The sequence below is a fragment of the Spinacia oleracea genome, chromosome 2, assembly GCF_020520425.1.
Source record: "Spinacia oleracea cultivar Varoflay chromosome 2, BTI_SOV_V1, whole genome shotgun sequence".
NCBI classification, from domain to species: domain Eukaryota; kingdom Viridiplantae; phylum Streptophyta; class Magnoliopsida; order Caryophyllales; family Amaranthaceae; genus Spinacia; species Spinacia oleracea.
The window spans coordinates 23,423,631-23,495,719 of NC_079488.1; positions in this window are offsets into that span (position 1 = coordinate 23,423,631).

Genomic DNA, 72,089 nt, shown 5'->3' on the forward strand with positions numbered 1-72,089 from the left:
CACCAAACTAAACCAAATTCGTCAAAGCTATTTGAAAAGTAATTTCAGAATATCTTTTCAACAATATATATCTAAAGAGTGGCAAAACTTAGTGGGAGGTTAGTGTTTGTTATTTGACAAACTAAGGCCCAAGTATAGATATATGTTTCATTGTGTTTTATTCAAATGAGACACAAGAGTATTGTTTTTACCACGAATTTTGAGAACATAATGTTTGTTTGCTCGAAATAGTGTCCTTTTGGAGATTCGTTTCCAAAATGACAAGTGGGAGAAAATATACCTCGAAAGGTCTTCGAGGCGAACAACAAACATAAACGGACATTCCTGAGGCTTTTAGAAGTTCCTCAGAAAATCCGAATGCTTATTCTTTAAGGACTTTAGAAGTGGCCCTAAAGAATAGACATCCCCGGAATACTCCGGAAACGATGATATTGCCGGAAACGGAAATATGGATTGTATCGGAAATATAAATATTATCCAAGTCGTAGATGTTGCCGGAAACGGAAACATGGTACGTATCGGAAAATATTATCGGAAATGGAAATATTGCTGGAATCTGAAATATTGCCAGAAACGGAAATATTGTCGGAATCGGAAATATTATCGGAATCGGAAAATAATTCCGGAAACGGAAATATTCAATATTTGTTCGAAACAGGAAATTAATTCCGGAATCGGAAATGTTAAATATTGTTCGTATCGGAAATGAATTCCGGAATCGGGAAATTAATCGGAAGCGCGTCGTACGAATTAGCATCGGACGAGCTTGCTAGACGAAGGCCCAGCGCGAAGCCAGGCCCACGTCCAGCAAGCGTAGCGCGCCTCACTAACAGCCCAAGGCCACGCAAGGCCCAGCGCGCGCCTAGGCTGCGAGCACAATGGCAGCTTCATGGGCTTTGCGTATGCGCGGGCATGGCCTGCGCGCATGCGGGTCATGCTCGTGTGTGTTTGTGCTTACGTACGAAACCTAAATCGTGTAGGATTCGTTTAAAGATTAAATTCCTATATCTACTAGATAAATTATTTAATAGAGTTTAAATTAAATTTAGATTAATTAATTCGTTTCCTAGTAAGATTCCAATACCTTTTCCATACCCTATAAATAGGTGATTAATGCTAACAATTTATAACGAGTTTTCCAAGTATTCATGTAACACCCCGACCTCTAAATCACTTATTAAGGAATACTTAGCAGCGGAATTAACCTAATTCGGTCAGGACATTACCTGCCGTAACTCCCTCTTGGGAATTACAAGGCAACCATCAATCATAAGCTATTAAACTCCAAAATTAACATAATAAATCCTTTATAATTCCTTAACAAAAGTACGTAAATTAATCAAGAATCTTTACTTAAACTTTACAACTTAACATTAACTAAGGTGAACGTTGTAATAGTGAAATCCTCGCCACTACTCGTTTCCGTGGTCCCCAGCAGTACCTAAAACGGAAAACAAAACGGTGAGCCGAAGACTCAGTAACGAGTTACCCTAGCATCGTAACATCATTTCAATTCATTTTATTTAATAACACAGGGAGAATAGAATATAGTAAAACATTTAATAAATCATCATTTCAAAAGCATCATATCGAAAACATCATTTCAGGAACATCATTTCAGGAACATCATTTCAGGAACATCATTCTTTAACCTTTTTCCTTTTTAATAGTATTATTCTGGTCGTCAGGACTTTACAGGAAAACATGGTAGGACGTCTCCTACGAACAGGGGAAGCCAGTGCTTCATAACAGGGGGAGTCAGTGCTCCATAACAGGGGAAGCCAGTGCTTCTTATCAGGGGGAACCTTGGTTCCATATCAGGGGAAGCCAGTGCTTCTTATCAGGGGGAACCTTGGTTCCATATCAGGGGAAGCCAGTGCTTCTTATCAGGGGGAGCCTGGGCTCCATAACAGGGGAACTTGACCAGTTCTTACACTTTCATTTATCATGTTTACATTTCTTTTAATAGAACATTAATCAGGAAAATCTCATTCATTCAGGATGGTTCAATAAAACCATTAAATCTCGTTTTTTCATAAAATCATTTCTTTCAGGAATAATAATTCATTAAATCAATACTTTGCATAAAGGTGCATTATCGTAAAACAATTCAATCAAATCATACTTGTAATCCCGCAAATCATAAAACATCATTATAAAACGTCAATCGTTCATAACATCATTCATAAATACATTTCGAAGGGATTGCGGGTACTAGCAATAACCAGTCCGATTTCTTTCAGAATATTAAATTATTGAATTAGTACTACAACGGTAAATAATCTAAAATCAATATTTTATAAATAATAAATTTTATAAGTAATTAATTTATAGTTAACGAATTTTAATAAAAAGTATAATTCCGAAATTTAATGAGAATATTATTAATTAAACGAAATTTTAATCGAAATATATATATTTATATTTCTTAAAACCGGTTTTCATGAAAATATTATCTAAACTCCATTTTTATAAATAAAACCAGTAACTTTTTTTAGGAAAATCAATAATTAAACCTGAAAATAATAAACAATTTATTAGTAAATAATAATTATTATATCATAAAAAAAAATTATTAAAACATGGAGATTAATACGTTACAAAATCTGAAATAGCAAACTAGTTTCTTACCAAAAGCCCAAATTAGAGTGGCCCAATTAAAATATGGGTTTGGTTAAAGCAATAAAACAAAGTCTGTATTTGGTTTTTGGTTTGTGGAGGTCGACCAAAAGAGAGAGAGGAGGGTGAGAAACAGGGGAAGCACGAAGAAACAGGGGAAAGCAGGGCACGAGGGAGGAGGAAAGGACGGCGGCGACTGGGTGGACCGGAGCTGCCTGATTTCCCTGGCTAGGTCGACGGTAGTGGGGTGGGGTTCGCGGCTGCAGAGCCACGAGGAAGGTGAGGGAGGTCGAACGGAAAAGCAGGGGAGGGGTATTTCTGGTCGAGCCCGGGGCGGCGCAGTAGCCTCACGCCGGGGATTGTGAGGTGGAGGTAGGTTTAGAAGGTGATGCGGTGGCCGGAGTGTGGTGGTTGCGGTTTGGTGGTGCGGCAGAAGGGGAGATGAGGGAAGGCAGGGGAGTGCGGCCCGGTTCTGGTCGAAGGAAATGGAGGGGGTTGCGGTGGTGGTGGTCGACTGAAACAGCTGGAGGTGAGGCGGGTGGTGGAAGTGGTGGTTTACAGTGGTGGTCAAGGTGGTCACAGTGGTGGTTGATGGTGGTGGGAGATGGTTCAAATCAAAGAAAACAGAGAGGAATGAAATTGAAATTTCATTTTGTTTTTGGTTGGATTTTAGTTGAAATTGTGTCTGATTTGAAGAGTCAAATAGAGTGAATGAGAAGGAAAATGGCTTGGAGATCAAGGCATGAATCAAGACTGAATTGAGGGAAGGAGAGGAATGAAGAGTTTTCTTCATTCTTGCTTTGTACGTGGAGAGTAAAGAGAAGAAGAAAAATGGCATTTTGGCTTTGTAAGGGAATTTTTGTAATTTCAATTACTTAGGCAAGAATTCAGAAAATTGATCTCTATTTTTAGGAAATTAATTGGAATAGAAAAGTTTAATTAAAACTAAGTTTCGAAATAATCTTTTATAAAAAAAATATCATTAACGAAAATAAATTTAGTTTTTTGAATAAAATGAGAACGTTTCGAAATTATTAAAAATCCGAAATAAATCACGGAATAATTTAGATTTTTTAAAAAAGTAGCTTAAGCTCGTAAATTTTGAAATTAAATCATAGAATCTGAAAATTAATAAATCGTGTAATAATATTAAAATTTCAAGCGAAATGAAACTTCGCTAATTAAAATAAAGTTCAAAATTAATATCTAAAACGATTTTAGGCTAAATAAAAATAATTAAGCATGACTAATCAAATTTAAAAACTTCGTGGTATTACACTCTTACCCCCTTAGAAAACGTTTGGTCCTCGAAACTTGAAAATTAGATTTATTAAATGATTGTTGAAAATTGAAAACGCTCGAATAAAAGTATAATGTTTTATTTAAAACCAAGATCTCACAATTTCAATTCTGACAATGTCTAGCCTTCATTCCGCCATCATCTTTTAGGAATTCGCTACAACTCGAGAACTAGAATCGAAGAGTAAAGAATACAAAAGGGGCAAAATTATATATTGATCCTTAATCATCATTAAGGTCAATTACATTCCGCCATCGTCTTTCGTATCTCCACTTTACTTCATAAAATAGGATCGAGGAGCAAAGTGAAGGAAATAATGCCTTTGGTCCAAGTATGCATTCAATGTTAAGTCTAATCAATGCGGTTCATTATTAATTAAAAAGTTAATAATTCAGTGAGTTCAAGTGAGCTGAATGCCTAGCTAGAGGCCGCTTCAGTTCAAGTGGAATTAATGATATTAAATCCACAGCTTACTCTTGACTGAACCCGTAGGGTCACACAAATAGTACGTAAACGGATCAAGTATTTAATGGCATTAAATACTCCATCTATGGATATTCGGAATCGACGGATCTTGGTTTCAGTGGGAGCTGAGATCGTCACAAGCAAGAAAAGAATACTCCGGAAAAGATTATATTACCGGAAACGGAAATATGGATCGTATCGGAAATATAAATATTATCCAAGTCGTAGATGTTGCCGGAAACGGAAACATGGTACGTATCGGAAAATTTTATCGGAAATGGAAATATTGCCGGAATCGGAAATATTACCGGAAACCGAAATATTGTCAGAATCGGAAATATTATCGGAATCGGAAAATAATTCCGGAAACGGAAATATTAAATATTTGTTCGAAACGGAAATTAATTCCGGAATCGGAAATATTAAATATTGTTCGTATCGGAAATGAATTCCGGAACTGGGAATTTAATCGAAAGCGTATCGTACAAATAACCATCGGACGAGGCCTGCCGGACGAGGCCTGCCGGACGAAGGCCCAGCACGAAGTCGGGCCATCGCCCAGCAAGCCAAACGCGCGCCACACGCCAAGCCAAGGCAGCGCCCAGGCCCACCGCATGGCAGGCCCAGCGCGCGCCAAGGCCATGGCTGCGTTGTGGGCCTCGTGGCGTGGGCTGAGCGCGCGCGCGCAAAGGCGCCCCTCGTGGGCTGCCGTGCGTGTGTGTGTTTGTGTTCATGCACGATTCCCAAAGCTATTAGGATTTGGTATATGATTAAATTCCTAATCCTAAAAGGATAAATTAATTAATTAGAGTTCTTAAAGGATTCTAGTTTAATTAATTCGTATCCTAGTAGGATTCCAATTCCCTTTCCATACCTCTATAAATAAGAGCCTAGGGTCATAATTTATAGAAACAATTGAAGTATTCTAAAGGTAAGTTTTTGAAAGAAAAATTCAGCCATACACTTGCTACACAATAGCCGAAAATTCCTAGTAACCTTAAGGGCGATTCTAGTTGGTCAAACTTGAGGCGGATCCGGACGTACTGTGGACTATCTACGGAGGGACGACACTTGGAGTCCTGAAGACTTGTTCTTGTTCGGTTCGGGCGCAGCTAGGGAGGGCACGCTACAAAGTGTATGCACCTAAATTATGCTAAATGATTATGTGTAAATAATATGTTTCCTGGCATTAAGGTTTTTCCGCATGATTTATGTTTTGTCATATGTATCATAACCTAACAGTGGTATCACGAGCCTCTTATTATTTTCATAATCTAAATTGCATGAACATGGTTAAATTATACAAATTTGCAAGGAATTAAAAGGGGTGATTAATTTTCGTAATTGTTAATTAATTGAAAATTGCGTTTATTTAATTACATGTACGCAGTTTTCGGTAGAATGTTCGTTACTCAACCAAATCGAGTGATTTTTGTGTCAATTCCGCATGTAAAAGGCATTCTAAAATTTTGACAAAAATAAGAATTTTTCGCGGAAACCCAGAATTCCCAAATCCGAAGCCTAACTATGACTTTTCGAAGGTTTTAGTTTTTCGAACGCAAAAGTTTGTAAATTTAAGATGTTAAATTAAATATTTGCGATTCTTGTTGATAAATCTTGAATTTTTGATTGACCTACTGTATATGTTTAACAAGTTTGAATGCCTAGCCTTGTTAATTATGCAATCTAATTTGTAATTATAATTAATTTGTTGAAAATTCGAACACTTTAGAATTGATTTGATTTTCACAATTAATTAATAATTTAATTAGATACCTATGATGAAAAACCACCATAAAAATTGTTAATTTGTGTTAAATTTTAAATTTTTATGACCTAGATTTGAATCCATGTTAATCGAAAATTAATAAATTAATAAATTTTCAATTTTTCGCCCTAAAATTATGAAATTAATATGATTTATTAATTTGTCATTAATTTTGGAAATAAAAGTTTTAATTTTTATGCAATTCGCTCATAAAACTTGCACGCACAAAGCAATGGACGCTACGTGTTACCCTTAAGGGGTGTTGTATAGTGCGGGCATGCGACGACGAGCAAGGGAGCTCGTCGCCCATGCGGTACGAATGTAGCGAGCAAGGCAATGGTGCGCGAGCACAAGGCAGTAGCCCTGTAACACCCCGACAATTCTCTCTTTTCTAAAATAACCTTTTAATATAAAACGTAGAGAATTATCAAGGCATTATCGCCCGTGTGAAAACGTAACGGCTTATTCAGAATTTTGCAGCGGAAAACATAAAACTAACTTTAGGTTTATAAATAATCGATTACAGGTTTAGTCCCAAAAATCAACCAACGAAAATAAGGAAATATAAATAGTACGACAAGTTTAAAGTCCAATTAAACAAACCCAAGTCAACTTAGCAAATCAAAACTAAATACAAGCTCTCTATTCCCGATCCCAATGATGCAACATCTTCAACCTGCAGATGGACAATGCTTATTGATCCTTAGAGACTGCTCACCAAAGATTGGGTCATCACAGGATCAATAAGGCATAGCCATGATCAACATGCACAAGCAAAAGCACGTAATCGGCAAAGCTGAGTACTACATACTAAATCAATAATAATCCTAACATGATTCTATTAAACGAACAACCCTAACATGATACTAATGAACACAAACAAGGGCAGACAAAACATGATAGTTTGACGACCATACTTGACCAGACTAGACTAGGCTAGACTTTTAGCAATAATATTATTTTAGTTGAAATAGACAATGGACCGAGTTGTCCGTCCAACAGTCTTCACTAAGGAAGACGAGGTACGGGCGCGACTCCGTAACCTCACTGACCTGCGATATCGAGGAACGTTTGAATAAAAATAGAACACGGTGATCAATCCGGTCCCAGAAAAGGCCATGGGCTACCACCATGAACCCCAACTCCTGTTTGTCCGTCACTTTAGACGTGCACAGTCTAAAGCTATTGCTACTCAGTTTCACTTTACATGATTTACAAATTAAGACTCTGTTATGACTCAACAATCACATAAGGCATACAATCCACATTTGTTCACAAGTGTTTTTATCCTGGAATTAAGTAAGTGATCATAAAGGCATCAATCAAGACTCATTCCAATTTACCCAACCTTTCCTTTAACCATGATCAACCCTGTATATGGGTATAAAGTTTCAACTTACTAAACAAGGTCCACCGCCCTCATAAAGTAGTGAAAAGCTAGAAAGGGAACAATAACCAATCGATCCAAACCAACATATAGAATAATCTAGTGTTCCCAACCAACATGTTTGTATCAATCATCCATACTAACATGTTACAATTCTCATAATGCAATATAAGTTCAATATGTCGGTCCAACAGTATCAAACATGCAATTAATTTCAACATAACCAAGTTCGTCAATAATATCAACATCACCAAGTTCAACAATAATATCAACATAACCAAGTTCAACAACAAATTCAATATGTTTTCAACAATTAGCACACATTCCAAGCACACAGGTATGTACGTACCTTGTGTAAACAAATTGATATGCCACTAACAATCTCAAAAGTCGTCTACAGAGAATTCTCCGCCTAACACAACCAACAAATATTCCCAATCAATTTCTAATCATTCGCAACCATAATAAAGCATTCTAAATACATCCTAAACATATTTAGAACCTTCCCTAACATTAAAACTTGAACATTTGATTTCCTAGCATCATAATTATTGAATTAGTGATTGAAATTCGTTGAAAACTCTTTGCAAACTTTATACTTTAAATTTCCGGCAATATAAATTCGTTTAAAACTTCGCCAAGACCAAAGTAACATGCTTAGAACATTGAAACAATAATTTTAATAATCCACAATCATCCTACCATGGTTTAAAACCATTAAAACCTTAAAATCCATGCTTTAAGTAATTAAAAATCATTATTTCAATGCAATTACATAATCTGGAAATTAAATTATTATTTAAGCATAATATATAATATGAAAATTCTAACTAAATCATAAAAAGTATAATTTAAATTCAAGAACATAATTTAAATTATTAAAACGTAATTAAAACATTATCTAAAATTGTTTGTGTTACTCAAGAACACATGTTTCTTATGCGGATAATCTATTTACTTTTCACCAACATGTATAAGCTGCTAAAATGAGCATAAAATGCATAAAATTGCCATTAAAATAGGTAAAAAGCGCGCGAATTTCTATCGCATTCTACCCCCCTTAAAGAAAACGAGTTACGCCCTCGTAACTCATCTCAGGGGAAAACTTTGGATATTTCTCTTTCAACGAATTCTGTCCCCAGTACAATATTTTCACTCAAATCATTCCAGCAAATGGACTTCTACACTTTTTTCCACACAATGCCTCAACATGTGGCATCGTAATGCTCGCATGGTAAATATTGATGCACGAGAATTCAATCAAATCTAAATGATCTCCCAACTTCTCTTTAAAGTCAATAGTACATGCTCTCAACATATCTCCTATGGTTTGGTTAGTGCTCTCAGGCTGACCATCAGTTGCAGAGTGGAAATCAGTATCATTTTCAATGTCGTCCCCTAGATTCACTGGACCTTTTTGCCAAAATTTCAGACTGTTATGGTCGGTAAAGATCTACAAATTGCCCCATACAGGTAATGTCTCCAAATCTTCAAAGCGAACACAATACCAGCTAGCTCTAGGTCATGGGTAGGGTAATTGATTTCATGAGGTTTCAATTGTCGCGACGACAGGTGCGGAGGTCAAATGCTCTTTTAAAATCTAGAAAGCTTTCTCAAATTTCTCACTCCACTCGAATTTCGATTCCTTTTTCATCAAGTTGGTCATTGGTTTTTTTCTTTGTTCGAAAAGTCTTTCACAAACCCCCTATAATAGTCAGCTAGGCCTAGGAACTTCAGATATCGGACACGTTCCTTTGGAGTAGGTCACTCACTCACAGCTTGATTCTTAGTAGGATCTACAGAAACTTCTTATACTCAGCTTTCCCTTTCTAGTGAACCTCATTACGCCGTTCATGGATGTATAACTCTTGGGCTTAAATCTTAGCACTTTCACCAATTCATACATTCCCATCTTTTCAAGACAACAATTGATTTCAAACGATCCTGGACCACTCAAATCTTCTCTTAAGTTTATTCCCTTACGTAACGTAGTTTTCAATCAATTCAATCCTTCACTTTTCCGTCGGTGTCACTTCTACACACATAACTTCAAGATTTGTATACTTCATTTAATAAAACTAGATTCTTTCTAAGAGTCTCCAAATAATCCTCAAGTGTTTGTCATGCTCTTTCTCATTCCTTGAATAAATCAGGATATCATCAATAACATAATAACGAACTTAATTCGGAATTCGTAGAAAATCTTATTCCTCAAATCCATACTATGGCAGGTGCATTGGTTAACCCAAAAGGCATTTTTCTAAACCCATAATGACAATACGAATCCTAATGAGGTCTTAGGCCCTTATCAGCTATTCTCAATTGGTGGTACTTCAAACACAATTCAGTCTTCGAGAACACACTCGCCCAATTCAATTAATCCAACATGTCATCTATCCTAGGCAAATGGTGCTTGTTCTTGATGGTGTTTAGTTCCCTAAATTCGATGCATAATTCCATACTCTTGTCTTTTCTTTAACAAACAACACAAGAGCTCCCCACGGTGATGCACTAGGCCTAATATACCCCTTAACAAAACAACTCTTGCAACTGTGTCTTAATTCGCTCATTTCAGGAGGTGCCATGCTATAAGGTGCCTTGGATATAGGTGTCCTTCCACGAACTAAGTCTATAGTGTACTCAAAGGCTCTTAACAGGTAACATACTTGCAATTTCACTCGGAAACACATCAATGAATCCACTCACAATGGCAACATCCTCGATTTTCACTCCAACTTCTTTACTCACCTCTAACACACTACAGGAAAAAAAAGTTCACACTCTCTATTCATCCATTTTCTCACTCGCATTACAGAAATAACTAAGGGTTATTGGGCTTCTCAAAACGTCTATGAGGTCAACCTTCTAATAGGGTTCCTTAAACTTACTTTCTGAATTTCACAGTCTATCTTAGCCTTGTACAAACTTAGCCAATCCATCCTTAGAATAACATCTAGGTCCCTAAAATTAAACTTTTGTCAAATCAGAAGGGAAAACGCAATCTTTTGTCTTCAAAGGCAAGTTCTTAAACAACTTGATACACTTTATGGTTACACCAGTAGGTAGACTAACAGGTAAATCAATCGCCTCAAAATCTACTAACTTCAAACTTTTAACAATAGAGGATGAAATAAAGGAACAAGTTGTCCCTGAATCAAACAATGTTTTAACTGGCACGGAGTTAATAGAAAAGTACCATAAACTACATCTGCAAAACGTTCAGCTTCATTTCTACTCATCACGAACAGTTTACCCGGAGCTTTGTTCTGGTGGTTGTTCACATTGGCAGACTTATTGTGGTTTCCCTGGTTGTTTTGCGACCCTACAGGCTTCGAACTCTGGTTTCCGGATTGGTTATATCCTGACTTCCCTCAGCATTAAACTCTTTTCTTTTCTCCCCCAACAACATTTTTCTTGTCCCTTCTGGACTGCAAACCATAAATATGAGCAGTTCTCTCAAACACATTATCTAAAGATGTAAAGGTTTCTCCACCTAATCTCAACTGGATCTCATTGGTCAACCCTTGCCCAAATCTTTGAGCCTTTATCTCCTCCGTGGCTACAACCCCAGGTGCAAACCTCGACAGCGCTATAAATTTTCTATAATATTCAGCGATGGTCATGCTTCCCATACTAAGGTTTATGAATTCCTAAGCTTTTTGCTTTTTCGTAAAAGGTAGGATAAAACTTTCCCCTTAAAGCAGTAACAATTGAATTCTAATTGAATCCCTCAGCATCGCTAAGCCTAGCTCTATTTTCTTTACACCATAAATCAGCTTCATCTTTCAAGTACAGGACAACTTGACCCACTCTCATGTTCTCAAGACAGTTCACAACCCCAAACAATTTCTCAAACTCTCTAACTCAGTTCCCTAGGAAGGTAGGGTCAGCTTGCCCCTTAAAGTAGGATGGCTTAACTTTGACTAACCTTTTAAACATGTCCCTAGCAGAATCAGGACACTCAGTTCTTTCCTGGGTCAGTTTTTGCGAAAAGCAGCAGCTAACTCACTGTGGTTGTTTTCCATTCTAGTATGCGGCCTGAAATTAATGACTCTACCTTAGGTTCGGTACATGACTTATAGCTCATTCCCTACGGAGGAAATATTTGATTTGATCATAGAGATCACCTCAACAAACACTTATTCAAGAAAGTACAACAATATTAGAGTAATCCTCGTCACTCATTCATGAAAATAATATCTCCATCAAAGACACACAATTTGAAAATCAATGAATGGAAATTCAATCACAACAAATAAGTAATAATATTCCCATTCGCGTGCCCAAAATAAACTCTGGATCATTTGGATTATCAATAAACTAACTTTTACTCCTCGAAAGAAAAAATGTTGATAACACTTCCTAAACCATAACACTATATTTGTCCTAAAATAAAATAAAGGTTCTATGACATAAACATAGACTATTGTTGGGAGAATTATGGAATTCTCACATTGGAAACGAATACTTTAACTTTTATTGCTAATTCTATAAAGGTTTAATACATCCTTGAAAAGAATAAAGAATAACTCAAACTCCTATTGCTTTAACTTTAAACTGTTGTAGCTTTGCTACTTATTCTCCAAAACATTTAAGAACAAACTAACTATTACAACTTCAAATGTTTAAGGCATTTTGTCTATCTGTTCTTTCCTTGGAAATTTGTGAAGTGAAATCTAGATCCTCAGTATTCGTCGATATTCTCGAAGGATCCTATGTTGGTGTACTTGGAAAGAAGCATTTTATTAATGAAGCAAACAACTTAAGATCTTACTAACGATTTCCCAACCAAAGCATGATCAGAATTCAATAAAACAATAAGTTTGGTGGAATAAAACAATTTCTATGCACATTTACATGCAACACTTAAACATTTAACACATGCACGTAGTGACGTAGCAATTAACTTCTTATGCTAGCAATTACCTACTAATGCACATACAATTCTATCCTATATGAACTTTCCTATATTACCCATCTCTCGTAATAAATCAACATAAGTAAAACATTGAAGCATTTAAAGAATGAAACAAGAACGATTAATAAAAAGAAATTTTTTTATTAAACGAATAAATAATAAACGATTTTTTTATTTTTTTCTTATTTTTTTTAAACGAATGAATAATAAGAAATTTTTATTAAACGAATAAATATACTTAAGGAATAAGATTTTTTTTTTTATATATATTTAATTTAATTTCGAAAAGAAAGAAAAAAACGTACTTAATTCACATAAACGAAAAGTTTCGAATAAATAAGTTAATTTCGAACTTAAATAAGAAATATTATATACTTTCAAACGAGATAAAAGGAAATCAGCCCCCCCCAAAAAAGTACCAATTTTTGAACACTATAATACGTAGGAGCTCGATTTTAAAAATTTATTTTTAATAACTAGATAGTTAGGAGCCTAAAATTTTTATTAAAGTAAAACCTTAGCTTCTAGATACCACTTTGTAACACCCCGACAATTCTCTCTTTTCTAAAATAACCTTTTAATATAAAACGTAGAGAATTATCAAGGCATTATCGCCCGTGTGAAAACGTAACGGCTTATTCAGAATTTTGCAGCGGAAAACATAAAACTAACTTTAGGTTTATAAATAATCGATTACAGGTTTAGTCCCAAAAATCAACCAACGAATATAAGGAAATATAAATAGTACGACAAGTTTAAAGTCCAATTAAACAAACCCAAGTCAACTTAGCAAATCAAAACTAAATACAAGCTCTCTATTCCCTATCCCAATGATGCAACATCTTCAAACCTGCAGATGGACAATGCTTATTGATCCTTAGAGACTGTTCACCAAAGATTGGGTCATCACAGGATCAATAAGGCATAGCCATGATCAACATGCACAAGTAAAAGCACGTAATCAGCAAAGCTGAGTACTACATACTAAATCAATAATAATCCTAACATGATTCTATTAAACGAACAACCCTAACATGATACTAATGAACACAAACAAGGGCAGACAAAACATGATAGTTTGACGATCATACTTGACCAGACTAGACTAGGCTAGACTTTTAGCAATAATATTATTTTAGTTGCAATAGACAATAGACCGAGTTGTCCGTTTAACAGTCTTCACTAAGGAAGACGAGGTACGGGCGCGACTCCGTAACCTCACTGACCTGCGATATCGAGGAACGTTTGAATAAAAATAGAACACGGTGATCAATCCGGTCCCAGAAAAGGCCATGGGCTACCACCATGAACCCCAACTCCTGTTTGTCCGTCACTTTAGACGTGCACAGTCTAAAGATATTGCTACTCAGTTTCACTTTACATGATTTACAAATTAAGACTCTGTTATGACTCAACAATCACATAAGGCATACAATCCACATTTGTTCACAACTGTTTTTATCCTGGAATTAAGTAAGTGATCATAAAGGCATCAATCAAGACTCATTCCAATTTACCCAACCTTTCCTTTAACCATGATCAACCCTGTATATGGGTATAAAGTTTCAACTTACTAAACAAGGTCCACCGCCCTCATAAAGTAGTGAAAAGCTAGAAAGGGAACAATAACCAATCGATCCAAACCAACATATAGAATAATCTAGTGTTCCCAACCAACATGTTTGTATCAATCATCCATACTAACATGTTACAATTCTCATAATGCAATATAAGTTCAATATGTCCGTCCAACAGTATTAAACATGCAATTTCAACATAACCAAGTTCGTCAATAATATCAACATCACCAAGTTCAACAATAATATCAACATAACCAAGTTCAACAACAAATTCAACATGGTTTCAACAATTAGCACACATTCCAAGCACACAGGTATGTACGTACCTTGTGTAAACAAATTGATATGCCACTAACAATCTCAAAAGTCGTCTACAGAGAATTCTCCGCCTAACACAACCAACAAATATTCCCAATCAATTTCTAATCATTCGCAACCATAATAAAGCATTATAAATACATCCTAAACATATTTAGAACCTTCCCTAACATTAAAACTTGAACATTTGATTTCCTAGCATCATAATTATTGAATTAGTGATTGAAATTCGTTGAAAACTCTTTGCAAACATTATACTTTAAATTTCCGGCAATATAAATTCGTTTAAAACTTCGCCAAGACCAAAGTAACATGCTTAGAACATTGAAACAATAATTTTAATAATCCACAATCATCCTACCATGGTTTAAAATCATTAAAACCTTAAAATCCATGCTTTAAGTAATTAAAAATCATTATTTCAATGCAATTACATAATCTGGAAATTAAATTATTATTTAAGCATAATAAATAATATGAAAATTCTAACTAAATAATAAAAAGTATAATTTAAATTCAAGAACATAATTTAAATTATTAAAACGTAATTAAAATATTAATTAGTTTTAAGGTTTAAGAATTAACCAAAAAGAGAGACAAAGAGGGAAGGCTGGCCGGCGGTAGCTGGGCGGCGCAGCAGCAAGGAATCCGGCGGCGTGTCGCGGCCAGTGACTGGTGGTTGGCTAGGCGGCAGCATAGCGGCTGTGAGCAAGGAGAACAAACAATTAGGAGAGAAAAAGAAAGAAGGAATGAGAAAGAAGAAGGGAAGAGAAGCTGGCGGTGGGCTGCGGCAAGGATGACGACTGTTGGGGCATCGACGCCGGTGGAGTGGTGGTTGATGACGCGGCTGGGCGGCAGGGTGAAGGTGGTCGCACGGCTCGGTGGCTGTGGAAAACAGAACCACAATTAAGCGGAGAAGGGAACGAGGGAAAGCACGAAGAAAGAGATGGAGATGAGGAGAAATACCAGACGGTGGAGGAGGACTGGTGGCCGTGTGGTGGTTGGTCGACGGCTGTGGCGGCGCTGCAAGGGTGCAGCAGTTCAGCAAAGTACACGTCAAGGGAAGAGGAGGTTGAGGGTTTGCATATTCACGTGAAATTGAAACAATGATGGGGAAATATGGGTTATTTGTTTTGGGCTTTACCAATTTGGGCTAGGATTAGAATAGAGTTGTTTGAATCCAAAACCGGTTAGGATTGTTTTATAAGTTCAATCGTGTTTTCGTAATTCGAATTCTTTTCAACATCGAATTCTAAAATTATTTTTGATTTCATAAACCGTTGAAATATTTAAAATGTAATAAAAATAAATATACGTTAATTATATTATTATTTCTAAAATTCTAAAATTCTATTTAAATATAATTAATTATACATTAAAATATATTAATAAAATTTATAAAATTACGGGGGATTACAAGCCCTGCCTTGTGTCGTGTGCTATGCGCGATGGGCGAGTGGGCAAGGACGAGAGGCAAGGCAGCGAGCAGTCGCGTGTGGGCAGCAAGCGAGCTGCGCCATCGCGCGCACTGCCTCGCGTAGGGAGCGCGGGCTCGCGCGCAGCGAGCGCTGGCTCGCGTGCAGCGAGCAATGCCTCGTGCAGCGAGCGCTGGCTCGCGTGCATCGAGCGCTGGCGCGCGCAGCGAGCACTGGCTCGCCTGCTTCGATTGATGCCTTGCGAGGGTGAGCAGCAGCAGACGCGACGCAGCACATAGGCTGCGCGCATCGTGGCCAGCGATGGTTGCGTGCGTGTGGCCTATAGTTGTGCGTTGCGTGGTGATGTGTGTACCTTGTGTTACGATTAAATCGTTTTAAAATTTTAATTTGAAATTTCCAGTTCATAAAATTTTAATTAATTTTAAAATTAATAATTTAAATTGTTTTCTTTGATTTTAATTTTGAATATTATAATTATGATAAATTTTATTTATTCTAATTATTTTACTAAAATTAAAAATCTTGAATTAATTCAAATTCGACTGAAAATAAATTAAATGAGTGGATTCAATAATAAATTTATATGAGCTTTAAATTTTAATTAAATTTGTATGTTTCCGGTTAGACTAGAAATACATTTTTATGTTTAAAATTAGTAAAGCATATGAATTTATTGGTTTAAGTGGGAGCCCTTTTTAGTCATAGACTCTTGATTAGGTCTACAAATCCTTTAAGGTTAAAACAACTTGATTAGAATTAATAAGGACTGAATAATTGGTAGATTATTGGTGCCCTTGATTAATTGCTGCAAATGTTTATGTGATGCATACAATGTGTTTTAACTAACCAGCTATGTGGGCCATTCATGATAATGAATGGGTGAATGGTATATATTGTATATGTACTGTTTTGCAGGTTCTGAAGTGACTAGTATGGCCCAAATAGGATAGAAAATATGGTCTGCGTACCATTAATTTGAATGTAATTGGTCTAAAGCACCAAATTTGTTTTTCAATTTAAATATGGTCTACGTACCATCAAATAGTTGTAATTAGTTTTAATTATAGCTTATCCTATTTGAAGAAAATGGCGCCTCCCACGGTGAAATTCAAGACGAAGTTTCCATTTTCGAGACGGACTTTGAAGTTGAAGCTTCAAGATGAAGTCGGGCCATACTAGATCACATTTATCTTATGCATGCTTTAAGTTATTTATTGCTTTAAATATGTCTTAATTATGCATGAGATTGTGGCTTGATTATGTTGCATGATTAAGGATTTTAGTTCACTTAAAATCTAACCAACATAGTAAGAGCCTTAAGTTCCAAACTTAAAAATTGAGTTAAAAGGTGTCATGCCAAAATAAACACTTACTTGGATATCCTTTACATCAATCTAGTAATAGTTTTCGCTCAGCGAGGTGTTACTTATTGGTCCTAAAGGGGTAAGGTACACAAATAATTGTGAGTACATGTTAGTTTTGGTGAAACTCAACGATATAAGTAAGGAGTCCTTTTATGTCGTGGCAAAATCGATAGGTTTACCTAATAAGTTCTTAGACGTACTTATCAACCAAGAGTAGTTTCTAGACTATTAGCAAAAGGCTTTTGCTTACCTAAAAGATTTTAGAATTGAGTCTAAATACATAATGTGCTTAATTCTTCAATGGATTTTAGGGTCTTGGAATCATTTTATTCACACCTGCCGGAACACATAACTCGAATAAAATGCTAATGACTTGTTTAAATTACATGATTGCTTTAATTTTCAAGTTATTACTCATGATAAATGTTTAGACTTTGCATGGTTCAATGTATGTTTTAATTATTGTTTATAATTAAATATCTTGCACTGCAGTAAATCCTTTTAGAAAGGTAACAGTAAATTTCCTCGATTGGTAGTGAATCCAAGAATGATTCACGGAAATGAGAGAAAATGAGCAATTTAAAAATGTATGTTTCTTTTAGCGACTTTTATGGTTGTTTTCGAGTATCAAAGTCGAATGGCAAACCAATTGGTGCTTGTGAACTCAAATTACAATGTAGTTTTGAGATCATAAAGCATTGAGTTTAAACGCTCAGCTTTACCAATGGTTAACAACCTAATATCTTTGTCCATTTAATTCTCGAATGAGTCTAGTCCCTAGACATTCGAATAGATCGATGCTTAGAGAACTTTAGAAGCTTCTGGTAAGATCACCTGGTTGAAAAAGAATATTCAACATAAATAAAATGGTAAGAACTTTGTAGTGACATTGAACATGTCTAACAAAGTGTAAAAGTCAACACTGAAGAATTCAATTCTTAAGACTATAAGAAAGGGTACAAGAAATAGGAAAACAAGGAACAAAGGAAAGGAATTTGCGATTCCGTTTCTACCTATAAGTTTATATTTAAAGAGAAGTGACCTAGCAATCAAAATTCCTTGGTATCATATACCGCTTGAGGTTCTTACTTCGATAATAACTCAAACAATGGAAGCTAGGCTACACTAATGACCTACAAGTGGGAAATGAAGCATGGCAATGCTACATAAGTTGTAGGGTCATCTAGTTTGTTTTAAGTCCTTTCAAGGCTGGAACTTAATGGCTATTTTGTTCCATAATCATCATACCTAAATTTCTGTTTTTCAAACACAGAAAGACTCACATTCAAGAAAAACAAAAACAATGTTTGTTTGTTTATTTGAATGAAATGGTCAATTACGGGATGAGTCAATATGCTTCATTAAAACAAACAACTCTTTAACAATAAGAACTTTACTAAGTTCAAATCAACCCCTTGATTTGAGTTCCACTAATCTTTGGCATTGTTGCTTAGACCATATCAACAAGTTAACATTCAAAAGCTCTATTTTGATGGACTTTTGAAAGATCATTGATTTCTAGATCAATTTAAGACAACTAGTCTTACTTGTTGAAAGTAACAAAAGATATAAACTGTTGTTAGAACGCCTAGACGATAGAGTTCAAAGCTAAAGAAAGGTTTTATGACTTTATTATTTCACACAGATTTGAGTGAATATAGGTTTATTTACTCAATGTGATATAAGTTTGAATCTGTTTGGCTAGTTCAAAGATTCAGAAGCATAAATCCCACTTGGCAAGAAATCACAAAGATCTAGGTTAGATCATGTTGATGATTACTTAAGTCAAGAATGATCATCAATGATTGTGTGTAGTAAAATTCACAATCTAGCTCCATAAGATATGGCATATCTAAGTTGGAATGATCGAAGTCGATTAGTACTTGATTCGATCAATGATGGATCATAATGACTTTTCCAATAATTTCTAAAACAAAATGCTCAACTACCACCAAACTAAACCAAAATTCGTCAAAGCTATTGAAAAGTAATTTCAGAATATCTTTTCATCATATATCTAGAGAGTTCCTAAACTCAGTGGGAGCTTAGTGTTTGTTATTCAACAAACTAAGGCCCAAGTATAGATATACGTTTCATTGTGATTTATTCAAATGAGACACAAGGGTATTGTTTCTACCATGAATTTTTGAGAACATAATGTTTGTTTGCTCGAAATAATGTCTTTTTGGAGATTCGTTTCCAAAATGACAAGTGGGAGAAAATAGACCTCGAAAGTCTTCGAGGCGAACAACAAACATAAACGGACATTCCGGAGGCTTTTCGAAGTTCTTTAGAAAATCCGAACACATATTCTTTAAGGACTTTAGAAGTGGATTTTAAAGAATAGACATCTCTTAGAAGACTTTACAAGTACTTCAAGGAGAACAGAATATTCAAAGGACTTTCAAGTGGCTGTTGATATTCTATTGTTTGATCGATGTTCTATACCCAAGTAGGCATAGAGTTCAAGTCACTGAAACTACGAGATTGAAACATGGAGTTCAGGTCACTGAAGCTATGCGATTCTTCTATTAGATAACGAAGAAACCTACAACTTGCAGTCAAACTATTATCATGTAGATTAATGAGTTTGTGACCTGTAAGAAAGCTATGACGAAACCTAGATTCCCTAAAATGGTTAAAGGCCATATATAGACTCAAATGTTTTAGATGGTTAAAGGCCATAAAACATAACCAATGTTTTGATGACAAAATTGAAAATTTGTTGATTTGCAAGAATAGGTTTACACCAATTGGTTGCAAATTGGTTTTAAGGATAAAAACCATCAACCATGGAATTGTGTTCACACACAAAGCTAGATTAGTTGCTAAAGGTTACAAGCAAATTCACGGCGTGGATTGTGTTGAAGCCACATGCATAATCGTAATGCTCAAGTCTATAAACCAAGCAATGATTGCATATTGGTACATATTGCAATTGTATGACAAAACGTATTCCTCAATCAAATGTTGGAAGAAACTATGTACATGGCATGTCATAGGATTTGTGGATCCAAATAATGCTTGAAATGGATGCTAGCTTATGAAATCTAAGTACAGATTTAAGCAAACAATTGGGAATTGGAAATGTATCTTAGTGAAGCTAATAAGTATTTTAGTTTCATAAAATGTACATAATTCTTATAGATATATAAGAAGTTTAGTGGGAGTACGTAAAACTTAATTGGTCCTATGTGTATCACACACATATCTCTCTATTGTGAAATAACATTCAAAATCTAATGACTTAGATTTGAAATTATTTATCAATGATGGACCATGGCGAAACTTAGTACATACTAGGTATTAAGATCTAGTTACAAAGATCTTATAATATTGTTTTGGATTAAGTAATGGCATTTACTAAATCAAACACGAAAGACTCAATTGGAGATATTCGACCCATATGAATAAATCTAAGTAAAAGATGTTTGAATTATGTATAAGTATTTACTAAGTTAAACATCAAAGGATCTAAGTGAGATTCTTAACCTATATTATATGTCAAAAAATTTAGCTGGATTCAGTATCTACTGAAACTAGAATGAGCTAAACTTACATGAATAGAATTCAATTGGGAATTATTATGCAAAAGAATTTATCATGTATGATATAATATGAGGATCGCCAAAAATGTATCGTATGACTTTAGGCATGACGAACATATACCAATCTCTATTGATCTAAGTGAAGATCAACTAGATTGAGATTAAGAATACTGATGGTACTTGAAGAAGTACATAAGATTAGTTCTTGATTCAAGGAAATAAAGATATGCTAAATATTGATGCTACACGCATAAACACTAGCAAAGGATCAAGAAAGATCCATTTGGAGTTAACCATTGACAAGGACGAGCTAAAGAGCATCGTGTTTTGAAATGGCAACATGGATTGGAGACCATGAGTTGTTGTGTGGGAAATTAAATATTAATTTCTATGTTATAAGATAAAGCTGGAAAGTCTTCCACATATCCGTGAACTGCTTGGTTAAGTAAATCCAAACAAAGCATCACTAGCAACCTATACAGTTGAAGTAAAAGTAATTATTGCCTAAGAAGCAATAAAACAGGGTTGTTTATGTTAAAGAGTTCTTCACTGAACTTGGGGAGATCACGTGTCTGCTGACTTGATGGTTCTTCATTGCAAAATGCGTAGAACCACTATCGAAGTGAGAAAAACTAGATCACATAATAAACAAACTCAAAAGATCTTATCATCCTATCTCGAAGAAAATTAGATGAAAAGGATATTAAGATTGGCAAAGCATGATAACTAAGCCTATGCAACAAGTGAGAAACAACACTCACATTGTGGCACTGGAAATCAAGCATAGCTTTGAATTCCATGAACTGTTTTAAAGATGGGTTTGAGGCCCATGGTTGTAAAACATTGGGGTTGAACATTTATCATATATGAAATGTATTTTCATATTCCATTTAATCTTGTTTTAGTATTAAATGATGAGTCCCTTCAATTTGACAATATATTCAAGATAGACTGTCAGGACCAGTCCTGTGACTAAGAAATGTCTATCAAGTGAACTTGAATGTCAAAAGTTGAAAAAGGTCCCTGGTCGGAGTTTTCTATAAAATTAGACGCATAGAAAACGTTAGACGACTGGAATGCAAGATGACTAATAGTTCTGTTTCTTGAACTATGTGGACATGGCAATGTCGTAATCATTTGCATAGATACTTACTTTGGGAAGACTAGTATCAGACAGACCTGTGAAACTTTACTGTAAGAGATGAAAATCTGTCATAAGTAAATTTCATTAAAATTATTAGACACTAAATCCTCAATACCTGAGTGATTTGAGATTACTTGTTTGAGAACTGGTTACTTTGACGTTGACCAACCGTCGCACCGTAAAAGGAGGCTATAAAGGCAACGCTCAGGTAGTCACCTATCAAACGAAGTCTAATCTCAAGATCGCAAGATTGGGATTGTCCTCCCATAAATCGGGATGAGATGCTAAAAGTTGTACAAGGCCACTCGGAGAGCTAGAAACTGCGAAATGCATGGCCGTGCTCAGATGAATCATAGGCTATGATTATCTGTTTTATTTGATCAGTTGAACTCTCAAACCGAGAAACACCTATGGACATAATAAGGATGAGAACTCTTACCTTATGTTCAAGAGCAAGCATCGAGCGACAAAGGAATTAGGTAATGCACACTTGTCCCTAAGGACAAGTGGGAGACTGAAGGAAATAACGCCCTTGGTCCAAGTATGCATTCATAATCTAAATTGCATGAACATGGTTAAATTTTATAAATTTGCAAGGAATTAAAAGGGGTGATTAATTTCGTAATTGTAATTAATTGCAAATTTGCGTTTATTTAATTATATGTACGCAGTTTTTCGGTAGTTTCTTCGTTACTCAACGAAATCGAGTGATTTTTGTGTCAATTCCGCATGTAAAAGGCATTCTAAAATTTTGACAAATTTACTATTTTTCGGCCGAACCCAGAATTCCCAAATTCGAAGCCTAACTATGACTTTTCAGAGGTTTTAGTTTTTCGAACGCAAAAGTTTGTAATTTTAAGATGTTAAATTTAAATATTTGCGATTCTTGTTGTTAAATCTTGAATTTTTGATTGACCTACTGTATATGTTTAACAAATTTGAATGCCTAAGATTGTTAATTATAGAAACCTAATTTGTAATTGTAATTAATTTGTTGAAATTCGAATAATTTAGAATTGATTTGATTTTCATAATAAATTGACGATTTAATTAGGTATCCATGATTAAAAAAAACCATAAAAATTGTTAATTTTGATAAATTTTAAATTTTTATGACCTAGATTTGAATCCATGATAATTGAAAATTAATTGATTAATAAATTTTTGATTTTCGCCCTAAATTTATGAAATTAATATGTTTTATTAATTTGTCAATAAATTTGAATTAAAAATTTTAATTTTTATGAAATTCGCTCATGATTGTTGCACGCACAAAACAAAGGACGCTACGTGTTACCCTTAAGGGGTGTTGTATAGTGCGGGCATGCGACGACGAGCAAAGGAGCTCGTCGCCCATGCGGTACAAATGCAATAAGCAAGAGGCGCGCGTGCGAAGCAAGGGAGTTGGGCGTGTGTGACTCGATGGGCGATGGGCGATGGGAAATGCGGGTGCCAGGCGAGCAGTCGCGTGTGGGGAGCAAGCGAGTTGCGCCACAGCGCGCGCTACTTCGCCCAGCGAGCAAAGCAGTAGCGTTGAGCAATGCGGGATGCGCATAGCGTGGCCTGGCATGGCTGCGATGCGTGTAGCCTGCTCGATTCATGCCTAGCGATCAGTCGATGGGGCGTTGCTGCCTCATGACTCGATGGGGCTTGGGCGCAAGCCCAAGTGCCTCTTCGTGTTACGATTGATACGTTTTGAATTTAATTTTGAATTTTCAGTTCGGAAACGATTTTAATTAACTTTAAAATTCGTAATTTAAATTGTTTTCTTGGAATTTAATTTTGAATAATCTAATTATTATAAATTCTAATTTATACTAATTATTTTACTAAAATTAAAAACCTTGAATAAATTTAAATTCATTCATTTAATTCAACTGAAAATAAATTAAAAGGATTCAATAATAAATTTATATGTGCTTTAAATTTTAATTAAATTTTTATGTTTCCGGTTAGACTAGAAATACAATTTTATGTTTAAAATTAGTAAAGCATGTAAATTTATTGGTTTAAGTGGGAGCGTTTTAGTCATAAACTCTTGATTAGGTCTACATTCCTTTAAGGTTAAAACAACTTGATTAGAATTAATAAGGATTGAATAATTGGTAGATTATTGGAAGCCTTGATTAATTGCTGCAAATGTTTATGTGATGCATAATATGTTCTACTAACCAGCTATGTGGGCCATTCATGATAATGAATGGGTGAATGGTATGTATTGTATATGTACTGTTTTGCAGGTTATTGAAAAGTGACTAGTATGGCCCAAATAGGATAGAAAATATGGTCTACGTACCATTAATTTGAATGTAATATTGGTCAAAAGTACCAAATTTTATTGCTTCAAATATGGTCTTCGTACCATCAAATAGTTGTAATTAGTTTAATTATAGCTTATGCTATTTGAAGAAATTGGCGCCTCCCATGGAGAATCCAAGACGAAGTTTCCAATCCATTTTCAAGACGGACTTTGAAGTTGAAACTTCAAGATGAAGTCGGGCCATACTAGATCACATTTATATCTTATGTATGCTTTAAGTTATTTATTGTTTTAAATATGTCTTAATTATGCATGAGATTATCGCTTGATTATGTTGCATAATTAAGGATTTTAGTTCACTTAAAATCTAACCAACATAGTAAGAGCCTTAAGTTCCAAACTTTAAAATTGAGTTAAAAGGTGCCATGCCAAAATAACACTTACTTGGATAAACCTTTACATCAATCTTAGTAATAGTTATCCGCCATAGCGAGGTGTTACTTATTGATCCTAAAGGGGTAAGGTACACAAACAATTGTGAGTACATGTTAGTTTTGGTGAAAGTCAACGATATAAGTAAGGAGTCCTTTTATGTCGTGGCAAATGAGATAGGTTTACCTAATAAGTTCTTAGACGTACCTATCAATCAAGAGTAGTTTCTAGACTATTAGCAAAGGATTTGCTTACCTAAAATATTTTAGAATTGAGTCTAAATACATAATGTGCTTAATTCTTCAATGATTTAAGGATCTTGGAATCATTTTATTCACACCTGTCGGAACAATAAATTCGAATAAAATGCCAATGACTTGTTTAAATTGCATGATTGCTTTAATTTTCAAGTTATTACTCATGATAAATGTTTTGACTTTGCATGCTTCAATGTATGTTTTAATTATTGTTTATAATTAAATATCGTGCACTTCAGTAAACCCTTTTAGATAGGTAACAGTAAATTTCCTCGATTGGTAGTGAATCCAAGAATGATTCACGGAAATGAGAGAAAATTAGCAATTTAAAATGTACGTTTCTTTTAGCGACTTATATTGTTGTTTTTCGAGTATCAAAGTCGAATGGCAAACCGATTGGTGCTTGTGAATTCAAAATACAATGTAGTTTTGAGATCATAAAGCATTGAGTTTAAACGCCCAGCTTTACCAATGGTTAAACAACCTAATATCTTTTTTCCATTTAATTCTCGAATGAGTCTAGTCCCTAGACATTCGAATAGATCGATGCTTAGAGAACTTTAGAAGCTTCTGGTAAGATCATCTAGTTGAAGCAAATGTTCAACATAAATAAAATGGTAAGAACTCTGTTGGAATGGCATCGGACATGTCTAAAAAGTATAAAAGTCAACACTAGAGAAGTTAATTCTTAAGACTATAAGAAAGGGTACAAGAAATAGGAAAACAAGGAACAAATGAAAGGAATTTACAATTCCGTGTTTACCTAAAAGTTTATGTTTAAAGAGAAGTGACCTAGCAATCAAACTTCCTTGGTATCATATACCGCTTGATGTTCTTACTTCGGTAATAACTCAAACAATGGAAGCTAGGATACACTAATGACCTACAAGTGGGAAATGAAGCATGGCAATGCTATATTAGTTGTAGGGTCATCTGGTTTGTTTTAAGTCCTTTCAAGGCTGGAACTTAATGGTTATTTTGTTCCATAATCAGCATACCTAAATTTCTGCTTCAAACACAGAAAGACTCACATTCAAGAAAAACAAAAACAATGTTTGTTTGTTATTTGAATGAAATGGTCATTTACGGGTTGAGTCAATATCAACAACAACAACAACAACAACAAAGCCTTAGTCCTAAAATGATTTGGGGTCGGCTAACATGAATCGTCGTAGGAAATCGTCATTGTCACCAATCAAACCAGAAAGGAGCAGGAAGTAAAAGAAAAAAACAACGAAGAGAAAGTGGAATTAATGAAAGTAAAATAAGAGAAAAATGTATATATATTATAGAAGAAACATTGTAAGAGATAATAAAAAAAATAAGTCAAGTTTAAAATAAATAAATAAATAAATAAGTAAGTAAAATAAGTACATTTCAAAATAGCATGTTAAATTTTTAAAATTTTTTAAAGAATTTTAAAAATAAAATAAAAATAAAAATAAAATAAAAATATAAAGAACATAAACATGAAAGCTGTATAAGTCAAATAAAGTCATCAATGTATATTCTCTCCCTCCACTTTGTCCTATCCAACGCCATATTTTCTTCAATCCCAAGAAAGCTCATATCGTGCTCAATCACCTTCCTCCAAGTTTTCTTAGGTCTTCCCCTACCCCTTGCAATAAGAACAAACAACTCTTTAACAATAAGAACTTTACTAGGTTCAAATCAATATCTTGATTTGAGTTCCACTAATCTTTGGCATTGTTGCTTAGACCATGTCAACAAGTTAACGTTCTAAAGCTCTATTTTGATGGACTTTTGAAAGTTGGTTGATTTGTAGATCAATTCAAGACAAGCTAGTCTTACTTGTTGAAAGTAACAAAAGATATGAACTATTGTTAGGATGCCTGGACAATAGAGTTCAAAGCTAAAGAAATATTTTATGACTTTATTATATCACCTGGATTTGAGTGAATATTGATTTATTTGCTCAATGTGATATAAGTTTGAATCTGTTTGGCTAGTTCAAAGATTCAGAAGTATAAAATCCACTTGGCAAGAAATCATAAAGATCTAGGTTAGATCATGTTGTTGATTACTTATACCAAGAATGATCATCAATGATTGTGTGTTGTAATTTCACGACCTAGGTCCATAAGGTATGGTATATCTAAGTTGGAATGATCGAAGTCAATTAGTACTTGTTTGGATGAGTGATGAATCTTAAAGACTTTTCCTATAATTTCTAAAACAAAATTCTCAACTACCGCCAAACTAAACCAAATTCGTCAAAGCTATTGAAAAGTAATTTCAGAATATCTTTTCATAATATATATCTAAAGAGTTGCTAAACTCACTGGGAGCTTAGTGTTTGTTATTCGACAAACTAAGGCCCAAATATAGATATATGTTTCGTTGTGATTTATTCAAATGAGACACAAGGGTACTGTTTCTACCACGAATTTTGAGAACATAATGTTTGTTTGCTTGGAATAATGTCTTTTTGGAGATTCGTTTCCAAAATGACAAGTGGGAGAAAAGACCTCGAAAGTCTTTGAGGCGAACAACAAACATAAGTGGACATTCCGGAGGCTTTTTGAAGTTCTTCAGAAAATCCGAACACTTATTCTTTAAGGACTTTAGAAGTGGCGTTAAAGAATAGACATCACTTATAAGACTTTACAAGTGCTTCAAGGAGAACGGAATATTCAAAGGACTTTCAAGTGGCTATTGATATTCTATTGTTTGATGTTCTATACCCAAGTAGGCATAGAGTTCAAATCACTGAAACTATGAGATTCTTCTATTAGATAGTGAAGAAACATAGAGTTCAGGTCACTAAAATTATGCGATTCTTCTATTAGATAGAGAAGAAACCTACAACTTGCAGTCAAACTATTATCATTAATGAGTTTGTGACTTGTAAGAAAGCTATGACGAAACCTAGATTCCCTAAAATGGTTAGAGGCTATATATAGACTCAAATGTTTTAGATGGTTAAAGGCCATAAAACATAACCAATGTTTTGATGAAAAAATTGAAATTTTGTTGATTTGCAAGAATAGATTAAACACCCATTGGTTGCAAATTGGTTTTAAGGATAAAAACCATCAATCATGGAATTGTGTTCACACACAAAGCTAGATTAGTTGCTAAAGGTTACAAGCAAATTCACGGCGTAGATTGTGTTGAAACCTCATGCATAATCGTAATTCTCAAGTCTATAAATCAAGCAATGATTGCATATTGGTACATATGGCAATTGGTTGACAAAACGTATTCCTCAATCAAATGTTGGAATAACTATGTACATGGCATGTCATAGGATTTGTGGATCCAAATAAATGCTTTAAAAGGAAAGCTAGCTTATGAAATCTAAGTACAGATTTAAGCAAGCAATTGGGAATTGGAATTGTATTTTTAGTGATACTAATAAGTATTTTAGTTTCATAAAATGTACATGATTCTTATAGATATATAAGAAGTTTAGTGGGAGTACGTAAAACTTAATTGGTCCTATGTGTATCACACACATATCTCTCTATTGTGAAATAACATTCAAATGCTAATGACTTAGATTTGAAATTATTCATCAATGATGGACCATGGCGAAACTTAGTACATACTGGGTATTTAGATCTATTTACAAAGATCTTATAATATTGTTTTAGATTAAGTAATGGCATTTACTAAATCAAAGACGAAAGACTCCATTGGAGATATTCGACCCATATGAATAAATCTAAGTAAAGGATGTTTGAACTATGTATAAGCATTTACTAAGTTAAACATCAAAGGATCTAAGTGAGATTCTTAACCTATATTATATGTCAAAGAATTTAGCTGGATTTAGTATCTACTGAAACTAGATAAGCTAAAAGTTACATGAATAGAATTCAATTGGGAATTAATCTGCAAAAGAATTTTATCATGTATGATATAATATGAGGATCGCCAAAAATGTATCGTATGGCTTTAGGCATGACGAACATACACCAATCTCTATTGATTTAAGTAAAGATCAACTAGATTGAGACCAAGGAAAACTTATGGTACTTGAAAAGGTACATAGGAATAGTCCTTGATTCAAGGAAATAAAGATATGCTAAATATTGATGCTACACGCATAAACACAGGCAAAGGATCAAGCAAGATTCCTTTGGAGTTAACCATTGACAAGGACGAGCTAAAGAGCATCGTGTTTTGAAATGGCAACATGGATTGGAGACCATGAGTTGTTGCGTGGGAAATTAAAATAATAATTTCTATGTTCTAAGATATAGTTGGAAAGTCTTCCGCATATCTGTGAACTGCTTGGATGAGTAAATCCAAACAATGCATCACTAGCAACCTAAACAGTTGAAGTAAAAGTACTTATTTCCTAAGAAAGCAATAAAACAGGGTTTTTTAGGTTAAAGAGTTCTTCATTGAACTTGGGTAGATCACATGTCTGCTGACTTGATAGTTCTTCATTGAAAAATGCGTAGAACAATTCTCGTAGCTAGAAAGACTAGATCACAAAATAAACATACTCAAAAGATCTTATCATCCCATCTCGAAAGACATTCGATGAAAGGGATATTAAGATTGGCAAAGCATGATAACTAAACGTATGCAACAAGTGAGAAGCAACACTCACATTGTAGCACTGGAAATCAAGCATAGCTTTGAATTCCATGAACTGTTTTAAAGATGGGTTTGAGACCCATGGTTGTAAAACATTAGGGTTGAACATTTGTCATATATGAAATGTATTTTCATATTCCATTTAATCTTGGTTTAGTATTAAATGATGAGTCCCTTCAATTTGACGATATTTGCAAGATAGACTGTCAGGACCAGTCCTATGACTAAGAAATGTCTATCAAGTGAACTTGAATGTCAAAGGTTGAAAAATGTACCTGGTCGGAGTTTTCTATAAAGATGGACGCATAGAACACGTTAGACCACTAGAATGCAAGATGACTAGTAGTTCGGTTTCTTGAACTATGTGGACATGGCAATGTCGTAATCATTTGCATAGATACTTACTTTGGGAAGACTAGTATCGGACAGACCTATGAAACTTTGCTGTAAGAGATGAAAATCTGTCATAAGTAAATTTCATTAAAATTATTAGACACTAATCCTCAATACCTGAGTGATTTGAGATTACTTGTTTGAGAACTGCTTACTTTGACGTTGTCAACCGTCGCACCGTAAAAGGAGGCTATAAAGGCAACGCTCGGGTAATCACCTATCAAACGAAGTCTAATCTCAAGATCGCAAGATTGGGATTGTTCTCCCATAAATCGGGATGAGATGCTAAAAGTTGAACAAGGCCACTCGGAGAGCTAGAAACTGTAAAATGCATGGCCGTGCTCAGATGAATCATAGGCTATGATTATCTGTTTATTTGATCAGTTGAACTCTGAAACCGAGAAACACCTCTGGACATAATAAGGATGACAACTCTTACCTTATGTTCAAGAGCAAGCATCGAGTGACAAAGGAATTAGAAAATGCAAACTTGTCCCTAAGGACAAGTGGGAGACTGAAGGAAATAATGCCCTTGGTCCAAGTATGCATTTAAAGTCTAATAAATGCGGTTCAGTATTAATTATACAAGTTAATAATTTAGTGAGATCAAGTGAACTGTATGCCTAGGTAGAGGCCGCTTCAGTTCAAGTGGATTAATGATATTAATCCACAGCTTACTCTTGACTGAACCCGTAGGGTCACACAAATAGTACGTAAACAGATCAAGTATTTAATGGCATTAAATACTCCATCTATGGATATTCGGAATCGACGAATCTTGGTTTCAGTGGGAGCTGAGATCGTCAAAGGCAAATAATGAATACTCCAGAAACGATGATATTGCCAGAAACGGAAATATGTATCGTATCAAAAATATAAATATTATCCAAGTCGTTGATATTGCCGGAAACGGAAACATGGTAATTGTTATGTGGCAATTAATTTGGAATCCTTGCTTTAATGGTTTTTCTGCATGATTTATATTCAGTTATATGTATCATAACCTAACAGTGGTATCAGAGCCTCTAATTAATTCCATAATAATTGCTTAACATGGTTAAATTTTATAAATTTGCAAGGAATTAAAAGGGGTGATTAATTTCGTAATTGTAATTAATTGCTAATTTGCGTTTATTTAATTATATGTACGCAGTTTTTCGGTAGTTTCTTCGTTACTTAACGAAATCGAGTGATTTTTGTGTCAATTCCGCATGTAAAAGGCATTCTAAAATTTTGACAAAATTTCTATTTTTCGACCGAACCCAGAATTCCCAAATTCGAAGCCCAACTATGACTTTTCGGAGGTTTTAGTTTTTCGAACGCAAAAGTTTGTAATTTTAAGATGTTAAATTTAAATATTTGCGATTCTTGTTGTTAAATCTTGAATTTTTTTATTGACCTACGCGATCTCTATATCGCTATCTTACTTCCTCCTCTCAGTATCTCCTACCGCTATGGTTACTGCAGCGTAAGTACATCATTACTCTTGACGTAATTAAGAGTCCATTCGGTGTCCTTTTTTTTTGGATTTTTTTCATCTTATAAAATATAATTTTAAGTCTTAGATTTTTGTATTTTACCATCTTATAAAATATAATTTTATATTTACTCCTTTAATTTTATGAAATGTTTGTATTCACCACTTTTTAACGGAATCCATCTAATTTTTCGTCTATGTGGGGCCCACTTAACCATTATTTTTTAATTTTCCTCCTCTTTCATTAGGTTTCCATTTTAAAAGGTTGGGTCAATAGGTAATAGGGTCCACATTGACAGAAATTTAGATGAAATCCGTCAAGAGGTAAACGTTTCATAAAATTAAGGTAATAAAAATGAAATTGCCTTTTATAAGGGGGTAAATACAAAAATCAGAAACTTAAGAGATGGTAAATATCAAAATATTCTTTTATGTTTCGAGTTTCCTATTTTTTGTAAAACTAAAACTAAAATACTTAAACTATAAATAGTAAGGTTTTGAGTTGTTTTTTGCAACACATTCTTGATCTGCTCAACCTGCCGAAACCAAAAGATCGACTTTCCGGTGAGTGTTTATAGATCTAATTTGTGTCACAAATTTGCTAGATGAGAAAAATTGTATCGTTTAAATTACTAATGCATTGTGTGTTATATAGGATCAAGCGACGAGTCAATTGATTGGAATGGATGAATGCGAAGATGAACTTTTCTTTTTCCATGGTGTACCTCAAGCTCGGGCTCTAGATCTTTGTGGTGGAAGATCAATGGAGTTGTGTCACAAGTGCTTAGAACATTCGTCAGAGAAAGTACGTACTTAAGAAGGTTTCTAATATGAGTATTTTTAGTGGCTTGAATAAAAATGGTTGTAATTGATGTATGTTATCGTGCGAAGCAGCCTCGAAAGAGTTTTCCGATTTGTAGTGATAGAGCTAATAGAATTTGCGAACTCGTTCATTGTGATTTTTGGGGACCTCACCGGACTTGTTGTCCTCGTGGAGTGTATGTATTGTTTTTTTACTATTGTTGACGACTATTCAAAGACAGATTGGGTTTAGTTGTTGTTTAATAAATTAGAAAGTGAATTTTGTTTATGAATTTTGTGGACTTGGTAGAACAACAACTTGAATTTTTTATTTTCTTTTAAAAAGAAAAACGAGTTCTTAGTTATAATGAAACTGAGTTTAAATGCTCAAATAATTATTTTGTGAAGAACGTCTTGATTTTTGAGACGTCGTGTACACGTGGGTACGCCGCAACGTAACGTACAAAATCGTCGGGTTGAGCGTAAATATAAACATATCTTAAGTGTAGCACGTTCTTTATGTTTACGGGGACACTTGCAAATGAAATTTTAGGGAGATGTGTGATGGTGGCATGCTATTTAATTAATTGTACGCCATGTTTTACTTTTACGCTCCTCAACCCACGACTTTAACTCTTACTATATCGAAGGCAAATTTGTCAAAATTTACATTATAAAATTGTTTTTTTGCGAAAAAACTATCTTATAAAAAAAATCTTGCAATTAACTGCCTGTAAAAAATTTATGTTGTAAGATACTACCTTTTTCCGACTTATGAACGTTGAATCAAAATTCCGGGATTGAATTTATCATATGCATTTTATATGGCATTTAACCCGTTAGATACCACATGAGATAAGCTTAGGGGGCGTTTGGTTGGGGGTCCTCAGGAAAGGGAAAGGGAATGATGGGGTTTCATTCCATTTGTTGTTGTTTGTTTGGTGGTGTTTATCATTCCCTTTTCCGTATTTTCTTTTTCACTTACCCCAAAACCCCTCTACAATGATACCCTACCACCCCCCAAGGTTTGACATTCCCTTTCCCTTGACCACTCTCATTTTGTAATAAATAATAAACTAGTACGTGCCCGTGCTATTGCACGGGTACCTATAAAAAGTATGGAGTATAAAAAACACTCTTAAAGCACTATTTTAATTACAATGTTTATTATTTGGCAATATCAAAACGTTTCTAAATTTTTTCCCCCTTATGCAAAATATAAAATCAAAAGTAAGAAACTAAAAAAGTATCCAAATTTAAGTTATAGATTCATGAGAGTCTAAAAAAGTGTGAACATAGTGTCTACCTTCTCTAGCCCGAATAATCCTAATCCACAAATTTCGATATTCGCATTGGTCACGCAACATGGTTCGAGCATTCCAAACATCGCAGCATATGAATTTACATTGTCAAGCATTTTTGTAGTCCTTCTATATAAGATTACGGGGCTTATCATAGAAGATTCAGAACCATCTATCACATGCATGTTATTTTGTAATTCATTTTCAATGTCGTAAATGTACAATTACGCCAACTTTATCAAGTTCCTTGGCTCTGGTATTAAAGACCCAATTTTATGATGATTACTACCACTTTTGCGGAAGACATATGGGCCTCTACCGTCATTAACAGTGTTGTCAATTATTTCTACCACCCATAGACATGAATGCCAATAAAGAATTGAAGGTTCGAGCTTTATCTCTAAAATGGCGATTCGACAAAAGGGACTTGAATACTTTCATTTTGTTTCTCATTACCTTTTAGATTATTTGAATACCTTAATACCCTGACTTACCCACTTGTATTTTTATTTTAATAAAATTAACTCACCCTCTTTAAACTTGTGTGCCGGTCAAGTGCACCATTTATTATATATGGATGGAATATGTTATTTATTCTAATCATATCAACCACGCGTTACTATAATCCTTTCATACCTAACTAAGGCAGATTTACTAATGTTTAGTTGGCTATGATATTAATGATCATGTTTTAATTAGTCAGGATTAAATGTTTCTTAGAGAATAATGTAGCCATTTATAAAAATAGAAATTAAAAAGGAAGCAGAGGCAAAAGCTGCAATGATCAACAAAGTGGCAACTATTTCAAATGCATCTCAAAATGTTTTTGGTACGATAGTTAATAGGCCATTTAGGTTTCAAAAGACTCGAATGTGGCAAAAGGCTCTTCTTCGAAGTCAAAGGACTTCATTCCATTTGTTGTTAGCGGTTCAACAGTGGATAATCCAATTACCATTGTTCAAATGGAAGATGGAGAAATCACCAACAATTAATTCTCCCAAGTGCCTTAGTAGTGTTTCATTTTTTGGCTTTGATAGATAACCAGGAAGTTTTGTGGCCTCAAGGTTTATCTAGGGTATTGAGATATTTTGTAGAAGGGAGGTATGATCTTATCGTTATTTGCTTCACCAAAAGCGAAGCTGATTTTGTACTGAACCTACCTCAATGTTTTGTTAATATAATTGTCTTTTCATGTGTTATAAAACCTATGTGGTATAGTGATATACCAAGCTTAGTCAAAGGACATCTAACTCAAATTATTAATCATAAGCTTCATTCTTTCTCCTCTTTGTAAAAATTCTCTTTCAATCTTCAACAATTTATACACAATCGTCCTTACACCAACAAAATTAATAGGGTTTTTAAATGACGCCCGCATTTACCTGAAAACGCCCGCATTTTATGTGTAAAAATACACATTTTCCCTCCCTGTATTCACCCTCTCTTCAAACCTTTAACCCCTTTAATTTATTAGAATGAGTAAACAATCTTTTATTTTAGTTTTGAAACTAACAATCTTTTATTTTAGTTTTGAAACTAACAATCTTTTATTTTAGTAACGTATATATTCAATACATATATTTTCTTTATAACTTAAATCATAACACGATCTTAGCTTAATTGTAGCCATAAATTGGTGTGTAAAAATGTACACATTGACAACATTTTACATTCCTAAAATAAAAGATATTTATCTTTCTAATACCCTTCTCTAATACGGGAAATTATGAAAGAATTTGGTCTTCTTCTTCTTAGCAAACCATCACCGGACTCTTCTTAGCAAACCACCACCGGTCTCTTCTTAGCAAATCACCACCGGCCACCACAACGTTAGATTACATTTTTTTTTTAATAACGCAGGCGATTTTAGGTTTGCTGACTTGTGTAATTGCATATGTTTTTATACTTGGTAAACTAAGATTATTCCCTTTAAAAAATAATCTCTAAGATATGTTTCAATTCTGCTTCGATGGTTGAAAAGACGATTTTCTCTCGAAAAATGATATTTCTCTAAATTTAAAATTTTCTCAAATCTAGTTCCTCTTATTATGTTTTTCTTTAGTTATAAATTTATTCTTAATTAATCTAATCCTCGGTTGATATATTTTTTGTTCATATTCTTATGTATTTTTTTTCCCTTTTTGTTGGAGTTTGCCAATTTAATTTGATTAGAATGGCATGAGATTTGGTAGAATATAGACATGCATATTACAATAGTAGGAAAATTAAAATGTAGCGGAAATCTATTGATAATATGTACAATTGTGCATGTAGGCTTGGAAGGAAATTTGTGTAATTTGATTTCCAATGTATACTTATGCCAAAGATATAATATTTTTATTTTGGAAAATTTGGTAATATTAATCCAACCTTTTGCCGATTTTCTTTTATTAAGCCCACCTATGGCATATTTCTTAATAATCCCACCTTTACTACCTAACGACTTTTATTACGCCTAACATGTCATAAACTTGTTGTAGACGGTAATATGTCTTTAAGTGGCAGTACTCTCTCTCGATATATTCAGTCATCATCATCACTTTATCACCACATTGTTGACTTTTTCACCTGTTATTGGTCAATTAAGCCCAATAAAAGTCGTCGGGTACTAAAGGTGGGATTATTAAAAAATATGTCGAATGTGGGATTAATAAAAGAAAATCGGCCAAAGGTTGGATTAATATTTCCAAATTTTCCTTTTATTTTTATTTTCGTATTGTGTAACTATGTAGATTTCGATCTTCCATGGCTAAAATATGTTTTTTTCTGTAGAAGCTAAAATATGTAACATTTTCATTTTGTACCATAGATTTGTTATGAAATTTAAAACTGAATAATTGTTCTAAATTATTTCCTTATTCTTTCATGTCCATTAATAACCCTTTATTAATTATTGTTATTTCCAATTTATTATCCCCAATAATTGTGTGGGTGATTTTGTTGATTTGTTAATTTTTTTTATTTCCCGAGTTTCCATAAATAACGAAGAATGAGAGGTGAGGACACTACAAAATTATGCATCAATTAGAGATGGATTTTGAGACGGATACAATAAACGTCTCAAACTTGAGACGAGTTACTAAAACTTGGTCCCTAAATTAAAATTGAGATGAAATTGTACATAGTGTTTCAAACATTCCATCTCAAGTTTGTAATGGATTCGCAAAAATTCCGTCTCAAAATTTTTTGAGACGCCCTTTATAGAGACGCCCTATTTATGTCTCAAATCCGTCTCTAAGCATCATTTTGAGACGGATTTGGACTATATAGAGACAAAATTCCTCGTCTCTATAAAATGATTATTTTGTAGTGGGATTGGAGTTTTGGAGTCCACACATTCCTCACCACTCTGATTTAATAATACTAGTCTTATGTGCACGTGATGCGTGCAAAATTATTAAAAAAACATTAAATTGTGTTGTTACAACTAATATAGCACAACAAAAATAAAAACTTCATTACTGAAGTGGAAATTGTTCGCAGTTGTTCTAACAAATCAAATTCAGAAATGGAAAATGTTCAATAGGTTCGTCAAATAAACTCATTTCCTCTAAAAACTATGAATCTATTTCAATGAATTTCATTATTGGAGATGACATTGGTCAAGTTTGGAGCCTTGAACCGTTGTGCGACCTGAGTTGAATTAATCTCAAAACCAAATCGAACACCTTTTAGTCTCAGTAAGTCCCCTGCTTCCCATTACCAAAGCATCCAATTTTAGATCTTCAACGGCTTCCATCACCTTATCCCTTGCATCTCCCCAGTATATCTTTGTTACAATAAGAATCTTCATATATACATCCCAAAACAGACATTAAATTTAACAAATCACAACATCAAATAAAAATTAATAATTACTTCATAATTTAATAAATTTTGAAAAAAGAAAACTCTTTTTGGCGAGAAGCAGTGTCACAAAATTGAAGGGTTTCAATCAAACGATCTCTATTATATGAGAAAACCCAGATCACAAAAAAAATCCTCAAAATCTGTAAGAATCAAGAGAGATAAAGTAATTACCTAGCAACAACATGTACAATCTTTACACTCGGTTTTTTCGGCGCAATGGTGTCCACCTTGTTCAACCATCAACAACATTTTCTCCGCTAAATCCTTCCCCTACCCGTTTTCGTCGACATTGCAACAAATTTCCAAACTTTCCCAATCAAATTAAAGCCGGAAAATGTATTTTTTAAAAAAACAAAAATCTCTCAATCTCTCTCTTCAATCCCACAAAATCTGCTCTGAATATATGATAATGGGTCTCAGTTATTTTATAGGGATAGACTATGCGATTTATGGCTGAATGTCCGCAATCACATATTCACAACATCCACAATTACCTACGGCAATTCAACCATAAATACACTAGTCTTGTATGCACGCGATGCGTGCGGCTATTTAAAAACTAAATATTATATTAGTATTATATTACATTCAATCACCTCAAATAATAGGCAAGAAAAAATGTTCATAAAGTTTATATACAACAAATTTGACATGTCTATATTAAAAAATCTAAACAGTGCAACAATATACGGATAGATACGAATGTCTTACATGATGAAAAAGCAATTGTAAAGAGTAGTACCAACGAAATAAAAGCATAAAAAGCAGAGTACACTTTGTAACTTAAAAACAGTGTAGCTAAAAATTTAATGTGGCAAATTTAGTTACACCACATTATAACTAACCATTGGAGTTGCACTAAAGGCTCCTTTTCTTATTAGCGTTTCGTACCAAACTTCTAAAATGCTAAGACCGGCCCTTGCTCCAAATACAACTCGTCGGTTTTGATGCCGATGGTCTCGATGATATAAAAATCAGTAGGTCATTGTTTGATTATTATTTTTTTGGTGAAAATAAACATTATTCGACCTTAATGAAGATCTATTCATATTTTTAATTTACTCCCACTTGAGGGAAGTCATACAAAGATACTCATGCATATTAGCTGGTCACTAATTAGTCATTTTATTCATTTTTTAATCATTATTTGAAATCTACTTAATTAATCCTCTAAAATTTCAATTGTAATCACTTAAATTTAACTAATTTGTGTTTATCACACAAACAATTATGAGACGTTTGGTTTGTCCTCGGGTATAAGGTATGGGGTTAGGTATTAAATCTACAGGTTTAGGATGAGTCATACCAAGAAACCCATACCTTAAATCATGTGTTTGACTGGCAAACTATTTTTTTTAAAAAAAGATCTTTTTCTCTCTCTCTTCTACCCTTCCTATTTCATTCGAAGACCCAAAAAGAAAAAGAATGCCCACCATTATTGCCCTGCTCATTGTATTTCAAAAATTAAATTACTTTGATGCCCACACCAAATTGATATCATCAACAAAAGAAAAATGTTTGAAGTCATCAACCAGTACATCATGTCCCTCCCTTTCATTTTCTCTCTCCTCCTTTCCCACCTTTCCTTTCTCTTCATTACAGTGAGTTTGCAGCAACCAATTAACATTAAATTCACCAACTAATTTAACTCGACCAAGAAATTTTTCTAAGCTCCATTGATTACATCTTCAATGGCGGAGTAATAGAGAATAAACAACCAAAATCATAGATTACGACCCGAAATTGATTTCAAAGTTTCCTTAAACCCGATAGCCGTTCATTTGACCCAGATCGGTATTAGAGGTAAGCTTGAAATTGAATCGAGCCAAATCCCTAACGTCACCGCAACAGCAGCACCGCCCGCAGCAGCACCGCTAGCAGCAGCACCAGCAAAAGCCGATCAATTTTGTGCTCACTGTGTGGCTGCGTGAGGAAGGCTAATTATTCATTTTCCTTTTATACAACCTGGGTTGGCCTCTTCTCTCACTTTTACGATGTGGAATGAGTTGATTTCAACTTCTAAATTGAAATTTGACTGCCATAAATTTCTGACCGCCAATTTCGGAGGTTTGGGCGATTTATTGCTCTTTGATTTTAGGCACTGCTCTTGGTTTTAGGTGTTTTGTAATTGAAATTAAATTGCTAAATTATAGGGGTGTTTTAGTCTTTTACGCTGGGGACACCAAAAGCGTAATTACGGAAATAACCCTCCCCTCTTCCATTATGTAATAGAGAAGATACGGTAATTCAGTCCAAAATACCTAACGGGCTATTCATCCATAATTAGAAATGATGCATCAGCCATAATTGGTGTGAAATTACGCATATATTTAATTTAAGGTTGAACATGGGGATAGCCGTTTTTCCTTTTTTTTAAAAAAAAACTTTTTTTTTCAATTATCAAGGGTAGTTTAGTCTTTTAAAGTGGAGTTACCGAAATGTCCCTCCCCTCTTAGCTTATATAATAGAGATAGATAACAAATAACAAATAATAAATAATAAATAATAAATAATGAATAATGAATAATAAATAATAATTAATAAACAACAATAATTAATAATTAAATAAATTGTTTATTATTTATTATTTATTTATTTATTATTTATTATTTTTCACATATTATTTATTACATATTATTTATTATCTTAAATAGGAGAGAGAAAAGGGAGAAGGATAGACAAATCAAACAACATTCTTAAACAAAAGGGTTTTCATTCCATTCTCCTTGATTCTCATTCTCATTCTCTTTCCCTTTCCCCTTCTCCAACCAAACGGCCCCTTAGTAAGTCAATCCCGGTATCTTGAATAATGTTAGGGAAATTCCCATTAGTACACTCTTATTATTGACTTTTGCCAACGGTACATTCACTTTTAATTGTATTGCAAATAATACACTTAAACTATTAACTTCCTTATTTTCTTGACTTTTTTCATTAAATAGTTTAACCATTGTTAATCATTAGGATTGAAAATTTAAAAATAAAATAACAAATAAAAGTCATATGCCGTAGTTTGATTATCTAGGCAATTAGAATCTATTACACCCAAAAAGAAAAGCCCTGCTCTTTTACATATATCTTTTCTGAATTCAGGTTGTTGTGTTGCATCACTTCCTTGACCCAACTGTTGTCTAATGGCTTTGGTTTTGGTAGGTTAGGTACCAATAATAACATTACTTATGGATCTTGTCTATTAAGACTGATAGGACAAAAGAAATACTTAAGCAATATGGAGTATTATTAAATACAAAGACAAATTAGCCATTAACAACTAATTAGTCCCGCGAATTAGTGTATACTCTACTTTTTATTTAGATTTTTAGATGACAGGGGAGAAGAGAGGAAGAAAAGAGGAATACGAGGTTTTTAGGTCTATGCGTTTATCAAAGTGTTAGGTTTTCTTTGTTTTTTTATTTTTAATTTAAGATTTATTCCTAATAATTAATTATGGTTAAACTATTTAATGAAAAAGTCAAGATAGTAAGGAAGTTAATAGTTAAAGTGTATCATTGACAATATAATTAAAAGCGAGTGTACCATTGGCAAAAGCCAATAATAAGAGTGTACTAATGAGAATTTCCCATAATATTATAATCCAGCTAAAGTTAGTATGTTATAACATAAAATTTTTATTAGCTAGTTAATTATAACATTTTTTTTATAAGTTAGTTTTTCACAAAAACTCAATTTTATAAGGTAGTTTTTAATAAATTTGTCTATCTCGAACTATGTATAAGTAAAATTATAAAAAAATAAAATAATAATAAGATTGATAATAGTGGTGCCATGAATGGTTGTGTGTTTATGATAAGGGAGCTCGGATAGCTCTCCTTTAATGGAAGCCAACAACATATTCTAAAAGAAGAATGTGACTCAGAGATAAGAAGAAGAAGAGAATTCAGAATTCAGATGAAAGGAGAGAGAGAGAGAGAGAGAGAGAGTTTGGGAAGATTTGTATTGTATTATGATGCTAATACAATGTACCCGAATTAGTTTATAAGCTGCCAAAAACAGCTAACTGACTCTCTAACAAACCCCCTAATTTTAAGCAACTTATTCTTCAAGCTAGCTAACAACTTTAACTAACTTTCCCGCCAAAACTTCCAATGATCACATTTGATCATTTGGATTTAAAAACTGAAAATTAAAGAGAATAAAGAGTTCTCCTATAACAATACTTCCCCCTTTAAGAGACTTGTCCTCAAGTCTTAAACTGTGAAAGTAGGAAACTGAGCTTGAAAGGTAGTGGCAGCTTCCCAAGTGGCTTCATGGTCTGCAAATCCAGTCCAGCTGACTAAATATTGATCCTGTGGAACATCATTAATCATCACCACACGTTTGTCAAGTATAGCAGCAGGCTGAATAGGGTTCAAAGAGGGATCAGTGCCAGAAAACCAATCTGGTATGTGAGCTGCAATAGGAAGTGCTCCTTGGAACCTCTTGAGTTGTGATACATGAAAAACATTGTGTATCTTAGCATCTGCAGGCAACTTCAGTTTGTAAGCAACCTTTCCCACAGGAGCTAAGACTTGGAATGGACCATAAAATAGATGAGCCAACTTCTGGTTGGATCTTCTTTGCACAGTTTGTTGTCTGTAAGCTTGTAGCTTAAGCCAGACCCAATCCCCAATTGCAAACACTCTTTCAGACCTATGCTTATCAGCTTGTACTTTCATTCTTTCTTGAGCCTTGGCCAAATGAAACTTGAGAGTAGCTATCATATTTTCTCTCCTCACTAAGCTTCTATCTACTTCAGCATTGCTTGACTCACCAGGCAAGTAAGGCAAGTGAAGTGGGGGAGACTGGTTATACACAACCTCATAGGGTGTGAGCTTGCTGGAAGTGTGAAAATGGGTGTTGTACCACCATTGTGCCAATGGCAACCACATGTGCCAGTCTTTAGGATGTTCACCAGTCATACATCTAAGGTAGTTTTCCACACATCTGTTCACTACTTCTGTCTGGCCATCAGTTTGGGGATGGTATGCACTAGACAACAAGAAACTAGTGCCATGTAAGGAGAACAACCCTTTCCAGAAATTGCTCAAAAACACTGCATCCCTATCACTCACAATAGATCTTGGCCACCCATGATGTTTGAAAACATTATCCAAGTAACATTGAGCAACTGAAACAGCTGTATAAGGATGAGAAATAGCCATGAAATGTGCATATTTACTTAACCTATCAACAACCACAAAAATCACATCTTTCCCACCAGATTTAGGTAATCCAGAGATGAAATCCATGGATACATCCACCCATACTTGTTCCGGAATTGGTAAAGGCTGGAGTAAACCAGGAGATGCAGCTGCATCATACTTGGTTGATTGACAAGTAACACATTGCCTAACAAAGATTCTGACATCCTTAGTTAATCCCCTCCAAGCAAAGATAGCTTTTATTCTTTGGATGGTCAATTCTCTTCCCCCATGTCCACTTTCAGGAGCTGAATGTTGCCACTCAATAATCTTGTGTCTAAGATCCAAATCAGGCCCCACCACAATTCTGTTTTTGTGTTTCAAAAGTCCATTCTGCAGAGAATACCCTTCCACCAGTTGGCCTTGAGAAAGAGAGTGCAACACTTCTTTCAAAGCATCATCAGCTTGATAGCTAGCTAGAATTAAACTAGCCAAATTGGAATCCACAACTGACATAGCCATAATCAATATTTCAGCACCTGGTAGTCTAGATAGGGCATCAGCAGCCAGATTTTCCTTGCCACTTTTGTATTGAATTTCATAGTCAAAACCCATGAGTTTAGATAACCAAAATTGCTGAAAAGGAGTGGATATCTTCTGCTGTAGGAGCCATTTAAGACTTTTTTGATCTGTCTTGATAAGGAAATGGTTCCCCATCAAATACTGCTCCCATTTTTGGACAGCAAACACAATTGCCAAAAGCTCCTTCTCATACACTGATAATTGTTGCCATTTAGGCCCAAGGGCTCTGCTAATGAATGCTAGAGGATGTCCATCTTGCATTAACACTGCCCCAATGCCTTTTTGTGATGCATCTGTTTCCACAACAAACTGCTTGTCAAAGTTGGGAATGGCCAAAACAGGAGCAGTTACCAAAGCTGCTTTAAGTTTCTCAAATGCAGCTTGGGCTTGATCATTCCATTGGAATCCACCTTTCTTCAATTGATCAGTTAAGGGTTTGCTAATGACTGCATATCCTTTGACAAATTTCCTGTAATATCCTGCTAAACCCAGGAAGCCCCTTAGTTCCTTAATAGTAGAGGGAACTGGCCAACTTTGTACAGCATTTATCTTGTTTGGATCTGTATGAACACCATCTGCAGCTATATAATGGCCTAGATATTCCACCTTTTCAGTAGCAAATACACATTTGCTTAACTTTGCAAACATATAGTTAGCTTTCATTAACTCAAACACCATTGCCAAATGAGTCCAGTGGTCTTCTAGAGTCCTGCTATACACCAATATGTCATCAAAAAAGACTAAGACACATTTTCTTAAAAGAGGTTTAAATACCTGATTCATCCAGTTCTGGAATGAAGCTGGAGCATTGGTAAGGCCAAATGGCATAACAAGGAACTCATAGTGTCCAGTATGGGTTTTGAAAGCTGTTTTGTATATGTCTGATGGACTAACTCTCATTTGGTGGTAACCAGATCTAAGATCAAGCTTAGAAAACACAGCAGCCCCAGACAATTCATCCAATAGTTCATCAATCACTGGTATAGGGAATTTATTCTTCACGGTTCTATTATTTAGTTCCCTATAATCCACACACAATCTCCATGTACCATCTTTTTTACCAACCAAAACTACTGGAGAGGCAAAGGGTGAAGCACTATTCTGTATTATACCTCTGTCCAGCATTTCTTGTACCAACTGTTCAATGACATCTCTTTGCTTTAGAGGGTACCTGTAAGGTCTAATGTTGACTGGGTTAGCATCTGGAAGCAAAGGTATGGCATGGTCAAACACCCCTCTCAAAGGTGGCAATTCTGAAGGTTCCTCAAATACCATTTGGTAATTGAGTTGAAGTTCTTTCAGCTCTGCAGGAACCTCCACTGAAGAGGTAGGAGTTTCTGAATGCAAATCAGCTTGATTCTGAACCTGTATCAGACATAAATGAGCAGCTGTGGCAAACAATTTGGAAGAAGGTTCTCCCTCAACCACTTTTAATCTCTTGCTTGGTATTCCCTTCAACATAACCTGTTTATTCTGAAAGCAAAACTCCATCTGTAAATGCAAAAAATCCCAAGATATAGGACCAAGCAAACTCAGCCATTGTATTCCCAACACCATGTCACAACTACCCAGGGGAATGAGCAATACATCTGCTTCAAATATAATGTCCTGTATGGTCCAAGTGAAATTCTTACATATGTGCTGACAAGCTAAATGGTTGCCATCTGCAACAGTAATGGCTTGAGGTGGTATTGTTTCTAGGGTGCAACCCAACTTCTGTGCTATGTTGAGGTCCACAAAATTGTGTGTACTGCCAGAATCTATCAATATCTGCACAGGTTTGCCTTTCACCATTCCTCTCACCCTCATTGTGCTAAAACCCTGACTGCCAGATAAAGCACTCATAGAAATCTGTGGCTCACTCACCTCTTTATCCCCTAGATCCAACTCATCACTATCACTGAGTTCTTCAATAATATCACCTGGAATCTCTACAGTAAATAACTGTGGTTCCCTAAATTGACACTTGTGATTCCTGTCATATGGAGCATCACAGTAGTAACACAATCCCTTGGCAATCTTTTCTTGCCTGACATCAGCTGGTATGTATTTGAAGTTTTTTGTTCTTTGTTGTGGGTATTTGGTCAAGGATAAGGTGGTATTTGGTTTAATTTGTGGTGTAGGTAAGAGTGGTGGTTTGCTGTTGGTTAGGAGTGGTACAGACTGCAATGGCTTTGGGCTATAAAATGGTTGTTTGTAGGTTGTTTTTGTAGCTACCAGATTCTCCTCCTGTAACCTAGCCAAATCAATGGCTTCAGAAATGGAATCAGGTTTAAAGGCTTTAACAAAAGGTTTAACAGCTGCTTTAAGTCCACCAACAAAGCTTTCCAACAAGTAAGTTTCAGGCAAGATATGGTTATTCATCATCATGATTGACCTCAAATTCTCAAATTCATCCACATAATCCTCTAATAAACCAGTTTGCTGCAATTTATTAAAATTTTCAACCACATTTTGTGCTGAACTATCCCTGAATCTAGCATACAAATCGGCCACAAAATCATTCCAATCAACTATTATACTTTTTCTAACTGACAAATAATTCATCACCCAACTCTCAGCCTTATCTGTCATGTTGAGAGAGGCAAGATCCACCTTCTGTTCCTCAGGGACTTTACATAATGAGAAGTACTTGCAGCATTTTTTTACCCAAATTCTAGGGTTGGTGCCATCAAATTTAGGAAAAGTAAGCTTGGGATTCATACCTAGTGTTCTGTTAGGTTGAGATTTTGGAGTCGAGAATGAAGTATCTTCATTGCTAGTTGCTGAATCCTTAAGAGTCTGCATAAACTTCATCATCTCTTCGAATTTTTGCTCCATTTTTTTGTTCTGATCTTCGAGTTTGGAGTTCTGCTCCTCCAACCTCTTTTCTAAATTTTTGAATTGATCCTCCATAGCTGCCTTTCTTCTGGTAGCAGCAGGAGCCAGTTCTAGCTTCAATCAACTGCAGGGAGAGAGTTTTTTAGCAGCGATTGGCTCTGATACCAATGATAAGGGAGCTCGGATAGCTCTCCTTTAATGGAAGCCAACAACAGATTCTAAAAGAAGAATGTGACTCAGAGATAAGAAGAAGAAGAGAATTCAGAATTCAGATGAAAGGAGAGAGAGAGAGAGAGAGTTTGGGAAGATTTGTATTGTATTGTGATGCTAATACAATGTACCCGAATTAGTTTATAAGCTGCCAAAAACAGCTAACTGACTCTCTAACAAACCCCCTAATTTTAAGCAACTTATTCTTCAAGCTAGCTAACAACTTTAACTAACTTTCCCGCCAAAACTTCCAATGATCACATTTGATCATTTGGATTTAAAAACTGAAAATTAAAGAGAATAAAGAGTTCTCCTATAACAGTTTATGCCACATGAAGTGGAAGTTGGCAAGCTGCAATGCTTAGCATGAACTCGACCAATGATGTTTATTCTGATCTTTATTATATAAAGGAGCGCTTGATACGGTGTCAAAAAATGTAACTACCCGTTATTTGATTATAAAAAATAAAAACATAATTTAATTTTTTAAATTAAAGATACATTCACCTATTTTGCTAACCATAAACAGTTATCGAACTTTTATGAAGTTAGTATATGCAACTCCTTATAGAAGTATTTTGGTACAAAAATTTAACCAGTATTTGATTATAAAAAAATTAAAAAATCGCAATTGGCTAATTAGTTTATGAAATCTTAGAAGGGATATTTAACCATTGATTATAATAGTACGTTTAAAAGAAGGAAAAAGAGAGTACTCATCTTACGATAAGAAATATCAATTTGTTAATGTTGGCTATTTAAAAAACCATAATGGCTAGTAACTATTTAAGCTAATGGTGAAGTGACTTGGTATTAATAAATTTAAAATGAGATAAATAATGTTGCTTGTGTAGTAGTTCTTCTGACAAATTCTTTGATGATTATGATTATGTCTGGAGTACTTGTATATGATTATGTAATTAGTTTGTGCGGCACATATAGCTCTCTCCTAATTAGTCCGTACCTATAAACACCTGAAAGTTTCAACGACTCAATCACCCTCAATTCATAACTTAAATTTAGGTCGATCGATCTCCATCTTTGTGTTGAACGGAAAAGAATGTCGCCGCCGTATTCACGCCCAATACCGACTAGACGTGATGTCGTTATCGCTATCTTACTTCCTCCTCTCAGTGTGTCCTTCAGACATGGTTTCTGCAGCGTAAGTAGTTCATTCATCTACTCTTCTCATCAAAACCTAATAGCTCTTTCTCTATCGTTTTTTGGTTTATAGTTTTCTGGTTTTTATAAAACTAAAAACTAAAATTTAAAAACCACAAAAATAAGTTTCAAGTTTTTAACATGATTATTATGAGTATGATTTTTGTTTTCATAATTCAATTAAATCATATGGATTCATAATAAAAAAAAAACCCTAAAATTGAAAACTGCCGATGATACAGAACGAGTTCCAAGTCAACCTTTTTTTTCAGATTTATTTATTTATTTATTTAAATTGCAGTGTCCATTTTGGGGATGCTGGTTGTTCACGATCTTAGGGTACATCCCTGGAAGTCTTTACGCCATGGCTGACCTATATTTTCATGGTGAGCGTTATTCATGGGCTGTAGATTATCCTGATTTCGATACGGGTCAGGGAATTGAACAACAATAACGAAACGTCAACTTATTCACGATCGGATCAGAGCTTGGAACTAAAGGAAGATCCTTCCTTGTATGGAAGACTGAAAACTACTCCGTACGGTACTTAATTTAGTTTGAATGTAAATAATTGCAATTTTCTAATGTTCTTGATCTTTGGGTAATTATTGAATTGTTGTGTAAATATTGTATTTTTATTTAAATTTTTTTTTTTTTTTTTTTTGAGGAAATTTAAATTTAGTTTCATGGATCTCGCTTTTGAATTCTTGGAAAGAATATTGTCACCACTCATCAATTTGCCACCGGAATTCAATTGAATTGGTTTAAGATATTTATTTTTGAAAATAATATTTCGTTTTTTTTACTAGACTTAATTATCATTTTCTTTCTTTAAGCTAATGTAAAAAAAAAAAAAAAAAAAATTACTTGTTCAAGGTTCCAACGCCAAAATTTTGATATTTATATCTGTAATTTGGTACAAGTAAAATCATAAAAAATAAAAATAGGAATTTTTGCCGACAATTACCATTTAAAATTTTTAACTTTTGCGAACAACTATTTATATTTTCATTTATTTAAGTATTTTTTTACTTGGTTTTTGTTGCAAACCACTTATATTTCACGGAAAACGTGAATCTTTTCTTAGTAGCCCACTTTGAAATCCCAATAATGAGAAAAGTTAATGTTTTTATCAAATGGTATTTGTTCACAACAAAAACAAAGTAAAAAGTACTTGTATACAAAAATGAAAATATAGTTAGTTGTTGACCGAAAAAAGGCACCAAAATAGATACTGCATGAAAAGAATGTAATTGCAAATATCACATGCCAATGTAATCTAATATATATATACTAGTATTTTATGCACGCGATTGCGTGCGTGAATTTTAGAAATTTTATTGTGCTTAGTAGTTCATGCATGCGATGCGTGCAAAATTTTACAAATTTTAGGCATCAAAAATCATCCGCAAAGTCCATTATTTGCGATATTGAGGTCATACAATACTCGTAGCCTTACATGACGAATGATCGAATCTTATGACCAATTAAAGCTATTAAAAAACTTAACATTATTTTGATACAGCTAACATATCCCATCGAAAAACAAATTGAAGTACTGAAGTAAAGTTATACAAAATAGTAAGTATCACTTTCTTCTTTTGCCAGCAATATATTTGTTTAACCACATGCACTCCTCCTCCCAATCGAGATGCAACACATAACATATGAATGTTCAGGATTAAAAGCTCCAATTGGTGGATGTAGCACCCATGAAAAAGCTCTGCTTCCGAAACATGCAAATACTTTTTCTCTGTTGTCTCTTTTTATCCCTCCATATCGAGCTTTGATCTTGCATACATTGATCTCCGTTCTCGTCCATAATAAAACTCTAAAACTACACATTAATTTGGTTATTATAAGTTGTTTGTATTATATTTTTGTTGCAATATATACAGAGATAAATTAAATATTTTATGTTGATGCATTTTTTTTTTTTTGCTAAAACGAACTCTTAAATTAAAAATAAATAAGATATTTTATTTTGTTACCTTTCTCTTTTCTTTTCTACTTAAACGAAAGTTTTAATTTAATTTAAATTAAATATTTTATTTTAATGTTTTTTATTCTATGCTTTTCCACTAAAATGAAAGTCTATTTCCTGTAATCAAACATAACTTATCAATTTTTTGAATATTATTTTCATATTAATATTCTTATAAGAATTTTAGATGATAGAATTTTGTTCCGGTTATTTTCTAAACTACGACATTACTCTATTCTATTAATAAAATCTCATTTTCGTTTTCGTTTTCGTTTTAGTAAAGTTAAGAAAGCAAGCCCATTTAATTCCCAAGGCCCAATCCATTCTACACTCAACATGTCTTAAACCCTATCTCATTTTGTTGTTTATCCGCCGCTCCTTTCATTTTAGTTAGACCTATTTTCATTTTGTTTCCTCCTATCTCTCTCCTCGTTGATCGGATCTCCTTCATTCCTCTCCTTAAAGAAGCGGCTATAAACCTTAGATATGGCGAAAATACTGTGCTGAAAATGCCTATCCTTTCAAATTCCGATCAACATATTGCGACAATACTCAGATCAAGAAATATAAGGTTAATCTCTCGCCTTTCCCTCTCCCCTCTTCTCTAAATTCAGATAGGGTTTTATGTAGTCTAACTAATTCAACTCGGATTAAGGGTTTTATGTAATTTTCTTGCAAAATTTCTTGTAGATAGGGTGTTTAGGGTTTAATTTAGGCTTAACTAATTGAAGATTGTGTTCGTTTGATTAATTGTTGCTTGACTGATTTTTTTTTTTTTTTGCATTTTTGGTTTGCATGTCGTATCACTGTGGAGAGGAAGGTGCTGGTGAGGAGTGAAGGAAATAATGCCCTTGGTCCAAGTATGCATTCTATGTTAAGTCTAATGAATGCGGTTCAGTATTAATTAACAAGTTAATAATTCAGTGAGATCAAGTGAGCTGAATGCCTAGCTAGAGGCCGCTTCAGTTCAAGTGGAATTAATGATATTAATCCACAGCTTACTCTTGACTGAACCCGTAGGGTCACACAAATAGTACGTAAACGGATCAAGTATTTAATGGCATTAAATACTCTATCTATGGATATTCGGAATCGACGGATCTTGGTTTCAGTGGGAGCTGAGATCGTCACAAACAAGAAATGAATACTCCGGAAACGATGATATTGCCGGAAACGAAAATATGGATCGTATCGGAAATATAAATATTATCCAAGTCGTAGATGTTGCCGGAAACGGAAACATGGTACGTATCGGAAAATATTATCGGAAATGGAAATATTGCCGGAATCGGGAATATTGCCGGAAACGGAAATATTGTCAGAATCGGAAATATTATTGGAATCGGAAGATAATTCCGGAAACGGAAATATTAAATATTTGTTCGAAACGGAAATTAATTCCGGAATCGGAAATATTAAATATTGTTCGTATCGGAAATGAATTCCGGAATCGGGAATTTAATCGGAAGTGTATCGTACGAATTAGCATCGGACGAGGCCCGCTAGACGAAGGCCCAGCACGAAGCCAGGCCATCGCCCAGCGAGCCGCACGCACCAACGCACGCCTCGACCAGGCCCAGCGCAAGGCCAGGCCCAGCCAAGGGCGGGCGCGCGCAGCACAGCAGCGTGGATTGTGCGCCTGTCGTGGGCCGCAAGGCTTGCGCGGGTGCACGGCTTGTGCAATGCTTGTGCGGGAAATCCTAATCCTATTAGAATTTGTGCAAAGATTAAAATCCTAATCCTATTAGATTTGTTTTGTTATTTAGAGTCCTAATAAAGTTCTAACTAGCAAATCCACTTCCTAGTAGGATTACAATTCCTTTTCCATACTCCTATAAATAGGTGCCTAGGGTCACAATTTATGGGTACGATTGAAGTATTCAAAGGGTAAGTTTTTGAAATAAAAATCAGCCATACACTTGCAAACACTAGCCGAAATTCCTAAGCACCTTAAGGGCGATTCTAGTTGGTCTAACTTGAGGCGGATCCGGACGTACTGTGGACTATCTACGGAGGGACGACATTTGGAGTCCTAAAGACTTGTTCTTGTTCGGTTCGGGCGCATCTAGGGAAGGCACGCTACAACATGTATGCATCTATTCTATGCTAAATGATTATGTGTAAATAATATGCTTTCCTGGCTTTTCGGGTTTTCCGCATGATTTATGAATTGTCATATGTATCATAACCTAACAGTGGTATCACGAGCCTCTTATTATTTTCATAATCTAAATTGCATAAACATGGTTAAATTACAAATTTGCAAGAATCAAAAGGGGTGATTAATTTTCGTAATTGTTAATTAATTGCAAATTGCGTTTATTTAATTATACGTACGCAGTTTTTCGGCAGTTTCTTCGTTACTCATTCAAATCGAGTGATTTTTGTGTCGATTCCGCATGTAAAAGGCATTCTAAAATTTTTCGGTTGAACCTAGAATTCTCAAATTCGAAGCCTAACTATGACTTTTCTGAGGTTTTAGTTTTTCGAACGCAAAATTTCGTACATTTAAGATGTTAAATTAAATATTTGCGATTCTTGTTGATAAATCTTGAATTTTTGATTGACCTACTGTATATGTTTAACAAGTTTGAATGCCTAGTCTTGTTAATTATGCAATCTAATTCGTAATTATGATTAATTTGTTGAAAATTGGAATAATTTAGAATTAATTTGATTTTCATAATTAGTTATAATTTAATTAGATACCTATGATTAAAAACCACCATAAAAATTGTAAATTTATGTTAAATTTTAAATTTTATGACCTAGACTTGAATCCGTGTTAATCGGAAATCAATAAATAAATAAATTTTCGATTTTCCGCCCTAAAATTATGAAATTAATATGATTTATTAATTTGTCATTAATTTTGAAAATAAAATTTTAATTTTTATGCGATTCGCTCATATAACTTGCACGCACAAAGCAATGGACGTTACGTGTTACCCTTAAGGGGTGTTGTATAGTGCGGGCATGCGACGACGAGCAAGGGAGCTCGTCGCCCATGCGGTACGAATGCAGCGAGCAAGGGCATGGTGCACGAGCACAAGGCAGCAGCCCTGCCTTGTGTCGTGGGCTGTGTGCGATGGGCGCATGGGCAAGGGCGAGAGAAAGGCACGAGCAGTCGCGTGTGGGAAGCAAGCGAGCTGCGCCACAGCGTGCACTGCCTCGCGCAAGCGTGCGACGAGCGCTGCGCCCAGCGATGGTGAGCAGCGTGCGCGTGTGACGAGCGCTGCGCCCAGCGATGGTGAGCAGCGTGCTTGTTGCGACGAGCGCTGGTGCGCGCCTTGCGATGGTGAGCAGCAGCGATGCGACGCAGCGCATGGGCTGCGCGCACATGGCCAGCGATGGCTGTGTGCGTGTGGCCCATGGTTGTGCGTTGTGTGGGGTTGTTGCGTTACGATTAGATCGTTTTAAAATTTTAATTTGAAATTTTTAGTTTTCGTAATTTTAATTAATTTTAAAATTAATAATCGAAATTGTTTTCTTGGATTTTAATTTTGAATATTATAATTATAATAAATTTTATATTCTATTTATTTTACTAAAATTAAAATCATGAATTAATTTAAATACGACTGAAAAATAAATTAAATAAGCGGATTCAATTATAAATTTATATGAGCTTTAAGTTTTAATTAAATTTGTATGTTTCCGGTTAGACTAGAAATACATTTTTATGTTTAAAATTAGTAAAGCATATGAATTTATTGGTTTAAGTGGGAGCCCTTTTAGTCATAAACTCTTGATTAGGTCTACAAATCCTTAAGGTTAAAACAACTTGATTAGAATTAATAAGGACTGAATAATTGATAGATTATTAGTGCCCTTGATTAATTGCTGCAAATGTTTATGTGATGCATAATGTGTTTTACTAACCAGCTATGTGGGCCATTCATGATAATGAATGGGTGAATGGTATATATTGTATATGTACTGTTTTGCAGGTTATGAAGTGACTAGTATGGCCCAAATAGGATAGAAAATATGGTCTGCGTACCATTAATTTGAATGTAATTGGTCCAAAGTACCAAAATTGTTTTTCAATTCAAATATGGTCTGCGTACCATTAAATAGTTGTAATTAGTTTTAATTATAGCTTATCCTATTTGAAGAAAATGGTGCCTCCCACGGAGATTTTCAAGACGGACTTTGAATTTGAAGCTTCAAGATGAAGTCGGGGCATACTAGATCACATTTATCTTATGCATGTTTTAAGTTATTTATTGCTTTTAAATATGTCTTAAATATGCATGAGATCTAAGCTTGATTATGTTGCATGATAAAGGATTTTAGTTCACTTAAAATCTAACCAACATAGTAAAAGCCTTAAGTTCCAAACTTAAAAATTGAGTTAAAAGGTGCTATGCCAAAATATACACTTGCTTGGATATCCTTTACATCAATCTAGTAATAGTTTTCGCTCAGCGAGGTGTTACTTATTGGTCCTAAAGGGTCAAGGTACACAAATAATTGTGAGTACATGTTAGTTTTGGTGAAACTCAACGATATAAGTAAGGAGTCCTTTTATGTCGTGGCAAAATCGATAGGTTTACCTAATAAGTTCTTAGACGTACCTATCAACCAAGAATAGTTTCTAGACTATTAGCAAAAGGCTTTTGCTTACCTAAGATGTTTTAGGATTAAGTCGACAAACTGTGCTTAATTCTTCAATGATTTTAGGATCTTGGAATCATTTTATTCACACCTGCCGGAACACATAACTTGAATAAAATGCTTAATAAACATTTAATTATGCATGTATGCTAGAATTTAAGTTTATTAAGAGAAACTGTGAATGGTTATTTATTTGTTTATTCTTTTCAATTGTAGTTTTAACTATGGCAAACAACAATTCATTCAACATTCGGTCAATTCTCGAAGAGGAGAAGTTGAACGGGAAAAACTTCCTTGACTGGCAAAGGAACTTGCAAATAGTTCTTATGCAGGAAGAAAAGGAGTATGTCCTGGAAGAGGCGATGCCCGAAGCCGCAGGCGACGGGGTCACTCAGGCAGCCCTCAATCGTTGGATTGATGCCAACAAGGATGTGAAATGTCTAATGCTCGCCACCATGAGTGCAGATCTGCAGAAAACGTTCATCAACTCAGATGCTTTCACAATCATCAGTGAGTTGAAGAACATGTTCCAAGATCTGGCTCGAGTCGAAAGATTCGAGACTCATAGGAAAATTCTTGAGACCAAGCTTAAGAAAGGCGAGCCCGTAAGTCCACATGTTCTCAAAATGATTGGACTCATTGAGAATATGAGTCGGCTAGATCAGCAATTCTCTCAGGAAATGGTTGTAGACACCATCCTCCATTCTCTTCATAACGGGTATGATCAGTTTAAACTGAACTACAGTATGAATAGTCTGGACAAAACGCTCACTGAGCTTCACGGTATGCTGAAAACCGCTGAAAAGACGCTCAAAAGTGATAAGCAAGATGTGCTTATGGTGCGTGGGGGCAAGTTCAAGAAATCTGGAAAGAAGATGAATGCTAAGAAAGGTGGCAACAAGGCCAGCCCAACTAAGCAAACTGGCGCCAAGTCTGAAAAGAGGAAGGTCAGTCAACCTACTTTTGAATCCGAATGCTTCTACTGCAAGAAGAAGGGGCATTGGAAGAGAGATTGCTTGAAGCTAAAGGAAGATCAGAAGAACGGAACAGTCGTTCCATCTTCAGGTATTTTCGTTATAGACTGTATACTTGCTAATTCAACTTCTTGGGTATTAGATACAGGTTGTGGCTCACACTTATGTTCCAATCCACAGGGACTAAGAAGAAGTAGAAAGTTAAGCAAGGGTGAAGTCGACCTACGAGTGGGAAATGGAGCACGGATTGCTGCATTAGCTGTAGGAACTTATTATTTGTCGTTGCCCTCCGGGCTAGTTTTGGAACTGGAAGAATGTTTCCATGTTCCAAGTCTTACTAAAAACATCATTTCAGTTTCTTGCTTAGATGCTAAGGGATTTTCCTTTTTAATAAAAGACAATAGTTGTTCGTTTTATTTTAAAGAGATGTTTTATGGATCTGCTAGATTAGTCAATGGACTTTATTTATTAGATCACGACAAACAAGTATATAACATAAATACCAAAAAGGCCAAAAAGGATGATTCAGATCTCACCTATCTGTGGCATTGTCGATTAGGCCATATAAACTTGAAACACTTAGAAAGACTTCAAAAGGAAGGAATTCTAGAACCATTTGACTTAGAGGATTATGGTAAATGCGAATCATGTTTACTTGGCAAAATGACAAAGCAACCTTTCTCTAAAGTTGAAGAAAGAGCAACTGAACTATTGGGTTTAATCCATACAGATGTATGTGGACCAATGAGTACAAATGCTAGAGGTGGTTTCAGCTACTTTATCACTTTCACTGATGACTTCAGTAAATATGGTTATGTCTACCTAATGAAGCATAAGTCTGAATCCTTTGACAAATTCAAGGAATTTCATAGTGAAGTAGAGAATCAATTAGGCAAGAAGATTAAAGCACTGCGGTCTGATAGAGGCGGTGAATATCTGAGCTATGAATTTGATGACCATCTGAAAGAATGTGGAATTCTATCAGAATTGACTCCTCCTGGAACACCACAATGAAACGGTGTATCGGAACGGAGGAACAAAACCTTGCTAGACATGGTCAGGTCAATGATGGGTCAGGCCGAACTTCCATTAGAATTTTGGGGACATGCACTAAATACAGCTGCACTCACTATAAATAGAGCTCCGTCTAAAGCTGTCGAAAAGACTCCATATGAGTTATGGTTTGGAAAGCCTCCAAATGTGTCTTTTCTTAAGATTTGGGGATGTGAAGTATATGTCAAACGATTAATTTCAGACAAACTTCATCCGAAATCTGACAAATGTATCCTGGTGGGCTATCCAAAGGAAACAAAGGGGTATTACTTCTACAATACATCTGAGAACAAGGTGTTTGTTGCTCGAGATGGTGTCTTTTTGGAGAAAGATCACATTTCCAAAATGACAAGTGGGAGAAAAGTAGACCTCGAAGAAATTCGAGTCGAACAACAAACTCTAGAGAATGCTCAAGATGACATTCAGGATGAAACTCAGAGATCTTTAGAAGAATCTGGTGAGAATCATGGTCAATCTAGAAATGTTACCCCGCGTAGATCGCAAAGATATAGATCTCAACCGGAAAGGTACTTAGGTATTTTGACGAACGAGAGCTATGACATTCTATTACTTGAAAGTGATGAACCTGCGACTTACAAGCAAGCTATGACGAGCCCTAGCTCCAAGCAGTGGCAAGAAGCCATGCAATCTGAATTATACTCCATGTCTGAAAACCAAGTATGGGATTTGGTCGATTTGCCAGATGGCTACCAAGCCATTGGAAGCAAATGGGTTTTCAAACTGAAAAAGGACAAGGATGGGAAACTTGAAGTTTTCAAAGCTAGATTGGTCGTAAAAGGTTACAGGCAAGTCCACGGTGTGGATTACGATGAAACCTTTTTCCCAGTTGCAATGCTAAAGTCTATTCGAATAATGTTAGCAATCGCTGCATATTACGATTACGAAATATGGCAGATGGATGTCAAAACTGCTTTCTTAAACGGCGTTTTAACAGAAACTGTGTTTATGACACAGCCTGAAGGTTTTGAGGATCCAAAGAATGCTAAAAAGGTATGCAAGCTAAAGAAATCAATCTACGGATTGAAGCAGGCATCCAGGAGCTGGAATATACGTTTTGATGAAGCAGTCAGTGACTTTGGTTTCATCAAGAACGCAGACGAATCTTGTGTATACAAGAAGGTCAGTGGGAGCAAAATTGCTTTTCTAGTATTATATGTCGACGACATATTACTTATCGGAAATGACATTCCTATGTTGAACTCTGTCAAGATTTGGCTTGGGAAATGTTTTTCGATGAAGGATCTAGGAGAAGCACAGTACATATTGGGCATCAAGATTTACAGAGATAGATCTAAAAGGATGATTGGACTTAGTCAAAGCACTTATATCAATAAGGTGCTTGATAGGTTCAAGATGGCAGACTCCAAGCGAGGCTACCTACCCATGTCTCATGGAATAACTCTAAGCAAGACTCAGTGCCCAAAAACACTTGATGAGCGTAGACGAATGAATGGGATTCCATATGCATCATTGAATGGTTCAATAATGTATGCTATGATATGTACACGCCCGGATGTTGCGTACGCACTCAGTGCTACGAGCAGATACCAGTCAGACCCAGGAGAGGCGCATTGGACTGCTGCCAAGAATATTCTGAAGTACCTGAAAAGGCACAAAGATGACTTCCTGGTCTATGGTAGAGATGATGAATTAATTGTTAAAGGCTATACGGACGCAAGTTTCCAAACCGACAAAGATGATTTCAGATCACAGTCTGGGTTTGTCTTCTGCCTCAACGGAGGTGCAGTAAGCTGGAAAAGTGCTAAGCAAAGCACCATTGCGGATTCTACAACTGAAGCGGAGTACATTGCTGCACATGAAGCAACAAAGGAAGCTATATGGCTAAGGAAGTTCATAGGCGAACTTGGTGTAGTCCCCTCCATTAAAGGACCAATAGCCCAGTATTGTGATAATAACGGAGCTATTGCACAGGCAAAGGAGCCTAGACACCACCAGAGAGTCAAGCATGTACTTCGTAGATTTCACCTTCTACGAGAGTTCGTTGAAAGAAAAGAAGTCGAGATAAGCAAGATTGGAACTGATGACTGAAGGAAATAATGCCCTTGGTCCAAGTATGCATTCTATGTTAAGTCTAATAAATGCGGTTCAGTATTAATTAACAAGTTAATAATTCAGTGAGATCAAGTGAGCTGAATGCCTAGCTAGAGGCCGCTTCAGTTCAAGTGGAATTAATGATATTAATCCACAGCTTACTCTTGACTGAACCCGTAGGGTCACACAAATAGTACGTAAACGGATCAAGTATTTAATGGCATTAAATACTCCATCTATGAATATTCGGAACCGACGGATCTTGGTTTCAGTGGGAGCTAAGATCGTCACAGGCAAGAAATGAATACTCCGGAAACGATGATATTGCCGGAAACAGAAATATGGATCGTATCGGAAATATAAATATTATCCAAGTCGTAGATGTTGCCGGAAACGGAAACATGGTACGTATCGGAAAATATTATCGGAAATGGAAATATTGCCAGAATCGGAAATATTACCGGAAACGGAAATATTGTCAGAATCGGAAATATTACCGGAATCAGAAAATAATTCCGGAAACGGAAATATTAAATATTTGTTCGAAACGGAAATTAATTCCGGAATCGGAAATATTAAATATTGTTCGTATCGGAAATGAATTCCGGAATCGGAAAATTTAATCGGAAGCGCATCGTACGAATAAGTATCGGACGAGGCCTGCCGGACGAGGCCCAGCACGAAGCCAGGCCATCGCCCAGCAAGCCAAGCGCGCCGCACAAACCGCCACGCCAGGCCCAACGCAAGGCCAGGCCCAGCAGGCTGCGCAGCGCGCACAGCGCGCACAGCACGCGCAGCGCGCAGCGCGCGCGGGCGCTGCGTGGGCTGCTGCTCGCGCGCACGCATGGGGGCCCATCGTGGCTGCCGTGCGTGTGTGTGCAAGTGTTTGTGTTCGTGCACGTTTCCTAAAACATGCAGAGTTCGGTTAATGATTAAATTCCTAATTCTATTTGATAAATTAATTAAATTAGAGTTTTTGTAGGATTCTAGGTTTAATTAATTTGTATCTGAATAGGATTTCGATTCCCTTTCCATACCCCTATAAATATGAGGCTAGGGCTCACAATTTATAACGAGTTTCAAAGTATTCAAAGTGAGTTTTTGAGAGAAAAATTCAGCCACACATCTTGCTCAAAAGTGCCGAAAATTCTAGTACCTTAAGGGCGATTCTAGTTGGTCAATCTTAAGGCGGATCCGGACGTGCTGTGGACTATCTACGGAGGGACGACACTTGGAGTCCTAAAGACTTGTTCTTGTTCGGTTCGGGCGCAGCTAGGGAGGGCACGCAACAAAGAGTATGCATCTAAATTATGCTATATGATTATGTGTAAATAATATGTTGTCCTGGGTTAATGGTTGTTTCCGCATGATCTATGTAATGTCATATGTATCATAACCTAACAGTGGTATCACGAGCCCCTTATTATTTTCATAATCTAAATTGCATGAACATGGTTAAATATTACAAATTTGCAAGAATTAAAAGGGGTGATTAATTTTCGTAATTGTTAATTAATTGCAAATTGCGTTTATTTAATTATACGTACGCAGTTTTTCGGCAGTTTCTTCGTTACTCATCCAAATCGAGTGATTTTTGTGTCAATTCCGCATGTAAAAGGCATTCTAAAATTTTGAAAAAAATATATTTTTCGGCCGAACCCAGAATTCTCAAATTCGAAGCCTAACTATGACTTTTCGAAGGTTTTAGTTTTTCGAATGCAAAATTTCGTAAATTTAAGATGTTAAATTAAATATTTGCGATTCTTGTTGATAAATCTTGAATTTTTGATTGACCTACTGCATATGTTTAACAAGTTTGAATGCCTAGTCTTGTTAATTATGCAATCTAATTTGTAATTATGATTAATTTGTTGAAAATTAGAATAATTTAGAATTAATTTGATTTTCATAATTAATTGTAATTTAATTAGAAACCTATGATTAAAAACCACCATAAAAATTGTAAATTTATGATAAATTTTAAATTTTATGACCTAGACTTGAATCCATAACAATCGGAAATCAATTGGATAATAAGTTTTCGATTTTTTCGCCCTAAAATTATGAAATTAATATTATTTATTAATTTGTCATTAATTTTAAATATAAATTTTAAATTTTTATGCGATTCGTTCATAAAACTTGCACGCACGAAGCAATGGACGCTTCGTGTTACCCTTAAGGGGTGTTGTATAATGCGGGCATGCGACGACGAGCAAGGGAGCTCGTCGCCCGTGCGGCACGAATGCAATGAGCAAGGGCGTAGTGCACGAGCACAAGGCAGCAGCCCTGCCTTGTGTCGTGTGCCACGAGCAATGGACGAATGGGCATGGGCGAAGGGCGAGCCAAGGCAGTCGCGTGTGGGCAGCAAGCGAGCTGCGCCACAACGCGCGCTGCCTCGCACAAGAGCGTGCAGCCTCGCGCGCAGCGAGCGCAAGCTCGCGTGCCACGAGCGCTGCGCCCAGCATTGCTCGCGCGCACAGCGAGCGATGTCGCGCGCCAAGCGAGCGATGGCTCGCGCGCCCAGCGAGCGATGTCGCGCGCCTAGCGAGCGATGTCGCGCGCCCAGCGAGCGATGGCTCGCGCGCCCAACGAGCGATGTCGCGCGCGCACTGCGAGCGATAGCTCGCGTGCGATGAGCGCTGGCGCGCGCAGCGAGCACCAATGCGTGCGGAGGCTTGCGATGGGGATGCAGCAGCTATGCGACGAGCGCATGGGCTGCGCGCACATGGCCAGCAATGGCTGTGTGCGTGCGGCCCATGGGCGTGCAACGCGTAGGGTGTTTGCGTTACGAATTAAAGATCGTTTTGAATGTTTAATTTGAAAATTTCAGTTCACGTAATTATAATTAATTTTAAAATTAATAATTTAAATTATTTTCTTGGATTTTAATTTTGAATATTGTAATTATAATAAATTTTATTTATTCTAATTATTTTACTAAAATTAAAATCATGAATTAATTTAAATACGACTGAAATTAAATTAAATTTTTGGATTCAATTATAAATTTATATGAGCTTTAAATTTTAATTAAATTTGTATGTTTCCGGTTAGACTAGAAATACATTTTTATGTTTAAAATTAGTAAAGCATATAAATTTATTGGTTTAAGTGGGAGCGTTTTTTAGTCATAAACTCTTGATTAGGTCTACAAATCCTTAAGGTTAAAACAACTTGATTAGAATTAATAAGGACTGAATAATTGGTAGATTATTGGTGCCCTTGATTAATTGCTGCAAATGTTTACGTGATGCATAATGTGTTTTACTAACCAGCTATGTGGGCCATTCATGATAATGAATGGGTGAATGGTATATATTGTATATGTACTGTTTTGCAGGTTATGAAGTGACTAGTATGGCCCAAATAGGATAGAAAATATGGTCTGCGTACCATTAATTTGAATGTAATTGGTCTGAAGTACCAAAGTTATTTTTCAATTCAAATATGGTCTGCGTACCATCAAATAGTTGTAATTAGTTATAGCTTATCCTATTTGAAGAAAATGGTGCCTCCCACGGAGATTTTCAAGACGGACTTTGAAGTTAAAGTTTCAAGATGAAGTCGGGCCATACTAGATCACAAATATCTTATGCATGTTTTAAGTTATTTATTGCTTTTAAATATGTCTTAAAATGCATGAGATCAAAAGCTTGATTATGTTGCATGATTAAGGATTTTAGTTCACTTAAAATCTAACCAACATAGTAAGAGCTTTAAGTTCCAAACTTAAAAATTGAGTTAAAAGGTGCCATGCCAAAATATACACTTGCTTGGATATCCTTTACATCAATCTAGTAATAGTTTTCGCTCAGCGAGGTGTTACTTATTGGTCCTAAAGGGGCAAGGTACACAAATAATTGTGAGTACATGTTAGTTTTGGTGAAACTCAACGATATAAGTAAGGAGTCCTTTTATGTCGTGGCAAATTCGATAGGTTTACCTAATAAGTTCTTAGACGTACCTATCAACCAAGAATAGTTTCTAGACTATTAGCAAAAGGCTTTTGCTTACCTAAGATGTTCTAGGATTAAGTCGACAAACTGTGCTTAGTTCTTCAATGATTTTAGGATCTTGGAATCATTTTATTCACACCTGCCGGAACACATAATTTGAATAAAATGCTTAATAAACATTGAATTATGCATGTATGCTAGAATTTAAGTTTATTAAGAGAAACTGTGAATGGTTATTTATTTGTTTATTCTTTTCAATTGTAGTTTTTAATATGGCAAACAACAATTCATTCAACATTCGATCAATTCTCGAAAAGGAGAATTTGAACGGGAAAAACTTCCTTGACTGGCAAAGGAACTTGCAAATAGTTCTTATGCAGGAAGAAAAGGAGTATGTCCTGGATGAGGCGATGCCCGAAGCTGCAGGCGACGGGGTCACTCAGGCAGCCCTCAATCGTTGGATTGATGCCAACAAGGATGTGAAATGTCTAATGCTCGCCACCATGAGTGCGGATCTGCAGAAAACGTTCATCAACTCAGATGCTTTCACAATCATCAGTGAGTTGAAGAACATGTTCCAAGATCTGGCTCGAGTCGAAAGATTCGAGACTCATAGGCAAATTCTTGAGACCAAACTTAAGAAAGGCGAGCCCGTAAGTCCACATGTTCTCAAAATGATTGGACTCATTGAGAATATGAGTCGGCTGGATCAGCAATTTTCTCAGGAAATGGCTATAGACACCATCCTCCATTCTCTTCATAGCGGGTATGATCAGTTCAAACTGAACTACAGTATGAATAGTCTGGACAAAACGCTCACTGAGCTTCACGGTATGCTGAAGACCGCTGAAAAGACGCTCAAAAGTGATAAGCAGGATGTGCTTATGGTGCGTGGGGGCAAGTTCAAGAAATCTGGAAAGAAGAGGAATGCTAAGAAAGGTGGCAACAAGGCCAGCCCAACTAAGCAAACTGGCGCCAAATCTGCAAAGAGGAAGGTCAGTCAACCCACTTCTGAATCCGAATGCTTCTACTGCAAGAAGAAGGGGCATTGGAAGAGAGATTGCTTGAAGCTAAAGGAAGATCAGAAGAACGGAACAGTCGTTCCATCTTCAGGTATTTTCGTTATAGACTGTATACTTGCTAATTCAACTTCTTGGGTATTAGATACAGGTTGTGGCTCACACTTATGTTCCAATCCACAGGGACTAAGAAGAAGTAGAAAGTTAAGCAAGGGTGAAGTCGACCTACGAGTGGGAAATGGAGCACGGATTGCTGCATTAGCCGTAGGAACTTACTATTTGTCGTTGCCCTCCGGGCTAGTTTTGGAACTGGAAGAATGTTTCCATGTTCCAAGTCTTACTAAAAACATCATTTCAGTTTCTTGCTTGGATGCTAAGGGATTTTCCTTTTTAATAAAAGACAATAGTTGTTCGTTTTATTTTAAAGAGATGTTTTATGGATCTGCTAGATTAGTCAATGGACTTTATTTATTAGATCACGACAAACAAGTATATAACATAAATACCAAAAAGGCCAAAAAGGATGATTCAGATCTCACCTATCTGTGGCATTGTCGATTAGGCCATATAAACTTGAAACGCTTAGAAAGACTTCAAAGGGAAGGAATTCTAGAACCATTTGACTTAGAGGATTATGGTAAATGCGAATCATGTTTACTTGGCAAAATGACAAAGCAACCTTTCTCTAAAGTTGGAGAAAGAGCAAATGAACTATTGGGTTTAATCCATACAGATGTATGTGGACCAATGAGTACAAATGCTAGAGGTGGTTTCAGCTACTTTATCACTTTCACTGATGACTTCAGTAGGTATGGTTATGTCTACCTAATGAAGCATAAGTCTGAATCCTTTGACAAATTCAAGGAATTTCAGAGTGAAGTAGAGAATCAATTAGGCAAGAAGATTAAGGCACTGCGGTCTGATAGAGGCGGTGAATATCTGAGCTATGAATTTGATGACCATCTGAAAGAATGTGGAATTCTATCAGAATTGACTCCTCCTGGAACACCACAATGGAACGGTGTGTCGGAACGGAGGAACAGAACCTTGCTAGACATGGTCAGGTCAATGATGGGTCAGGCCGAACTTCCATTAGAATTTTGGGGACATGCACTAAATACAGGTGCACTCACTATAAATAGAGCTCCGTCTAAAGCTGTCGAAAAGACTCCATACGAATTATGGTTTGGAAAGCCTCCAAATGTGTCTTTTCTTAAGATTTGGGGATGTGAAGTATACGTCAAACGATTAATTTCAGACAAACTTCATCCAAAATCCGACAAATGTATCCTTGTGGGCTATCCAAAGGAAACAAAGGGGTATTACTTCTACAATACATCTGAGAACAAAGTGTTTGTTGCTCGAGATGGTGTCTTTTTGGAGAAGGATCACATTTCCAAAATGACAAGTGGGAGAAAAGTAGACCTCGAAGAAATTCGAGTCGAACAACAAACTCTAGAGAATGCTCAAGATGACATTCAGGATGAAACTCAGAGATCTTTAGAAGAATCTGGTGAGAATCATGGTCAATCTAGAAATGTTACCCCGCGTAGATCGCAAAGATATAGATCTCAACCGGAAAGGTACTTAGGTATTTTGACGAACGAGAGCTATGACATTCTATTACTTGAAAGTGATGAACCTGCGACTTACAAGCAAGCTATGACGAGCCCTAGCTCCAAGCAGTGGCAAGAAGCCATGCAATCTGAATTAGACTCCATGTCTGAAAACCAAGTATGGGATTTGGTCGATTTGCCAGATGGCTACCAAGCCATTGGAAGCAAATGGGTTTTCAAACTGAAAAAGGACAAGGATGGGAAACTTGAAGTTTTCAAAGCTAGATTGGTCGCAAAAGGTTACAGGCAAGTCCACGGTGTGGATTACGATGAAACCTTTTTCCCAGTTGCAATGCTAAAGTCTATTCGAATAATGTTAGCAATCGCTGCATATTACGATTACGAAATATGGCAGATGGATGTCAAAACTGCTTTCTTAAACGGCGTTTTAACAGAAACTGTGTTTATGACACAGCCTGAAGGTTTTGAGGATCCAAAGAAAGCTAAAAAGGTATGCAAGCTAAAGAAGTCAATCTACGGATTGAAGCAGGCATCCAGGAGCTGGAATATACGTTTTGATGAAGCAGTCAGTGACTTTGGTTTCATCAAGAACGCGGACGAATCTTGTGTATACAAGAAGGTCAGTGGGAGCAAAATTGCTTTCCTAGTATTATATGTCGACGACATATTGCTTATCGGAAATGACATTCCTATGTTGAACTCTGTCAAGATTTGGCTTGGGAAATGTTTTTCGATGAAGGATCTAGGAGAAGCACAGTACATATTGGGCATCAAGATTTACAAGATAGATCTAAAAAGATGATTGGACTTAGTCAAAGCACTTATATCAATAAGGTGCTTGATAGGTTCAAGATGGCGGACTCCAAGCGAGGCTACCTACCCATGTCTCATGGAATGACTCTAAGCAAGACTCAGTGCCCAAAAACACTTGATGAGCGTAGACGAATGAATGGGATTCCATATGCATCATTGATTGGTTCAATAATGTATGCTATGATATGTACACGCCCGGATGTTGCGTACGCACTCAGTGCTACGAGCAGATACCAGTCAGACCCAGGAGAGGCGCATTGGACTGCTGCCAAGAACATTCTGAAGTACCTGAAAAGGCACAAAGATGACTTCCTGGTCTATGGTGGAGATGATGAATTAATTGTTAAAGGCTATACGGACGCAAGTTTCCAAACCGACAAAGATGATTTTAGATCACAGTCTGGGTTTGTCTTCTGCCTCAACGGAGGAGCAGTAAGCTGGAAAAGTGCTAAGCAAAGCACCATTGCGGATTCTACAACTGAAGCGGAGTACATTGCTGCACATGAAGCAGCAAAAGGAAGCTATATGGCTAAGGAAGTTCATAGGAGAACTTGGTGTAGTCCCCTCCATTAAAGGACCAATAGCCCTGTATTGTGATAATAACGGAGCTATTGCACAGGCAAAAGAGCCTAGACACCACCAGAGAGTCAAGCATGTACTTCGTAGATTTCACCTTCTACGAGAGTTCGTTGAAAGAAAAGAAGTCGAGATAAGCAAAATTGGAACTGATGACAACATATCAGATCCATTAACTAAACCTCTGCTGCAGGCGAAGCACAACTCGCACACTGCAGCTATGGGAATCAAGCATATTGGAGAATGGCTTTGATGTCTCTGTTTAATGTTTTAAAGTTTTAGAGTTTAAATCTTTTGTAAAACATTATTGGTTAATCATTCACAATAAATGAAAAGAATTCATTTTTCCATTTAATTTGTGGTTTATTAAATGATGAGTCCCTTCAATTTGACGATATATTCAAGATAGACTGTCAGGACCAGTCCTGTGACTAAGAAATGTCTATCAAGTGAACTTGAATGTCAAAGGTTGAAAATGGTCCCTAATCGGAGTTTTCTATAAAATTGGACGCATAGAAAACGTTAGACGATTAGAATGCAAGATGACTAGTAGTTCTGTTTCTTGAACTATGTGGACATGGCAATGTCATAATCATTTGCATAGATACTTACTTTGGGAAGACTAGTATCGGACAAGACCTATGAAACTTTACTGTAAGAGATGAAAGTCTGTCATAAGTAAATTTCATTAAAATTATTAGACACTAAATCCTCAATACCTGAGTGATTTGAGATTACTTGTTTGAGAACTGGTTGCTTTGACGTTGACCAACCGTCGCACCGTAAAAGGAGGCTATAAAGGCAACGCTCAGGTAATCACCTATCAAACGAAGTCTAATCTCAAGATCGCAAGATTGGGATTGTCCTCCCATAAATCGGGATGAGATGCTTAAAAGTTGTACAAGGCCACTCGGAGAGCTAGAAACTGTGAAATGCATGGCCGTGCTCGGATGAATCATAGGCTATGATTATCTGTTTATTTGATCAGTTGAACTCTGAAACCGAGGAACACCTCTGGACATAATAAGGATGACAACTCTTACCTTATGTTCAAGAGCAAGCATCGAGCGACAAAGGAATTAGGAAATGCACACTTGTCCCTAAGGACAAGTGGGAGACTGAAGGAAATAATGCCCTTGGTCCAAGTATGCATTCTATGTTAAGTCTAATAAATGCGGTTCAGTATTAATTAACAAGTTAATAATTCAGTGAGATCAAGTGAGCTGAATGCCTAGCTAGAGGCCGCTTCAGTTCAAGTGGAATTAATGATATTAATCCACAGCTTACTCTTGACTGAACCCGTAGGGTCACACAAATAGTACGTAAACGGATCAAGTATTTAATGGCATTAAATACTCCATCTATGAATATTCGGAACCGACGGATCTTGGTTTCAGTGGGAGCTAAGATCGTCACATGCAAGAAATGAATACTCCGGAAACGATGATATTGCCGGAAACGGAAATATGGATCGTATCGGAAATATAAATATTATCCAAGTCGTAGATGTTGCCGGAAACGGAAACATGGTACGTATCGGAAAATATTATCGGAAATGGAAATATTGCCAGAATCGGAAATATTACCGGAAACGGAAATATTGTCAGAATCGGAAATATTACCGGAATCAGAAAATAATTCCGGAAACGGAAATATTAAATATTTGTTCGAAACGGAAATTAATTCCGGAATCGGAAATATTAAATATTGTTCGTATCGGAAATGAATTCCGGAATCGGAAAATTTAATCGGAAGCGCATCGTACGAATAAGCATCGAACGAGGCCTGCCGGACGAGGCCCAGCACGAAGCCAGGCCATCGCCCAGCAAGCCAAGCGCGCCGCACAAACAGCCACGCCAGGCCCAGCGCAAGGCCAGGCCCAGCAGGCTGCGCAGCGCGCACAGCGCGCACAGCACGCGCAGCGCGCAGCGCGCGCGGGCGCTGCGTGGGCTGCTGCTCGCGCGCACGCATGGGGGCCCATCGTGGTTGTCGTGCGTGTGTGTGCAAGTGTTTGTGTTCGTGCACGTTTCCTAAAACATGCAGAGTTCGGTTAATGATTAAATTCCTAATTCTATTTGATAAATTAATTAAATTAGAGTTCTTGTAGGACTCTAGGTTTAATTAATTTGTATCTGAATAGGATTTCGATTCCCTTTCCATACCCCTATAAATATGAGGCTAGGGCTCACAATTTATAACGAGTTTCAAAGTATTCAAAGTGAGTTTTTGAGAGAAAAATTCAGCCACACATCTTGCTCAAAAGTGCCGAAAATTCTAGTACCTTAAGGGCGATTCTAGTTGGTCAATCTTAAGGCGGATCCGGACGTGCTGTGGACTATCTACGGAGGGACGACACTTGGAGTCCTAAAGACTTGTTCTTGTTCGGTTCGGGCGCAGCTAGGGAGGGCACGCAACAAAGAGTATGCATCTAAATTATGCTATATGATTATGTGTAAATAATATGTTGTCCTGGGTTAATGGTTGTTTCCGCATGATCTATGTAATGTCATATGTATCATAACCTAACAATGACAACATATCAGATCCATTGACTAAACCTCTGCCGCAGGCGAAGCACAACTCGCACACTGCAGCTTTGGGAATTAAGCATATTGGAGAATGGCTTTGATATCCTTGTTTAATGTTTTAAAGTTTTAGAGTTTAAATCTTTGTAAAACATTATTGGTTAATCATTCACAATAAATTAATAGAATTCATTTTTCCATTTAATTTGCGGTTTATTAAATGATGAGTCCCTTCAATTTGACGATATATTCAAGATAGACTGTCAGGACCAGTCCTGTGACTAAGAAATGTCTATCGAGTGAAATTGAATGTCAAAAGTTGAAAATGGTCCCTGGTCGGAGTTTTCTATAAAATTGGATGCATAGAAAACGTTAGACGACTAGAATGCAAGATGACTAGTAGTTCTGTTTCTTGAACTATGTGGACATGGCAATGTCATAATCATTTGCATAGATACTTACTTTGGGAAGACTAGTATCGGACAGACCTATGAAACTTTACTGTAAGAGATGAAAATCTGTCATAAGTAAATTTCATTAAAATTATTAGACACTAAATCCTCAATACCTGAGTGATTTGAGATTACTTGTTTGAGAACTGGTTACTTTGACGTTGACCAACCGTCGCACCGTAAAAGGAGGCTATAAAGGCAACGCTCAGGTAATCACCTATCAAACGAAGTCTAATCTCAAGATCGCAAGATTGGGATTGTCCTCCCATAAATCGGGATGAGATGCTTAAAAGTTGTACAAGGCCACTCGGAGAGCTAGAAACTGTGAAATGCATGCATGGCCGTGCTCGGATGAATCATAGGTTATGATTATCTGTTTATTTGATCAGTTGAACTCTGAAACCGAGAAATACCTCTAGACATAATAAGGATGACAACTCTTACCTTATGTTCAAGAGCAAGCATCGAGCGACAAAGGAATTAGGAAATGCACACTTGTCCCTAAGGACAAGTGGGAGACTGAAGGAAATAATGCCCTTGGTCCAAGTATGCATTCTATGTTAAGTCTAATGAATGCGGTTCAGTATTAATTAACAAGTTAATAATTCAGTGAGATCAAGTGAGCTGAATGCCTAGCTAGAGGCCGCTTCAGTTCAAGTGGAATTAATGATATTAATCCACAGCTTACTCTTGACTGAACTTGTAGGGTCACACAAATAGTACGTAAACGGATCAAGTATTTAATGGAATTAAATACTCTATCTATGGACATTCGGAATCGACGGATCTTGGTTTACACACCTTCCTCATCCAGACTCAAAGATTCCAGCTGGGACAAGGCACGGGTCTTGGCAGTTCCTCCCTTCAGTGGGAGCTGAGATCGTCACAAGCAAGAAATGAATACTCCGAAAACGATGATATTGCCGGAAACGGAAATATGGATCGTATCGGAAATATAAATATTATCCAAGTCGTAGATGTTTCCGGAAACGGAAACATGGTACGTATCGGAAAATATTATCGGAAATGGAAATATTGCCGGAATCGGAAATATTGCCGAAACGGAAATATTGTCAGAATCGGAAATATTATCGGAATCGGAAAATAATTCCGGAAACGGAAATATTAAATATTTGTTCGAAACGGAAATTAATTCCGGAATCGGAAATATTAAATATTGTTCGTATCGGAAATGAATTCCGGAATCGGGAATTTAATCGGAAGCGTATCGTACGAATTAGCATCGGACGAGGCCCGCTAGACGAAGGCCCAACACGAAGCCAGGCCATCGCCCAGCGAGCCGCACGCACCAACGCACGCCTTGACCAGGCCCAGCGCAAGGCCAGGCCCAGCCAAGGGCGCGCGCGCGCAGCACAGCAACGTGGGTTGTGCGCCTGTCGTGGGCCGCAAGGCTTGCGCGGGTGCACGGCTTGTGCAATGCTTGTGCGGGAAATCCTAATCCTATTAGGATTTGTGCAAAGATTAAAATCCTAATCCTATTAGATTTGCTTTGTTATTTAGAGTCCTAATAAAGTTCTAACTAGCAAATCCACATCCTAGTAGGATTACAATTCCTTTTCCATACTCCTATAAATAGGTGCCTAGGGTCACAATTTATGGGTACGATTGAAGTATTCAAAGGGTAAGTTTTTGAAATAAAAATCAGCCATACACTTGCAAACACTAGCCGAAATTCCTAAGCACCTTAAGGGCGATTCTAGTTGGTCTAACTTGAGGCGGATCCGGACGTACTGTGGACTATCTACGGAGGGACGATATTTGGAGTCCTAAAGACTTGTTCTTGTTCGGTTCGGGCGCATCTAGGGAAGGCACGCTACAACATGTATGCATCTATTCTATGCTAAATGATTATGTGTAAATAATATGCTTTCCTGGCTTTATGGTTTTTCCGCATGATTTATGAATTGTCATATGTATCATAACCTAACAAGGAGGCGGCGGCGAGGCGGTGGCAAGGCGCACAAGGCGCTGGGAAGTGCCGAGGCGCGCAAGGCGCTGGGCGATGCGATGTATGGTCCGGTTCTGCTTAATTTAAATTCTTTTTAATTTAAATTTTCTTTAATTTGATGAGATTTGTTGTAAATATATTATGGGTTTGTCAATTATTTGTATGTTTCTTGAATTTGACGTTGTTTTAATGTGGTGAGATTTGCATGTTTGTCAATTATTTGTATGGTCAATTATTTGTATGTTTTGATTGGAACCAACATTGTTCTTTTCAGTTATGTTGCGTTTGTCTAATTTTGGCATATTTTACCTCATAATCATATTAGGCTAATGTTTGTCAATTATTTGTATGGCCAGACACACATCTGTTCATGGTCAGACACAATCTAAGGATTTGGATAGAAACTCTGATCTTTATTGAAATTGTTTGACAATTATTTTCACATTGCTAGATTTGAACTGAATTTCATTTTAGGAATTTAAAAATACGGCTAATTTGGTGAATTGCGAGTTTTCTGAGTAATTATTTGTGATCAAATTTTACTAAATAGTTAAGATCAGATTTGACTCAATATTTATTGAAATTGTTGACAAATATGATCAAATTGTTTGATTTGGACTGAATATGATTTTAGGAATTTAAAAATTGCACTGTTTGATGAATTGCGAATTTTCTAAGTATTGATCGTGGAAAAGTGATGTGATTTTGGACATGTTTTAATTTGGTGAGGTTAATTGTTGGGGTTTTTGACATGCTTTAAACCTATCAATGTGAAATTGTGGGGAATTTGTGGGCTTTGTTCGTTTGTTTGTTAGGTTTCTTACAAAACACATTTTAAGTTCTTAGGATGGCTCTTTATTAATCAACTCTATGATGATGATGTATTATCTGTGTTTGTGATTTTATAAGTTAGCCAAATGTTTGGATTTAGGTGACTGCGTTTAGCGTTAGATTTGAGAAAAAAAAGAATTTGGGTTTTTTTGGATTTGTGTGGGTCTTTATGTGGATTTTGTTTTCAGTTGATTTGTTTCCTTTGACTCTGATTAGCGCCAGATAATTCTTTTTTCATATTTTGATATCTCACAATGCCGAATCAGTTTTTAAAATGACATTTCCTTATTTTTTGATAGCTCACAATGCCGAGTCAATGGAATCCGTAACGCTGCAGCAAGGGATGCTGGCTACACAGCGGAATGAACTCGTTAAAACTCAGGCGTTGCAGAAGGGTTCGGTTATTTCAGCCTTATCTTGTTTGTTCTTGATTTACAATTGATGCCGATTACTGCTTGAATTCCGATGTTTTTTTGTTTAATTTAGTTTTGGAATATATTATGGTTAGTTAGGGTTTAAGACATGTTTTAACGGACTTAATAACATAGCTTGAGTGCATGG